We start from the raw sequence: 72089 nt of genomic DNA, 5'->3' as shown, positions 1-72089 counted from the left end.
TTAATATGCTATCTAGGTTGGGCATAACCTTCCTTCCAAGGAGTAGGTGTCTTTTAGTTTCATGGCTGCAATCACCATCTGCAGTGATTTTAGAGCCCCCAAAAAGTCTGTTTCCACTGTTTCCCCATCTATTTCCCATGAAGTGATGGGACCAGATGCCATGATCTTAGTTTTCTGAATGTTGAGCTTTAAGCCTACTTTTTCACTCTCCTCCTTCACTTTCATCAAGAGGCTTTGTAGTTCCTCTTCACTTTCTGCCATAAAGGTGGTGTCATCTGCATATCTGAGGTTATTGATATTTCCCCTGGCAATCTTGATTCCAGCTTGTGCTTCTTCCAGCCCAGCATTTCTCATGATGTACTCTGCATATAAGTTAAATAAACAGGGTGACAACATACAGCCTTGATGTACTCCTTTTCCTATTTGGAACCAGTTTGTTATTCCATGTCCAGTTCTAACTGTTTCTTCCTGACCTGCATACAGGTTTCTCAAGAGGCAGGTCAGGCAGTCTGGTATTCCCATCTCTTTCACAATTTTCCAGTTTATTGTGATCCACACAGTCCAAGGCTTTGGCAGAGTCAATAAATCAGAAATAAATGTTTTTCTGGAACTCTCTTGCTTTTTTGATGACCCAGCAGATGTTGGCAATTTGATCTCTGGTTCCGCTGCCTTTTCTAAAACCAGCTTGAACATCCAGAGGTTCATGGTTCACCTATTGTTGAAACCTGGCTTGGAGAATTTTGATCATTACTTTACTAGCATGTGAGATGAGTGCAATTGTGTGGTAGGTTGACCATTCTTTGTCATTGCCTTTCTTTGGGATTGGAATGAAAACTGACCTTTTCCAGTCCTGTCGCCACTACTGAGTTTTCCAAATTTGCTGGCATATTGAGTGCAGCACTTTCACAGCATCATCTTTCAGGATTTGAAATAGCTCAACTGGAATTCCATCACCTCCACTAGCTTTGTTCATAGTGATGCTTTCTAAGGCCCACTTGACTTCACATTCCAGGATGTCTGGCTCTAGGTGAGTGATCACACCACTGTGATTATCTGGGTCATGAAGATCTTTTTTGTGCAATTCTTCTGTGTATTCTTGTCACTTCTTCTTAATATCTTCTGCTTCTGTTAGGTTCATAACATTTCTGTCCTTTATTGTGCCCATCTTTGCATGAAATGTTCCCTTGGTATCTATAATTTTCTTGAAGATACCTCTAGTCTTTCCCATTCTGTTGTTTTCCTCTATTTCTTTGCATTATTACTGAGGAAGGCTTTCTTATCTCTCCTTGCTATTCTTTGGAACTCTGCATTTAAATGGGAATATCTTTCTTTTTCTCCTTTTCTTTTCACTTCTCTTCTTTTCACAGCTATTTGCCTTTTCACAATATGAAAAGGCAAGATGATAGGATATTGAAAGAGGAACTCCCCAGGTTGGTGGGTGCCCAATATGCTACTAGAGATCAGTGGAGAAATAACTTCAGAAAGAATTAAGGGATGGAGCCAAAGCAAAAACAATACCCAGTTGTGGATATGCCTGGTGATAGAAGCAAGGTCCAATGCTGTAAAGATCAATATTGCATAGGAACCTGCAATGTTAGGTCCATGAATCAAGGCAAATTGGAAGTGGTCAAACAGGTGATGGCAAGAGTGAATGTCGACATTCTAGGAATCAGCGAACTAAAATGGACTGGAATGGGTGAATTTAACTCAGATGACCATTATATCTACTAATGTGGGCAGGAATCCCTTAGAAGAAATAGAGTAGCCATCATGGTCAACAAGAGTCCAAAATGCAGTACTTGGATGCAATCTCAAAAACGACAGAAGGTTCTCTATCATTTCCAAGGCAAACCATTCAATATCACAGTAAACCAAGCCTATGCCCCAACCAGTAATGCTGAAGAAGCTGAAGTTCAACGGTTCTATGAAGACCAACAAGACCTTTTAGAACTAACGCCCAAAAATGATATCCTTTTCATTATAAGGAACTGGAATGCAAAAGTAGGAAGTCAAGAAACACCTGGAGTAACAGGCAAATTTGGCCTTTGGAGTATGGAATGAAGCAGGGCAAAAGCTAATAGAGTTTTGCCAAGAGAACACACTGGTCATAGCAAACATCCTCTTTCAACAACACAAGAGAAGACTCTACACATGGACATCACCAGATGGTCAACACCAAAATCAGATTGATTATATTCTTTGCAGCCAAAGATGGAGAAGCTCTATATAGTCAGCAAAAACAAGACTGGAAGCTGACTGTGGCTCAGATCATGAACTCCTAATTGCCAAATTCAGACTTAAATTGAAGAAAGTAGGGAAAACCACTAGACCCATTCATGTATAACCTAAATCAAATCCTTTATGACTATTCAGTGGAAGTGAGAAATAGATTTAAAGGACTAGATCTGTTAGACAGAGTGCCTGATGAACTATGGATGGAGGTTCGTGACATTGTACAGGAGACAGGGATCAAGACCATCCCCATGGAAAAGGAACGCAAAACAGCGAAAATGGTTGTCTGAGGAGGCCTTACAAATATCTGTGAAAAGAAGAGAAGTGAAAAGCAAAGGAGAAAAGGAACGATATTCCCATTTATTATCATAGGGAAAGCTAATACAGTCACACAACGAATTTTTGGCCAGGTACTTTGACCACCTCATATGAAGAGTTGACTCACTGGAAAAGACCCTGATGCTGGGAGGGATTGGGGGCAGAAGGAGAAGGGGATGACAGAGGATGAGATGGCTTAATGGCATCAGCGACTCTATGGACATGAATTTGAATATACTCCGGGAGTTGGTGATGGACAGGGAGGCCTGGCATGCTGCGATTCATGGGGTCGCAAAGAGTCGGACACGATTGAACGACTTAACTGACTGGCTACAAATATGCATTATCACTTTGACTTTGTCTTCAAGTTAATATTATTCATTTATTTATTGGAACTCTGCTCTGGACTGATATTCCTCCATTCCTCTGGTTTCATAAGAAGGAGAGATTTTCTCTTCATACTTCAAGAAGAATATTATCAAGGAGATGTGACTTTAATATTTGATTGACAAATTTAGGAGAAACAATTGAGCATGCCTTCCCTGGTGCCACCTGAGCTTTCTCTTTGAGCTGGCAGGCTTCATCATGCTCTAATCTGCCACCATCCGTACGAAAGGAGTCTGTACCTGTTTCAGAAGCCCATGGCTGTCCAGACTGCCTGTGGCTGGGATGGTAAACCTACCTAGTACAGTAGTGAGTTATCAGCGAACCCACTGAGGTCACATAACTGAAGCCACTTCAGATAATTTTCATTGGGGAGAAAGCTGAAATTTGATTCCCCTCTACATGACTCCTGCTCTCAGTTTGTTTCAAACTTGAGTGAGCAAGAAAGGGGTGTTATTTATTGGTCTCTGAAAATGGCAACATGTGCCATGAACCATACAGCATGCTGGATTTACAGAAATTTTTTTAAGGCGTGTTTCTTAAGTGTCAGAAACCCACAGTATACTAAGAGAAGAGAGAGATATAAACAAGACACAGTCAAGTGTGACTAGTGATGACTGAAATAGTCACAGATATAGAGGAAAAAGTGGAGAGTCTACACCTGCTATCAAACACAATAGAAACTAACAACAAATGTGTTTTGAGTGTTTGAGATATAGTTAGTCCAAACTGAGATGCACAGTGAGTATAAATTACATTTTGAATTTGGAAAGCTTAGTGAAGGGGGAAAAAAAAAGATTGTAAAGTACCTGGTTAATTATTTTATATTGATTAACTTTTAAATGATAATATTTTGGGTGAATTGAGTTCAGTAAAATATATTGTTAAAACTAATTCCACCTATTCTTTTTAAAAAACTTTTTATGATCTAGCTACTAAGAAATTTTAAATTATATATGTGGCTTATACTACGTACTATTATGTATCTATTGGACACAGCTACCCTAGGCAAGGGGCCCCCAACCTTTTTGGCACCAGGTACATATTTCATGGAAGAAAATTTTCCACAGACTGCAGGAGGGGCGTGGTGTCAGGATGATTCAAGTACATTACATTTATTGTACACTTTATTTTTATTAGTAGTACATTGTGATATATAATGAAATAGTTATACAACTCAAGATAATGCAGAATCAGTGGGAACCTTAAACTTGTTTTCCTGGAACTAAACAGTCCCATCTAGGGAGTGATAGGAGACCGTGACACCTGAAGTGTGCTGCTTATGTCCAGTCTACTCTGTAATCTCATTTTGGTTGCTGTCCTGCAGGAAAAGCCTTTGGCATTCTCCCCTGAAGTGACAGATTGAATTCATTGAGCAGGCTGAATGTGTCACACAAGTAAGCAAGATTTGCGACCCATTCTGTGTCACTGAAATGGAAAAGGAAGCAGGTTTTCCTATGCTTCTGTAGCAGTCTCCCCTGGTGGCTCAAGTAGGGCATGGCAACCCATTCCAGTACTCTTGCCTAGAGAATCCCATGGACCGAGGAACCTGGAAGGCTGCAGTCCATAGGGTCGCACAGATTCGGACACGACTAAAGCGAATAAGCAGCAGCAGCCCCGGGTGACTCAGATGGTAAAGAATCCACCCTCAATGTGGAGACCTGGGTTCAATCACCCCCTGGAGAAGGGAACAGCTACCCACTCCAGTATTCTGGCCTGGAGAATTACATGGACAGAGAGGAGCCTGGCAGGGTATAGTGCATGGCGTCACAAAGAGTAGACACAACTGAACGACTTTCATCTTCACTTTCACAAAATATTCTACCTTAACTTTAATCTAGAATGAATGGACATTTGAAGTCGTCTTAAACACATTTTTAAAGCCACTGTCATTTGCGATCTCAAGCAGTAGATCTTCTTCTCACACGGAAAAAGTCAATTCCGTTGACATATTCACAAATGGGCTGCAGATCCATTCCTCCCCACTTCGAGGATCTTTTGTGGTTGGGAAGTAATGCTCAAACTCTTTTATAAGCTGAGATAGATGATCATGAACCATCTGGGAGAAAGAAGGCCCTGGCTCAATCTCTTTCAAAAACTCTGCTAATATTTGAAACATGACAAAAACCCCAAAGTTCAATTATTGCCCCCATAATTCCAGTTTGGCTTTGAATGCAGTCACTTTATCTGCTGACTTGAACACAGTCGCTATTCTCTCCTGAAGTGACAGATGGAGTTCGTTGAGCAGGCTGAATGTGTCACACAAGTGAGCAAGATTTGTAACCCATTCTTTGTCACTGAAATGTGCTACCAGTGGTGACAGTTCTTCTAAAAGAAATCTCTGTAGCAACTCTCATAACTCAAAAACTCTGGCCTGTGATCTGCCTTTAGAAAGCCACTTCACTTCTGTGTATAAGAGAAGATGTGTGTGTTCTGCCCATCTTCTCATAGAGCTACATGAACAGATGTAAGTTAAGGATGTGTACTTTAATGTGATTGATCATTTTACCTGCATCCTTCAAAATGTTGTTAAGTTCAGGTGACATTTTTTGGCTAACCAGGTTTTCTCTATGCATGACAGTGTAAAGACTCACATTCAAAAGTGACCTCTTTGATCTGAGTGGTGAAACCAGGAAGCCATGGTATCTGCTCTGTTGGTGTGTATACTGATGCAAAATGACCAATGCAGTTTTCCTGATATGTAATCATTCCAAAACTTGCATAGTTCTGCAGTTGTGATGTTGGTTGGCAACAAAAGTGTACATAACATATCCTCATGTACATTCTCCTGAAACATATATATATCACACAGAAACAAGCACTGTTGCCTTGTTATGAATGTTGGTAGACTCAGCAACCTGGTTGACTCATTAATCCTCTCTGACAATTGTGCTTCAATATCCTCTGCTATTTCATCAGTTCTTCTAGTTATGGTGCTAGCTGAAAGAGGAACACATGCCACCTTTTGAACTTCAGCCAGTCCTAAAAGATTCAATAAATATCCTCAGCAACAGGCAAGATCAACTCTTCACTAAAGGACTTCCTAGTTTTAGCAATGTGGTTAGCCAGTAAGAATGATGCTGTCAGTGAAGACACATTTGATGAAGTGGTGGCCTTCGATAATTGCTTATGTTCTTCTGTTCATGTTTCTTTTTCTTTTGAAAAACTCTAAAGACTTGTCTTTTAAGGCAGGGTGCTTGGTCTCCATGTAGTGAAGCAGTTTTGAACATTTTATGGCTTGCCAGTCATCACCTATTATACAAAGTGGGCTTGGAGAATGTGAATCTCCTTTTGCAATGAACCCATAATTTAAGTAGGACCCTTGGTATTTTCTTTTAAATGCAGCTTTCTTTTTGTTGGCAGTCATAGAGTCTTCTGCTATCTCATCATTGGGTTTTTCCCCCTTTTCAAAGAAACCCTCCAGTGACATTCATTTGTCACTCATTTTGGCTAGGGTTGTTATGCCCGATGTCCGAATCCCCGAGTGGGAAGAGAGAAGGCCTCCAAGACAATGCAACTCGCAGAAAGGGAAGTTTATTACTGACTCGAGCCAGGACTCTCTGCCTCAACCAACGCAGTGGTGTGGGTCAGAGAGCCCCGAGCTCAAGCTGTTACACAAATTTATAGGGTGAGAAGCGGATTGGTTACACGTTTGCAAAGCAATTTCATTGGTCAAAACTTTCGCGCACGCGGGACTTTCCTGGGGGTTTCCGCCCCATTCCTAATTTCCTAATTGGCAAACAGCGGTCAGTGTTAAGCGAAAGCTAATTGGTTGTATCCAGGTGGCCTGATAATCTTACCAAGTAGGAAGGCCTACTCCTAATCTAAGCTGCATTACTTCTGCTCGCCTCACAGGGTTAGCTTGTGGGCTTACCAAACAAGTGACTGAGACAAGTACAGAGTGAGGGAAAGACACGGATGGAAGTGGTAAATAATATAATAAGCGGGCCACACATGGACTAAAAGAAGTGCTGTATTCTTACTTAAAACCTGCCACCAGATGCAGCTGTACAATTGAAGTGTATCAACTCACTTGCCACTATAATACCTGCTACCAGATGCAGTTTAATTGTCACTTGCCACTCACTGGTAGGGTTTTGATATGAGTCTGCAAGTAATTGATTTATTATGGTCTCTGTGCAGTCAAATCTGTCAGCTAATGATAATCAATATTTGTAGCTGCTCCCCAGTGCTAGCATCACTGCCTCAGCTCCACCTCACGTCATCCGGCATTAGATTCTCAAAAGGGATATCAGCCTAGATCCCTCACATTCGCAGTTCACAATAGGGTTCGCGTTCCTATGAGAATCTAATGCAGCCCATGATCTGACAGGAGGTGAGGCTCAGGCAGTAATGCAAACAATGGGGAATGGCTATAAATACAGATGAAGCTTTGCTTGCTCACCCACTGATCTCCTGGTATGCAACCTGGTTTCTAACAGGTCACTGACTGGTGCAGTGAACACGGCCCCAGACCAGGACCCTCAACAAGAAGGTACATCCTAACTCTGCCCACAACCAGTCTATAGCGAACACCTGGACTTGGGCCATTAGGCACACTTATCCCATCATCATGTGTTGCTGCTGATGCTGCTAAGTCACCTCAGTCGTGGCCGACTCTGTGCGACACCATAGAAGGCAGGCCACCAGGCTTCCCCGTCCCTGGGATTCTCCAGGCAACAACACTGGAGTGGGTTGCCATTTCCTTCTCCAATGCATGAAAGTGAAAAGTGAAAGTGAAGTAGCTCAGTCGTGTTTGACTCTTAGCGACCCCATGGACTGCAGCCCACCACCCTCCTCTGTCCATGGGATTTTCCAGGCAAGAGCACTGGAATGCGATGCCATCACCTTCTCTGCATCATGTGTTAAGCCCCATGAGATAATGCCATCACTTCAGAGGAGAAGAAAAGAAACCCAAAAAGAGGAAAGCTTGGGTTCAGGCAGGGTAAAAATGACATTATCTGGTTTCCCAAGCATCTCTGAGGAGCATTTTGGCTCTAGATCTTGAATCAGGAATATCTTCATGAATTCAAATCAAATTGTGGTTCCATCTTATTGACTGCTTAAGGTCTAAGTGACTTCTCCCATTGAATAGATTACTAGTGGTCCTGATAAAGAAATACTGAAGATCTAAGTGAATCTCATTAGTCAAGTGAAACTCCTGCAAGGCATCTCGCAATGCTGGGAAGCTGAGTGTTCCCCTTGGACCTCTCTTCCTACTGGACAAGGCCCAGGCCCAGGGAAACCCTTGCAGGGGGCACTGTGGCAGCCTAGGGGAGGGATGATGCAAAATGGAACTGTTCCTTTTACCCATCTAATGCAGTCCCTCTCAGTCTCTGTGGCCCAGGCAGTTCTTTTTCAGTCTCACTCCCAGGTTCTGGGATTTTCATAATTAAATCTTATCTATGGATAGTTGCAAGTTGGTCTTCTTATGAGGACTGAAGTCTGGAATGATCCATATTACCATCTTGGTGGCAACACCTCAGTTCATCTGTGTTTTAAAAAGGAGGGCATGAGCTATAAATGTCACTTGTTTAAACAATTGATTGATCAACCAGCCAGCCAGAACCACTCAAAGGTAAGACATTGTAGTGGTACTTCTGTTATGATCTTGGCCCTCATCTGTTTAGATCCATAAACTTGACTTTATAAATGCAGTGAAAATTGATTCATTACTGATAATGAATCAATGGGCTTATCTGACTAAACTTACACAAGACAGGTAAATTATCACTTTTTTAGTTAAAACAGGAAACTTAGTTAGTGTTATTTTGGTTAGAAATACAAAAACCAATGAGATAATTCAATATAATTTTAATATATATTATATTTATGCTATAATATATATTACAAATCATTATATATACCAATAATATACATGTATTATAAATCTACAACAGTTTGATACAGATCACAAGACTAGGAGTGCAGTTGGAGTCCAGGAAGAGATGAGAACCAGAAATGTAAAATGTTGTTCTGTGTCTCTCATCTATATTCCTCTCTGAGCATCTGGTTCATTCATTTCTCTGAGGAAGGATTTCCTCTCATTCTCTGTTCTATGGGAAAAATGACCATCCACAGCTCCTAGGTTAATTTGTTACCAGTCCAATTACTTTGAGAAGCTAATCTACTTTCCATCAGAGTTCATTTCTCCTAGGAAGGATTGATTGATCCAGCTTGGACATAAGCCTACTTTTGGTATCAATCAACTGCAGTCAGGATGGCATGCTTCAGTTCAGTTAAGTCATTTAATCATGTCCGACTCTTTGTGACTCCATGGGCTGCAGCATGTCAGGCTTCCTTATCCATCACCAACACATGAAGCTTGCTCAAACTCATGTCCAACGAGTCAGTGATGCCATCCAACCATCTCATTTTCTGTCATCCCCTTCTCTTACTACCTTCAATCTTGCCCAGCATCAGAATCTTTCTCAAGGAGTCAATTCTTCACATCAGGTGGCCAAAGTATTGGAGTTTCAGCTTCAGCATCAGTCCTTCCAATGAATATTCAGAACTGATTTCCTTTAGGATGAACTGATTGAATCTCCTTGCAGTCCAAGAGACTCTCAAGAGTCTTCTCCAACACCCCAGTTCAAAAGCGTCAATTCTTTGGTGCTCAGCTTTCTTTATAGTCCAACTCTAACATCCATACATGACTACTGGAAAAATCATAGCTCTGACTAAACAGAGCTTTGTCGGCAAAGAAATGTCTTTTTTTTTTTTTTTAATATGCTATCTAGGTTGGTCATAGCTTTACTCCCAAGGAGCAAGCGTCTTTTAATTTCAGATGCAGTTACCATCTGCAGTGATTTTGGAGCCCAAGGAAATAAAGTTTGTCACTGTGTCCATTATTTCCCCTTCTATTTGCTATGAAGTGATGGGACCAGATGCCATGATCTTCATTTTTTGAATGCTGAGTTTTAAGTCAGCTTTTTCACTTTCCTCTTTCACTTTCATCAAGAGGCTCTTTAGTTCCTCTTCACTTTGTGCCATAAGGGTGGTATCATCTGTGTATCAGAGGTTATTGATATTTCTCCTGACAATCTTGATTCCAGCTTGTGCTTCACCCAGCCTGGCATTTCACATGATGTACTCTGCATAGAAATTAACTAAGTAGGGTGACAATATATAGCATTGAAGTACTCCTTTACCAATATGGAACCAGTCTGTGGTTCCATGCTGAGTTTTAACTCTTGCTTTGTGACCTGCATACAGATTTCTCAGGAGACAGTTAAGGTGGTTTGGTATTCCCATCTCTTGAAGAATTTTCCACAGTTTGTTGTGATCTGCATAGTCAAAGGCTTTGGAGTAATCAATAAAGCAGAAGTAGATGTTTTTCTGGAATTCTCTTGCTTTTTCTGTGATCCAATGGATGTTGACAATTTGATCTCTTCCTCCTCTGTCATTTCTAAATCCAGTTTGGACATCTGGAAGTTCATGGTTCACATATTGTTGAAACTTGGCTTGGAGAATTTTGAATATTACTTTGCTAGCATGTGAGATGAGTGCAATAGTGCAGTAGTTTGAACATTTTTGGCATTGCCCTTCTTTGGGATTGGAATGAAAACTGACCTTTTCCAGTCCTGTGGCCATTGCTGGTTTTTCCAAATTTGCTGGCATATTGAGTGCAGCACTTTAATAGCATCATCTTTTAGGATTTGAAATAGCTCAACTGGAATTCCATTACCTCCACTAGCTTTGTTTGTAGTCATGCTTCCTAAGGCCCACTTGACTTCACATTCCAGGATGGCTGGCTCTAGTCCAGTGATCACATCATCATGGTTATCTGGGTCATGAAGATACTCTTTGTCTAGTTCTTCTGTGTATTGTTGCCAGCTCTTCTTAATATCTTCTGCTTCTGTTAGGTCCATACCATTTCTGCCCCTTGTGTGCCCATCTTTGCAGAACATGTTCCCTTGATATCTCTAATTTTCTTGAAGAGATCTTTAGTCTTTCCCATTCTATTGTTTTCCTCTATTTCTTTGCATTGATCCCTGAGGAAGGCTTTCTTATCTCTCCTCGCTATTCTTTGGAAGTCTGCATTCAGATGTGTATATCTTTCCTTTTCTCCGTTGCCTTTCACTTCTTTTCTTTTCTTTTCTTAGCTATTTAGAAGACCTCCTCAGACAACCATTTGCCTTTCTGCATCTCTTTTTCTTGGGGATGGTCTTGATCGCTGCTTCCTGTGCCATGTCACAAACCTCTGTCCATAGTTCTTCAGGCACTCTGTCTATCAGATCTCATCCCTTGAATCTATTTGTCACTTCTACCATATAATTGTAAGGGATTTGATTTAGGTCATATCTGAATGGTCTAGTGGTTTTCCCTATTTTCTGCAATTTAAATCTGAATTTGGCAATAAGGAGTTCATGATGTGAGCCACACTCTTTGTTTTTGCTGACTGTATAGAGCTTGTCCATCTTTGGCTGCAAAGAATACAATCAATCTGATTTTGATATTGCCCATCTGATGATGTCCATGTTTAGAGTCTTCTCTTGTGTTGTTGCAAGAGGGTGTTTGCTATGACTAGTGAGTTCTCTTGGCAAAACTCTGTTAGCCTTTGCCCTGCTTCATTTTGTACTCCAATGCTGAATTTGCCTGTTACTCCATGTATCTCTCGACTTCGTATTTTTGTATTCCAGACCCCTATGATGAAAAGGACATCTTTTTGGATGTTAGTTCTAGAAGGTGTTGTAGGTCTTCATAGAACCATTCAATTTCAGCTTCTTCACCATTACTGACTAGGGCATAGACTTGGATTACTGTGACATTGAGTGGTTTGCCTTGGAAACAAACAGAGATCATGCTTATATTGTTGTAAAATGCTCCTTAGTACTTGCCCTAAAGAGTTTAAAACTTATGGCCCCACAAAAATCTACACACAGATGTATATAGCAGCTTTATTCACGACTGTCAAAACTTGGAAGCACCAACATAGAATTCAGTAGATAAATATCAGTAGATAAATGGATACAAAAAAGTGTCACATGCAGACAATGGAATATTAGTACTAAAAATAAACAAGCTATAAAGAAACATAACTAGATATCACTAAGTGAAAGAAATCAATCTGAGAGGCATATATACTGTACAATTCCAATGATGTGACTTTCTGGAAAAGTTAAAGCTTTGCAGTAAAAGGTTCAGTGATTGCTAAGAGTGGGAAGAGAGTGAAGGATAAATGAGGATTTTTAGGTAGTGAAACTATTCAATATGATACTATTTGGGGAAATACATGTTTATAAATCTACCCAAATCCATAAAACAACATCAAAAGTGAATTTTAATGCAAAGTATGGAATTTAGGTGATAAAGATATTTCACTGTAGCTTCACTGTTTTTAACAAATATACTACTCTATTGGGAATGCAGAGAATGGGGAAAGTCATGCATGTTATGAAAGTTATGCATGAAGGCAAAATGTGTATGGGAAATCTTTGTACCTTCCATTCTGTTTTGTTGTGATCCCAAAATTGTTCTTAAAAAAAAAAAAAAAAAAAAAAAAAAAAAAAAAGGTCTTAAGATGTATACCAAAACATGTTGGCAAAGAATTCTCCATGAGAACCTTGCATAGTTTCCAGAAAAAAAGGAGGGGTGGGGCTTGGAAGACACCAAAATAAAAAAATACATTAATTAATTATAGTTAATTTATAGTAAAAATAAAATGTGTGGGCCAAATCTCATGCTTCCTAATGAGCATGGAATACTAGATATCTAAAGGCTTTGAGGAAACCATATGATCATTAGAAATGTGGAGTAGGGGAGAATGAAATTTTGCCATTTGCAGAAACATGGAAGGGCCTAGAGACTGTTACACAGAGTGAAGCAAGTCAGAAAGAAAAACAAATATCATATAATAGTGCTTACATGTGGAATCTAGAAAAATGCTACAGATAAAGTTATTTGCAAAGCAGAAATGGAGACACAGGTGTAGAGAACAACATACAGATACCAAGGGAAGAACAAGGGGATGGGATGCATTGGGAGATTGGAGGTGACATATACACAGGACTGCGTGTAAAATGGATAACTAATGAGAATCTACTGGAGAGCACACAGAACTCACCTCAGTGCACGGTGGTGACCCAAACGGGGAGGAAATCCAAAAACCAGGGGATCTATGTCTACATGGAGCTGATTCCCTTTGCTGTACAGCAGAGACTAACAACATTGTAAAGCAACTATACTCGACTAAATATCAATTGAAAATAAAATGCATGAGGAGGAGCCAAGATGGCGGAGGAGTAGGACGGGGAGACCACTTTCTCTCCTACAAATTCATCAAAAGAATAACTGAACACGGAGCAAACTTCGCAAAACAACTTCTGATCGCTAGCTGAGGTCATCAGGCGCCCAGAAAAGCAGCCCATTGTCTTCGAAAGGAGGTAGGACAAAATATAAAAGATTAAAAGTGAGACAAAAGCGCTAAGGACGGAGATCCGTCCCGGGAAGGGAATCTTAGGCGGCCTTGCTTGGGCTAGGGTCCGGGCCTGAGTGCCCTGAGGACAATCGGAGGGAGCTTCTGTGAGTTGCCAACTTGAACTGTGGGAGACCAAAGGAGAGAGAGTAAATTAACTGGCCCGAACTCACTGCCGGCCGTTCGCAGAACAAAGAGACCGAGAAAATCCAGAGAAGAGCTGGCAGGCTGCGGACGGGCCCAGCCCCGCCAGAGGCAGGAGGCAGGGGGGAGGGGAAGGTCGGGGCGAGACACAGGGCGCAGGCACCCGACCGGCGTGGGCGGGGACTGGGGCTGGGGACGCGGAGGGCAGAAGGCGCGCGCACCCGACTGGCGCCAGCGGAAACTGAAACTGGGTCCGTGGAAGGGAGTGGGCGCGCCACACCTGGGGAGAATGCACCCACCAAGCCCCTGGCTGCCTGGACCGCTCTGACGGGGAAGGCACACAGAGCAGGCGCAGCTTTTCGTTCCGCGCTTTTGTGGAACACGCGAGGGCTTGAACCTCGCGCAGCGCGGGGCGCGCTCCATATAGAACAGCCGGGAGCCTGAGCAGCGCAGACGGAGAAAGCAGCGTCAGCCCCTCCCGGCAGCGCCAGCCCGTCCCGAGGCGCAAGCCCCTCCCTGCAGCGCAAGCCCCTCCCTGCCCCACAGAGCGACGGAACTAGCTACCTGAATAAGAGTCCACCTCCGCCCGCCTGTGTCAGGGCGGAAATGAGGCTCTGAAGAGACCGGCAAACAGAAGCCAAATAAACAAAGGGAACCGCCTCAAAAGGGACTGGTGCAACAGATTAAAATCCCTCTAGAAAACACCGACTACACCAGAAGGGGCCTGTAGATATCGAGAAGTGTAAGCTGGAATGAGGAGCTATCTGAAACTGAGCCAAACCCACACTGACCGCAACAGCTCCAGAGAAACTCCTAGATATAATTTTACTTTTTTCTCTCTCTCTTTTTTTTTTTCCTTTTTTTATTTTTTCTTTTTCATTTTTTCTTTTTTATTTTTCTCTTTCATTTTCCTTTAAAATCCCCTATTACTCCCCCATTACTCCTTAACTTTCATTTCCATAGATTTTTACGATTTTTTTAATTAGGGAAAAAAAAAATTTTTTTTTCTTTTTTTTTTTTCTTTTTTTTCCTTCTTCTTTTTTTTCTTTCCTTTTTCTCTTCTATTTTCTATTTTTCTTTTTCTCTTATTTCTTTTAAAGTCCTCTAGTACTCCTCTACTACTCCTTAATTTTCATTTTCAATACACTATAACCTTACAAAAAAAAAAGAAGAGAAGCCCTATTTTTAAACTGAAGATTATTCTCTCCCAATCTTGACTCTCTGTTTTCTACCTCAGAACACCTTTATTTCCTCCTTTCCCCTTCTCTTCCCAATCCAATTCTGTGAATCTTTGTAGGTGACTGGGCTACGGAGAACACTCTGGGAACAGACAGCTGCGTAGATCTCTCTCTCGCCTCTTGAGTCCCCCTTTTTCTCCTCCTGCTCATCTCTATCTCCCTCCTCCCTCTCCTCCTCTTCATGTAACTCTGTGAACCTCTCTGGGTGTCCCTAATGGGGGAGAATCTTTTCGCCATTAACCTAGAAGTTTTCTTATCAGTGCTGTATAGTTGGAGAAGTCCTGAGACTACAGGAAGAATAAAACTGAAATCCAGAGGCAAGAGACTTAAGCCCAAAACCTGAGAACTCCAGAAAACTCCTGACTACATGGAACTTTAAGTAATAAGTGACTGTCCAAAAGCCTCCATACCTACACTGAAACCAACCACCACCCAAGAGCCAATAAGTTTTAGAGCAAGACATACCACGCAAATTCTCCAGCAACGCAGGAACATAGCCATGAATGTCAACATACAGGCTGCCCAAGGTCACACCTAACACATAGACCCATCTCAAAACTCATTACTGGACACTCCATTGCCTCCAAAGAGAAGAAATCAAATTCCACGCACCAGAAGACTGACGCAAGCTTCCCTAACCAGGAAACCTTGACAAGCCAATCTTCTAACCCCACCCACGGGGTAAATCCTCCACAATAAAAAGGAACCACAGACCTCCAGAATACAGAAAGCCCACTCCAGACACAGCAATCTAAACAAGATGAAAAGGCAGAGCAATACCCAACAGGTAAAGGAACATGAAAAATGCCCACCAAGTCAAACAAAAGAGGAGGAGATAGGGAATCTACCTGAAAAAGAATTTAGAATAATGATAATAAAAATGATCCAAAATCTTGAAAACAAAATGGAGTTACAGATAAATAGCCTGGAGACAAAGATTGAAAAGATACAAGAAATGTTTAATAAAGACCTGGAAGAAATAAAAAAGAGTCAATTAAAAATGAACAATGCAATGAATGAGATCAAAAACACTTTGGAGGGAACCAAGAGTAGACTAACGGAAGCAGAAGATAGGATAAGTGAGATAGAAGATAAAATGGTGGAAATGAAGCAGAGAGGAAAAAAGAAAAAAGGATCAAAAGAAATGAGGACAACCTCAGGGACCTCTGGGACAATGTGAAATGCCCCAACATTCGAATCATAGGAGTCCCAGAAGAAGAAGACAAAAAGAAAGGCCATGAGAAAATACTCGAGGAGATAATAGCTGAAAACTTCCCTAAAATGGGGAAGGAAATAACCACCCAAGTCCAAGAAGCCCAGAGAGTCCCAAACAGGATAAACCCAAGGCGAAACACCCCAAGACACATATTAATCAAATTAACAAAGATCAAACACAAAGAACAAATATTAAAAGCAACAAGGGAGAAACAACAAATAACACACAAAGGGATCCCCATAAGGATAACAGCTGATCTACCAATAGAAACCCTCCAGGCCAGAAGGGAATGGCAGGACGTACTGAAAGTAATGAAAGAGAATAACCTACAACCTAGATTACCGTATCCAGCAAGGATCTCATTCAGATATGAAGGAGAATTCAAAAGCTTTACAGATAAGCAAAAGCTGAGAGAATTCAGCACCACCAAACCAGCTCTTCAACAAATGCTAAAGGATCTTCTCTAGACAGGAAATGCAGAAAGGTTGTATAAACGTGAACCCAAAACAACAAAGTAAATGGCAACGGGACCACACCTATCAATAATTACCCTAAATGTAAATGGGTTGAATGCCCCAACCAAAAGACAAAGATTGGCTGAATGGATACAAAAACAAGACCCCTATATATGCTGTCTACAAGAGACCCACCTCAAAGCAAGAGACACATACAGACTAAAAGTGAAGGGCTGGAAAAAAATATTTCATGCAAACGGGGACCAAAAGAAAGCAGGAGTTGCAATACTCATATCAGATAAAATAGACTTTCAAATAAAGGATGTGAAAAGAGACAAAGAAGGACACTATATAATGATCAAAGGATCAATCCAAGAAGAAGATATAACAATTATAAATATATATGCACCCAACATAGGAGCACCGCAATATGTACGGCAAACGCTAACGAGTATGAAAGAGGAAATTAATAGTAACACAATAATAGTGGGAGACTTTAATACCCCACTCACAACTATGGATAGATCAACTAAACAGAAAATTAACAAGGAAACACAAACCTTAAATGACACAATGGACCAGCTAGACCTAATTGATATCTATAGGACATTTCACCCCAAAACAATCAACTTCACCTTTTTCTCAAGTGTACACGGAACCTTCTCCAGAATAGATCACATCCTGGGCCATAAATCTGGTCTTGGAAAATTCAAAAAAATTGAAATCATTCCAGTCATCTTTTCTGACCACAGTGCAGTAAGATTAGATCTCAATTACAGGAAAAAAATTGTTAAAAATTCAAACATATGGAGGCTAAATAACACGCTTCTGAATAACCAACAAATCATAGAAGAAATCAAAAAAGAAATCAAAATATGCATAGAAATGAATGAAAATGAAAACACAACAACCCAAAACCTATGGGACACTGTAAAAGCAGTGCTAAGGGGAAGGTTCATAGCAATACAGGCTTACATCAAGAAACAAGAAAAAAACCAAATAAATAACTTAACTCTACACCTAAAGCAACTAGAGAAGGAAGAAATGAAGAACCCCAGGGCTAGCAGAAGGAAAGAAATCTTAAAAATCAGGGCAGAAATAAATGCAAAAGAAACTAAAGAGACCATAGCAAAAATCAACAAAGCTAAAAGCTCGTTCTTTGAAAAAATAAACAAAATTGACAAGCCATTAGCAAGACTCATTAAGAAACAAAGAGAGAAGAACCAAATTAACAAAATTAGAAATGAAAATGTAGAGATCACAACAGACAACACTGAAATACAAAGGATCATAAGAGACTACTACCAGCAGCTCTATGCCAATAAAATGGACAACTTGGATGAAATAGACAAATTCTTAGAAAAGTATAACTTTCCAAAACTGAACCAGGAAGAAATAGAAGATCTTAACAGACCCATCACAAGCAAGGAAATCGAAACTGTAATCAAAAATCTTCCAGCAAACAAAAGCCCAGGACCAGATGGCTTCACAGCTGAATTCTACCAAAAATTTAGAGAACAGCTAACACCTATCTTATTCAAACTCTTCCAGAAAATTGCAGAAGAAGGTAAGCTTCCAAACTCATTCTATGAGGCCACCATCACCCTAATTCCAAAACCAGACAAAGATGCCACAAAAAAAGAAAACTACAGGCCAATATCACTGATGAACATAGATGCAAAAATCCTTAACAAAATTCTAGCAAAGAGAATCCAACAACATATTAAAAAAATCATACACCATGACCAAGTGGGCTTTATCCCAGGAACGCAAGGATTCTTTAATATCCGCAAATCAATCAATGTAATACACCACATTAACAAATTGAAAGATAAAAACCATATGATTATCTCAATAGATGCAGAGAAAGCCTTTGACAAAATTCAACACTCATTTATGATTAAAACTCTCCAAAAAGCAGGAATAGAAGGACCATACCTCAACATACTAAAAGCTATATATGACAAACCCACAGCAAGCATCACCCTCAATGGTGAAAAATTGAAAGCATTTCCCCTGAAATCAGGAACAAGACAAGGGTGCCCACTCTCACCACTACTATTCAACATAGTGTTGGAAGTTTTGGCCACAGCAATCAGAGCAGAAAAAGAAGTAAAAGGAATCCAGATAGGAAAAGAAGCAGTGAAACTCTCACTGTTTGCAGATGACATGATCCTCTACATAGAAAACCCTAAAGACTCTACCAGAAAATTACTAGAGCTAATCAATGAATATAGTAAAGTTGCAGGATATAAAATTAACACACAGAAATCCCTTGCATTCCTATACACTAACAATGAAAAAACAGAAAGAGAAATTAAGGAAACAATACCATTCACCATTGCAACAAAAAGAATAAAATACTTAGGAGTTTATCTACCTAAAGAAACAAAAGACCTATACATAGAAAAATATAAAACACTGATGAAAGAAATCAAAGAGGACACAAACAGATGGAGAAACATACCGTGTTCATGGATTGGAAGAATCAATATTGTCAAAATGGCTATTCTACCTAAAGCAATCTATAGATTCAATGCAATCCCTATCAAGTTACCAACGGTATTTTTCACAGAACTAGACCAAAGAATTTCACAATTTGTATGGAAATACAAAAAACCTCAAATAGCCAAAGTAATCTTGAGAAAGAAGAATGGAACTGGAGGAATCAACCTGCCTGACTTCAGTCTCTACTACAAAGCCACAGACATCAAGACAGTATGGTACTGGCACAAAGACAAAAATATAGATCAATGGGACAGAATAGAAAGCCCAGAGATAAATCCACAAACCTATGGACACCTTATCTTTGACAAAGGAGGCAAGGATATACAATGGAAAAAAGACAACCTCTTTAACAAGTGGTGCTGGGATAACTGGTCAACCACTTGTAAAAGAATGAAACTAGAACACTTTCTAACACCATACACAAAAATAAACTCAAAATGGGTTAAAGATCTAAATGTAAGGCCAGAAACTATAAAACTCCTAGAGGAGAACATAGGCAAAACACTCTCCGACATAAATCACAGCAAGATCCTCTATGACCCACCTCCCAGAATATTGGAAATAAAAGGAAAAATAAACAAATGACACCTAATGAAACTTAAAAGCTTTTGCACTACAAAGGAAACTATAAGTAAGGTGAAAAGACAGCCCTCAGATTGGGAGAAAATAATAGCAAATGAAGAAACAGACAAAGGATTAATCTCAAAAATATACAAGCAACTCCTGCAGCTCAATTCCAGAAAAATAAATGACCCAATCAAAAAATGGGCCAAAGAACTAAACAGACATTTCTCCAAAGAAGACATACAGATGGCTAACAAACACATGAAAAGATGTTCAACATCACTCATTATCAGAGAAATGCAAATCAAAACCACAATGAGGTACCATTACACACCAGTCAGGATGGCTGCTATCCAAAAGTCTACAAGCAATAAATGCTGGAGAGGATGTGGTGAAAAGGGAACCCTCTTACACTGTTGGTGGGAATGCAAACTAGTACAGCCACTATGGAAAACAGTGTGGAGATTTCTTAAAAAACTGGAAATAGAACTGCCATATGACCCAGCAATCCCACTTCTGGGCATACACACTGAGGAAACCAGATCTGAAAGAGACACGTGCACCCCAATGTTCATCGCAGCACTGTTTATAATAGCCAGGACATGGAAGCAACCTAGATGCCCATCAGCAGATGAATGGATAAGGAAGCTGTGGTACATATACACCATGGAATATTACTCAGCCATTAAAAAGAATTCATTTGAATCAGTCCTAATGAGATGGATGAAACTGGAGCCCCTTGTACAGAGTGAAGTAAGCCAGAAAGATAAAGAACATTACAGCATACTAACACATATATATGGAATTTAGAAAGATGGTAATGATAACCCTATATGCAAAACAGAAAAAGAGACACAGAAGTACAGAACAGACTTTTGAATTCTGTGGGAGAAGGTGAGGGTGGGATATTTCAAAAGAACAGCATGTATACTATCTATGGTGAAACAGATCACCAGCCCAGGTGGGATGCATGAGACAAGTGCTCGGGCCTGGTGCACTGGGAAGACCCAGAGGAATCGGGTGGTGAGGGAGGTGGGAGGGGGGGATCTGGATGGGGAATACGTGTAAATCTATGGCTGATTCATATCAATGTATGACAAAAAAAATAAAAAATAAAAAAAAAATAAAAAAAAAGAATAAAATGAAATTGTTTATTTAAAAAAATAAAATAAAATGCATGATATTTAGAAAAAAAAGAAATTATTTTCTGGTGATCTTTGAAGAAATGCAACTGATTTTTTAAAAATACTATTTATGTCTTTGTTGGTCAGACTGAACTGTTGTAAAAAACCACCCCAGCATCTCACAGACTTAATACAAATAATGTTTATTTTTTATTCATAACACAGTCAGCAGAGTATGAGTCATTCAGAGATTCACAAAGATCCAGGCTCCTTTCAGTCTTCTTGGTCTGCCTTCCCCTAGAACCGTGGGGTCTTCTCTAACAAGTCAGTTAGGAAGAGAAAAGGCATGGAGAAGGCATACTGTTGCTAACTGCCTTGATGTGAAGGTGGCATAAATCATTTCTCATGTGAGAATGGGTGGCATAAATCATTTCCCCTGTGAGAATGGCCCCATCGAGATAAAAGGGACACCCGGCAGCCCTGGTGGGGCTGGAGAAGCCTGGGACCACCAGGCAACAAGTCCAAATGGGGGCTGAGTGTGGCCAGTTTGCAGCTGTAGCCTCAGGGTAAATTTCCAGTCCAGGAGAAAAGTGTCTCCTTCCGAAATGGAGATTATGTAGGTGCTTGGTGTTTGGCTCCAGCTCCACAGGGCTGGAGGCCCACTGCTGCCCAGGACTCCTGTCGGAATGTATAGTGAGCATGTGCGTGCTGAGCAGTTTGGGAGTTGCTAGAATCTGGAATGCGCAAGGGTCAGGAGATGCCAGTTACGGGACAGGTTCTTTGGGAATAAGGCATATGCCAACTGGCAACTCCTAAAATACTCAAGGGGTAATATTTTCACTGAATGCAGAGCTCCACTTTACTTCACCGCCTTGCCAGGGTAGGGGCAGGAATCTGGCTGGGGTATCATCTAGTAAGACAAACCTGGGATAGACTCGTGGCATGTTCAGGAAGAAGAAACACACATGACTGTTTGTGAGCACTCAGTCATTGTCACTAGGCTAATTTCTTCAGGCTCTGATACACTATCTTTAGACATGCCCACCTCGGAAATCAAGATAAACAACCATATTCTCGGGTCAGGGGACATTCTTCTCCTGGACTGTGCTAACAGGCTAGTGTCAATCTTGTCTTTCAGCTTCTCAATTTCCTCTTTAATGACACATTCTTATTAGACCTCTAAGACTACCTTTTAGCCTTCTGTTGTGTCTTGCCTTCTTGCTTTTTTGGATCACTTGGCCTCCTCCAACAGATGTTGCTTTTATCTGATTGGTTCTCAGGCATCTTACCGGTTGAAATTTTACACAAGAAATTTTAATGTAATATTAAAAGGAAATCAAATATACCACATTAACAAATTCAAAGATAAAAACCATATGATTATCTCAATAGATGCAGAGAAAGCCTTTGACAAAATTCAACACTCATTTATGATTAAAACTCTCCAAAAAGCAGGAATAGAAGGAACATACCTCAACATAATAAAAGCTATATATGACAAACCCACAGCAAGCATCACCCTCAATGGTGAAAAATTGAAAGCATTTCCCCTGAAGTCAGGAACAAGACAAGGGTGCCCACTCTCACCACTACTATTCAACATAGTGTTGGAAGTTTTGGCCACAGCAATCAGAGCAGAAAAAGAAGTAAAAGGAATCCAGATAGGAAAAGAAGCAGTGAAACTCTCACTGTTTGCAGATGACATGATCCTCTACATAGAAAACCCTAAAGACTCTACCAGAAAATTACTAGAGCTAATCAATGAATATAGTAAAGTTGCAGGATATAAAATTAACACACAGAAATCCCTTGCATTCCTATACACTAACAATGAAAAAACAGAAAGAGAAATTAAGGAAACAATACCATTCACCATTGCAACAAAAAGAATAAAATACTTAGGAGTATATCTACCTAAAGAAACAAAAGACCTATACATAGAAAACTATAAAACACTGATGAAAGAAATCAAAGAGGACACAAACAGATGGAGAAACATACCGTGTTCATGGATTGGAAGAATCAATATTTCAAAATGGCTATTCTACCTAAAGCAATCTATAGATTCAATGCAATCCCTATCAAGTTACCAACGGTATTTTTCACAGAACTAGACCAAAGAATTTCACAATTTGTATGGAAATACAAAAAACCTCGAATAGCCAAAGTAGTCTTGAGAAAGAAGAATGGAACTGGAGGAATCAACCTGCCTGACTTCAGTCTCTACTACAAAGCCACAGACATCAAGACAGTATGGTACTGGCACAAAGACAAAAATATAGATCAATGGGACAGAATAGAAAGCCCAGAGATAAATCCACAAACCTATGGACACCTTATCTTTGACAAAGGAGGCAAGGATATACAATGGAAAAAAGACAACCTCTTTAACAAGTGGTGCTGGGAAAACTGGTCAACCACTTGTAAAAGAATGAAATTAGAACACTTTCTAACACCATACACAAAAATAAACTCAAAATGGATTAAAGATCTAAATGTAAGGCCAGAAACTATAAATCTCCTAGAGGAGAACATAGGCAAAACACTCTCCAACATGAATCACAGCAAGATCCTCTATGACCCACCTCCCAGAATATTGGAAATAAAAGGAAAAATAAACAAATGACACCTAATGAAACTTAAAAGCTTTTGCACTACAAAGGAAACTATAAGTAAGGTGAAAAGACAGCCCTCAGATTGGGAGAAAATAATAGCAAATGAAGAAACAGACAAAGGATTAATCTCAAAAATATACAAGCAACTCCTGCAGCTCAATTCCAGAAAAATAAATGACCCAATCAAAAAATGGGCCAAAGAACTAAACAGACATTTCTCCAAAGAAGACATACAGATGGCTAACAGACACATGAAAAGATGCTCAACAATCACTCATTATCAGAGAAATGCAAATCAAAACCACAATGAGGTACCATTACACACCAGTCAGGATGGCTGCTATCCAAAAGTCTGCAAGCAATAAATGCTGGAGAGGGTGTGGTGAAAAGGGAACCCTCTTACACTGTTGGTGGGAATGCAAACTAGTACAGCCACTATGGAAAACAGTGTGGAGATTTCTTAAAAAACTGGAAATAGACCTGCCATATGACCCAGCAATCCCACTTCTGGGCATACACACTGAGGAAACCAGATCTGAAAGAGACACGTGCACCCCAATGTTCATCGCAGCACTGTTTATAATAGCCAAGACATGGAAGCAACCTAGATACCCATCAGCAGACAAATGGATAAGGAAGCTGTGGTACATATACACCATGGAATATTACTCAGATGTTAAAAAGAATTCATTTGAATCAGTTCTAATGAGATGGATGAAACTGGAGCCCATTATACAGAGTGAAGTAAGCCAGAAAGATAAAGAACATTACACCATACTAACACATATATATGGAATTTAGAAAGATGGTAATGATAACCCTATATGCAAAACAGAAAAAGAGACACAGAAGTACAGAACAGACTTTTGAATTCTGTGGGAGAAGGCGAGGGTGGGATGTTTCGAGAGAACAGCATGTATACTATCTATGGTGAAACAGATCCCCAGCCCAGGTTGGATGCATGAGACAAGTGCTCGGGCCTGGTGCACTGGGAAGACCCAGAGGAATCGGGTGGAGAGGGAGGTGGGAGGGGGGATCGGGATGGGGAACACATGTAACTCCATGGCTGATTCATGTCAATGTATGACAAAACCCACTGCAATGTTGTGAAGTAATTAGCCTCCAACTAATAAAAATAAATGAAAAAAAAATATTAAAGGAAATCAAAGTTTCTTTTGTGAAATTCCAACCTTGTTCTACTCTACTTAGGATAAAAGAGCTTTACAATGGCTCAATCAAGGCAGTTCAGCAGGTCTCTAGATTCTGCTGGGCTGGTCAAAAAGTTCATTCAGAGTTGTCCATAAGATGTTATGGGAAAACCCAAATGAACTTTTGGCCAACCCAATTGATATTACATGGTTTAGGGAACATGATCTTAATCTGTGGGGGAAATCAGGAAGACCTGAGATAACTGATCAAACAGAGGCAAAATCTCTTTGAGTAGATATGATAGATATCAAAGTGTCTGTTAGGTCATCTTTTTCTCTTCTATGAAACTAAGTTTCTCTATTTTTCCCATGAAAAGAGATAGGGAGAAAGTTCTCCATCCAAAGGAGAGAGCAGTATTACACACATGACTGCATCTCCAGCAGGTTCTCTTCTACCTAATCCTACCTAAAAGGCCATCCCTGTAAAACTGACCCACCTGCTTTCCCCTTGGGTAGAAACAGCATATCACACAGACAGGCAACTCTTGAGACTGTGAAATAGACTTTATTAGAAAGCATAAATGCAGACACATAACAGGTACTCAACTCAGTCTCAGAGCCTGAAGTTGTCAGTTTTTAGAACCAAGCCACGATTCTCTCCTTAGTATCATTCTGTCTTGCATCAGACTTACAGACCCTAAAATCTGAGTTGAAAAAATTAAAATGATACCATCTGATTGGCATGAGACACAACGCTGGATTCCCCGAAATTCTGAATGCATCTCTTCCTTTCCCTTCTAGTCACAGGTCCATACATTTTTCCTTGGGAAAATTAAAATACATTTGTAGCATTCTTCTTGTTAAATGCACATCATGTTGGCAAGTTGTATATGGATAGTCAACAAAGGTATTTTATTATGGGCATTCAGAGGGTGTGATATTTGTTTTCCAAGTGTCATGAAAAGGTCTAGGATTATAGGATACTGCTCTGCTCTTGAAAGAATGTGTCTGCTTTTATCAGACAACAGGAGAATAGTGAGATGTTAATTGTTGAAGATTAAGAAAAAGTGTTGAAGGCTTGAGAAAAAGCATTCAAAGAACTTTCCCCCAAGTTTCATCTCATTATTTACCCATATTCCCCTTAAATGTTCCTTTTGTTGTCACCTTCCTTTCATGTTCTTTACAGACATAGGTTTGGTCTTAGAAATGTCCTGTAGTGGTCAAAAACACAGACCTGGGGATCCCAGGCTGGTTGAAAAGAAGCGGGAGAGGCCAGAATCAATGCCAAAGGGTCAGCAGTGAGGAGCAGGTGAGTGGGAGGTCATCTTCCTTGGCAAGAGAGAATTCAACAACTCATATCTCCAGGAGATGATGGGGGTGCTTGGCTCTGAGAGAAAAGAGTGTTCAGATTCTGGCTGAGGGGCTGAGGGGGTGGTAGCTGAGCCTGCAGGCCCAGTGCTTGCACTAAGCCATTTGAGGCCATGAGAAAGCAAAGGACACTCAGATCCTGCCGGAGTCAGGCCAAACATCAAATGTCAGGCTACGCTTCTGTAAAGAGAAGAGGAATGTACAGTAAGGATGGGGACATGTCAGGAAGGGATTATTTCATTCAAACTCAAAGAGGCCAAGAAAGAAGACTGGTTCCCAGAATAGGAAAGGAAGACCCTTCCAGATCCTAATCACATACATATCTCACATTGATGTGAACCATATCAGAATCTAATTCAGTGCCCTAGACTCAATCAACCAGATCCCTTGTGAGACAGAAACCATATTCACTCATATTAGCACTTCTCACCCTCCACAATCACAAAACTCTTCAAGAGAAATGGAGCAAGTATCTCCTTTTGACCAGCTAAGATTAACTAGCCTCCAAATGGCAGGCCCGACTCAAACACTAGTCTTCTATCACTAAAGCCCTCCTTTTCTGGGCACTAGATGCTCTTCATATTTTTGATCATCTCTCAACTCTTACACAATTCCCTGAGTATGTAACCAGGCAGCCCTGCATGCCAGCATCCCACACTAATTACAAAGCTGGGCTTCAGAGATGTGACTCTCTGAGACCACCCAAGGGCTATGCTTTGCATGTCCTGACTCATATGGGGACATATTTCTTCCTTTACTCTCCTGTGAAGTGAAAGTCGCTCAGTCGTGTCCAACTCTTTGCGACCCCATGGACTATACTGTCCATGGAATTCTCCAGGCCAGATAATTGCAGTGGGTAGCCTTTCCCTTCTCCAGGGGATCTTCACAACCCGGGGATCAAACCCAGGTCTCCCACATTGCAGGCAGATTCTTTACCAACTGAGCCACAAGGGAAGCCCAACAATATTGGGAGGTCTACAATTTACAGCTGGAATCCTGGCTTCTCTGAAAAGACACTCTCAAGGATATTCACAAACAGCCCCCTCCCCCAGCCCCATTCCCACAGATTAATTTAAAATCTGGGTAGTGACAATAGCTAGAAGGAGGTGGGACCATCTTCTACAGTTTTAGCTTACAGTTTGAGACCTAGGTTCCTCTAAGTCAACTAATCCTGAGCTGAGCCAGGACTGGTCATTTTAGTTCTGCTCCATTGTTTGAAAACAATTTTTATGATTTAGGAAAGTTGCTTATTTTCTCTGACTCTTACTCTCTTCAGATTTAATATAAAGCTATCAACTCAATAATTTTCAAAACCTCTTTTGTTCTCACACTCAATAACTGTATGGTATGGGATTTTTAAACTATCTTATCATTCTACCCATGACTAGGAGTCTCAAGTAATTCCTTGAAGTAACACAAAGTAGGTGACTATTATGGGCAGCTGTGCAGCACTAGTAGAATAACCCTTACCCTCAGAGTTCACACACCACCACCCGCTTCTTCACCTCCCTCCATGCCAGTCCCCATGGGTTCAACCTACAGGGCTTACCTGAGCAGAATACGACCACATCTTCCTTGTGGTTGCAGTCATGATACCCCCAGGACCTATGCTGACACTGCTCCAAGGACTGCTCATACCCTTTGCAATGGACATCATCTAGCCAGATGCGCCCATCTCCAGGGGCAAACTTTCTCCGCAATTTGGCAGGTACAAAGATTGGCCTTGTACAGCCCAGTTGCCGGCACACCACCTGCTCCTCTTTTGTCCCCCAGCCGTCATCACAGACAGAGCCCCATATGCCCTTGTGCAGCACCTCCAGTCGCCCAGAGCATCTGGTGTCTCCATTTACCAGCCTCAATTCAAAGGGATCTACAGGGTCAGGGGATGGAGTGGAAAGAAGAAAGAAACATCATCTACCTCCTCACTCAAATCCCATCAACACTTCTGAAGCTCTCTACCTGCCTGTGTTTCTGTGATCATAGCCCTTGCTCTTGTTTCCAATCCATGTGTCCCATGTTTCCTCAACTAAGACCTTTTACTTTCCCATCTATTTTATAAAAGTCTAATACTTATGAATGACTTTCTAGTACTTTTTTTTTTAATTGAAGACTTCAACAAGTACATGGAACTGTGTGTCCTATTCCTATTATATAGAATTCAATATAACAATAGTTTATATTAATCTAGCACTTGTATTAAGTGCTAGTGCTTAAAGCATTTTCATATACAAAGGCAAGTATCATTAGCTCCATTTTAAAAACAAGAGAATTGATGAGCAGCACAAAGCTTTGCCATGGTTATTTGATACATGAGTGCTATGCTTAGTCACTCAGTCCTGTTTGTCTCTTCTCCTCTGTCCATGAGGATTCTCCAGGGAAGAATACTAGAGTGGGTTGCCCTGCCCACCTCCAGGGGATCTCCCCAACCCAGGGATCAAACACGGTCTTCCACATTCTGGCCAGATTCTTTACCATCTGACACACCAGGGAAGCCCCAGAATACTGGAGTAGGTAGCCTATCCCTTCTCCAGGGGATCTTCCAGACCCAGGAATCAAACCACGGTCTTCTGCATTGTATTCGGATTCTTTACCAGCTGAGTTACCAGAGTAGTTCTTTATAAACACTGGTTGAATAGAATTCCATTTAATCAAATTCATGAATAAACCTAGTCACTGGACTTATAGGCATTACCTTCACATTCAACACATGTGTCCTCATCATGGGTGCAGTTATTATTCCCCTCAAGCCCAGAAAGGCAATAGTGAAGGTTTTCTTCCTGTCCTGAGCATGACACGCTGCTCAGCCAGATGAGTCCTTCACCCTGGATATCCTTGTTACAGCATCTTTTGATCAGTGTGGCCTTCCCACACCCCAGTTGCCGGCACACCACCTTTGCAGCAGAGAGATTCCAGCCTGCTTTGCACACAGTGCCCCATTGCTCTTGGTGCTTCACCTCCAAGCGCCCCTTGCAGCGCCCAGGGCCACCAACCAGCTTCACGGTCTCTGGCACTGTGGGAAAAGAAAGATTAAGTTTCTGCTCCCTGCAAGAACACAGCTTTCCCACAAAAGGGGGCTCCTAACTCTGAATCTTTCTCAGAAATAAGAATGAGGCCTCAGCATCGAACACAAACATTTGGTGACTGTCTGGTAACAGACCATGGGGTAACAAAGAGAAGACATAGACTAGTTCCTTAGCCAAATCACAGTCTAATGGAAAAGGAGATAGACACACAGAAAATTATCAATGTATAGACAGCAAGTATATGAAAGGCATAAAGGAATAGAACAACAATTATATATATATATAATTGTTGTGTATGAATATGTGTGTGTATATAGAGAGAGTTCCCAGGTGGCTCAGTGGGTATAGAATCCACCTGGGTTCAATCCCTTGCTGGAAAAGATCCCCTGGAGGAGGGCACAGCAACTCACTCCAGTATTCTTGCGTGGAGAATCCCGTGGACAAAGGACACTGGCAGGCTGCAGTCCATAGGGTCGCAAAGAGTCAGACACAACTGAAGCGCCTGAGCATACACTCAAGCAGTATATATATACATATATATACACAGTTGTATGTTGGTTTCTGATGAGCATCTCCTGTCTACCTAACTAGATGATAGACCCCTTGAGAACTGATAAACTTATATTATACTTTGGGAGCTCATTTCTTCCCCATAACTCCACCTGAGCTTTAGATACAAATGTTTAGTGGTTATTGGATCTGTGCATGTTTGTGTGTGTGAAGAAGAGAATCAGGTTCTTGGATAGACTGAAACAAAGAAAAACTAAGATTGAAACTAAAAGAAAATCATTAGTTCAACCAAGTGTGAGTGCTAAGTCGCTTCAGTCATGTTCGACTCTGTGTGACCCTATGGACTGTAGCCTGCCAGACTCCTCTGTCCATTGGATTCTCCAGGCAAGAATACTGGAGTGGATTGCTGTGCCCTCCTCCAGGGGATCTTCTTCACCCAGGGATCGAACTCACATCACTTAAGTCTCTACATTGGCAGGAGGGTGCTTTTACACTAGTGCCACTGTTCAACCAAGGAAGAATAACAATTCTAGGTGAGGATATATTTGACTCCAGGGTCCACAGTGGAGAAAGGGTGAGAAGTGAAAGACAAGGAATCGGTAACCATTAGTTCATGGTGGAGAATAAAGATAAAGAGGACAAAGAGTGGTCATGCAGGCTATGGGCAGTTGGCATACTCACGCTCACATATTGCCCCTGCATCCTCGCTGTGGGAGCAATCATAAACGTCTTCCAGCTGGTCACAGTTAATCAGTTTATCTTCCGTCCCACTGCAGTTGACTTCTTGGATGAAGATTTTTTGTTTTTCATCAGCCAATGGCTTATATAAATTACCAGTGGGCGTCCCCTTGGCTTCTCCACAGCCCAGCTCCCGGCACACCACTTCCACGTCTTTCATGTTCCAGCCGTCGTCACACACAGTGCCCCACTCGCCATTCCGCTCCACTTCCACCCGCCCTTCACAGTGATGGCGACCTCTCACCAGTCGCACTTTGGGTGAAGACTCTGCAAAGAAATGAGATATTGGCTGGAGATTAGGAGTGGCCCAGAGAGTACTCAGACACGTATGCAGTCTTCTTGGAATTCTTCTACCATTTTCAGGATGTGGAGAATTGAAGGGTGAGAAAGTAGGGGTCAAAAGGGAGGACGAGGAGGAGGGGCGCCAGGACTCCATCTCTGAGTTCTGGTTCTGCTACACTCCTTTATTATTATTATTATTATTATTATTATTATTATTGCAGTTCATGGGGTCGCAGAGAGTTGGACACGACTGAGCGACTGAACTGAACTGAAACTGTGTTTTTATTTGGCCCTTGGTGAAATTTGGAAAAACAGGCTTAATATCCCTACCTTTGGATTTGGTACAAATAAGTGCTTAATATGATTATTTCAAACGTATATTTTCTAACAGAAATTAAGATGCACAATGCTATAATGATCATATTAAAAATACGTTGCATAAAATTTTAGTTTGTCTTGTAATTACCTTCCAGCCAAATAAAGTATAGCATATATACATGCATTTTTGTGTGAAATTTGAACAAAATCTGTATTTTAGTTAATAATACTGTATCACAAGTTAATTCCTTGTTTGTTGGTTTTATTTTTTAACAACACAGTATTCCTTTATATTCTCAGAATTGGATGAGAATATTCAAGCCTCATTCAGTTTTTCTTTTATAAATCACTAAGATAATAAACTTTCTAGATTACCAGCAGTAATCCTAGATGCCAAAATATGTGGAACTATATCAAAGTTTTGAGTGAATATAAATTAGAAATCTAGCATTCTATTCATACTAGGTCAAACAAGTGAAGTCAAAATGTCATAAGTTTTTTGGCTAAGCAAAAAATCATATATTTTCTAAAATATAGGTATTATACAAACTATATATATGTATACAAAAGCTTTTCTACTATGCTTGATAAAGGCTTGAGAAAGAACATCAAAAAAAGACAGAGAAACAGGAAAACATAAACTAAATGAAACTAAAACATGAAGCACTGAACATGAAATAGAAAAATTGAAACAAACTAGATAATAGTAAAAGGTCATCATATATCCAGTTGTTTTTAAACATGGTGGCTCATTAGAAATACATCTGGAGCTTTAGAGATAAAAAGCAGTCCCTCAGCATTTGCATTTTTCAAAATTTCCAAGACAATTCTAATATGCATCTGGATTTTAAAAAGTGACTATGGGTTTTTCTATTAAATGGTAGTTTTAGTCATATGGAATTCTTTTACTTGCTCTTGACCAGAAAAGTGGTCAATGGTATTAAGCAGCCACCAGTTACATAATCACAATAGTAAAAGTTGTTTTAGTTTCACAATCAATAGCCAGACAAAAAATAAAAGATGACTACAATTGCAAGCCATAATGGAAACATGATTAACCTAGCAATATAAAATAATTACATACAATTTGGGGAGTTAAGTAGAATGTTGTGATAAGTGTAAGTGCATACATGCACATGTTCTCATCCACCCAGTCAGTCTAAGTCTTTTGGTTGGTGTATTTACTTCATTTACATTTAAGTTAATTATCAATATGCATGATCCTATTACCATTTTCTTAATTGTTTTAGGGTTATTTTGTGTATGTCTTTTCCTACTCTTGTGTTTCCTGCCTAGAGAAGTCTCTTTAACATTTGTTGTAAAGCTGGTTTGGTGGTGCTGAATCCTCTTAACCTTTGCTTGTTTGGAAAGCTTTAGACTTCTCCATCAAATCTGAATGAGAGTCTTGCTGGGTAAAGTATTCTTGGTTGCAGGTTTTTCTTTCTTCACTTTAAATATATCATACCATTCTCTTCTGGCTTGTAGAGTTTCTGTTGACAAATCAGCTTACAACCTCATGGGAGTTCCCTTATATGTTATTTGTCATTTTTCCCTGGTTGCTTTTAATATTTTCTCTTTGACTTTAACTGTTGTCAGTTTGCTTACTATGTGTGTGTCTCATTGTGTTCCTCCTTGAATTTATCCCGCCTGGGACTCTGCCTTTCCTGGACTTGTTTAACTATTTCTTTTCCATGTTAGGGAAATATTCATCTATTATTCCAATATTTTCTGGGGTCCTTTCTCTCTCTATTCTCCTTCTGGGACCCCTATAATGCAAATGCTGGTGTGTTTAATGTTGTCCCAGAGGTCTCTTAGTCTGGTCTTCATTGTTTTCATTCTTTTTTCTATGTTCTGTTCTGTGGCAGTGATTTTCACCATTCAGCCCTCCAGGTCACTTGTCTGTTCTTCTGCCTCAGTTATTCTGCTATTGATTCCTTCTAGTGTATTCTTCATCTCTGTTTGTTTTTTAGATCTTACAGGTGTTTGGTAAACATTTCTTCCATCTTCTCCATTCTATTTCTGAGATCCTATGATCTTTACTATCATTATCTTCACTATCATTATTCTGAATTCTTTTTCTGGAACGTTGACTCTCTCTACTTCATTTAGTTGTTTTTCTGGGGCTTTATCTTGTCCTTTAATCTGGAACAAAATCCTGTGAGTTTTCATCCTGATTAACTTTCTGTAATATGGTTTTCCTTCTAGCCACTGTGGGGTTGTGGTTCTTTGACCAGAGATTGAACCTATTTCCCCTGCACTGAAAGCATGGAGATGTCTAGATATAATTTGGGCTGAACAACCTGACTCTCTCTCTCAATATCAGTGATCCACTCCCAACCATCCTTGCTACTTCCCATGACATTTTCCCATGTTCAAGAACCTAGCTCAGAAGTAATACAGAGAGTGCTGGGTAAGGGAAGAGTCGGAGCCTCAAAGTCTCAGAGCCCTAAAACTGGGTCTAGAAGATTCTATGTGTTGAGAATGGGAGATGGGCTTCACAGAGTCTCCAGATAAGTTCTGAGGAAAGCAAGACTTAGACATGGAGTGTAGAAGACTGTGTAGGGAGACAAGGGAAGAGCCTATCAGGAAACAAGCTTCTGGATACTACATTCCAAGTACTGTTTTATGAACACAGAGAACAGTGGTGATTAAGATAGCCAGCATTGCTGTCCTCAAGAAGATTATATTTAATAGGCTTGAAGCAATCCCATCAAGTCCTCTCAGCCCCAGGGAGATATAGTGATAAAGAAGATCTCAGTTTGCCAAGCCTCCAGGGAGCAGTCCATTGTAGCTGGAGGGACAACATCTGGGCTTGTGGCCTGTGGTCTATCAGACTATGAATGGTATATGACAACTTGGGCTATGTGGAAGGACTCAGATACCTGTATGAATGAAATACAATTTCTCAGGACCCAAATTTCTACTGCCTACTTTGTCTCAACTCTGCACAGACTCCCTAGAACTTGGCATCAACCCCAGAAGAAGTAGTTGGGTGAAAGACATCTGACCTGGTTGATTTTAAACTGCATTGAGAAGTTTATATTTGGTTTAGTCATTTGTTTTTGATCTTTCCTCTTCTTCTATAATTTCTTGAGGGAAATGACATGTGGAATGGAAGTTAGAGAAAAAAATTAAAATAGAACTATAAAAAACTAAGAAAAGTTCCTATTGTTGCACCATGAAGCTTAAGGCATGTATATATTATTCAAGTCACTCATCTAGAAATAACTTCTGGATCACTGTAACTAGGATTAGAGTTTGGATATGCTTTATTGTATGCTGTAGCAAATATTCAATATCAGGATCATGCACAGGCTACTTTATTTTATTTTGAGTTATAAAATTCTGGGTTTATTTTTAATTTGGTCATGCCACATGGCATGTGGGATCTTAGTTCATCAACCACGGATCAAATCCACCACCCTGCATTGGAAGCATGGCGTCTTAACTGCTGGACCACGAGGGAAGCCCCCAAATTCTGGGTTTAAATAAGTTTTACTTTTCCATGGAGTAGAGGACTAGATCACATTTTAGGAGAGAAGAAATATGTTTAAGAGAGAGAAAGAGAAAAGTATCAAAGAAATGCAGCTAAAGGGAAAAGAAGGGCTGAGAAGATTTAAAAGCTAGAGAGAAGAACAAAGGAGCTCATCAGGGCAGCTGTGTCCTAGACAGTGTTTTAGCCTACATCATTAGCTGAGGGCTTGAGAGACAGGGACCCAGAGTAGGTCCTCCATCCCTGAGTATAAAGAGAGCAGCTGTCTCCTGGCACTTGCAGCAAGGCATAACCCTGGAGGCCAGAGAAGAAAAACCAGGTCATCTGGGTATTGGACTGGGACCCAGAAGCAGCATTTCTTTAAGGAAGCAAATTGATCCAGCAGGGTGTAAGATCCTGCACATTCATAGCAGAGTTTGCAGCTGCCCCTCTCTCATAAAGCCTCTACTATCGAGAAAAAGAACAGGCTGAAGAGACAATGTCAAAGAAACTCATGATCCTCAACCAATCCCCTTGATTTTTGGACCATCAGAGGCTTCCTCTTCCACAGACTAATTCTCTTTGTGCCACCCCATTCTCTCCTCAGTTGAACCGTTTGTGCTTTGCCGAAAGACTCAATGAAGAGATGACCAGTGGCCACTGAAATCCAGCCTGCACTCTGCTGATGAAACCATGAGGTGCACAGAGGTTGGTGCGTTTCTAGTTCAATGATAACATTAAAGGTGGCAGAGGGACCAGGAAGTAGTAGATATAGAAGGGCAAAAGAAAGTTTATTTCCCAGGAGGTGAGGTGTCTTCTGAGCCTGAAACAAAGCCATCTGCTTTGTTAGATGATGGAGCTAGAGCTGGGCTAGCATCTTGGGTCACACAGGCCAAATGGAGAGGAATCCCTTTGCAGGATAAACCACTCGAATTTTCTCTAAGTTTTGGAAGTGGAAATCTACCCATATAAGACTGAGTAGGTGGGTTAGGAAACCAGAAAGAAAATCCATTGGGGCTCTTTTGAACCATAGCTTCTTTCCCTGGCCCCGGGAAATCAAAATTTCCACTCTCCAGAGCTGAAAGTCCACACTCTTAGGACCCCAAAAAATCTTACCTAGAAGTCCAGGTCCGGCGCAAAAGGCTGAGCAAATAAAAAAGAGAAAGAGAGAGAAGTGAATGAGATCAAGTAGTCAATTGCCAAGGCTTTGTTCAAAAACACAACTCTCTAGAAAGTTTTGTTGAACTTTGTGGGACAGAGAGATAAATACACAGCCCTCAAGGTTAGACCTTTTTGAAACCTTCTCCTTTTCCTCCCTCTCCTCCTAGGATGACCAGCCTAAAAAAATACTTGGACACTGACTAACAGCCAAACAGACCCATTCTACCATGGCTAATTAGACCTATCATGTTCCCTTTCCATCTGATGTTGGCTCTACCCCAGGCATGGATAGATTTGATTTTCTATTTTAATCTATTAGACTGATCAGTGATTACCACCTAAAAGAGAAGTGTGGTGATGTAGTATCTGAGTCCAACAGGAAAACATGTTGGAGATTTCTGGGAAGATGTGTTGAGGCCAGTGTGAGAGAAGCAAGAGAGACTCCATCTTGAAGCTTGTCATCCATCTTAAAGACTGGATGTGAACTGGGACTGAACCCTGCCCAAGGGTGAGAAAACCATTGCTAGTGAAAACCAGGTCTCTTGGAGACTTCCCTCCCTACAGATGACAAACAGAGATTGTAGTTGAGGTCAGGCTGCCCCTGTTAGATTAACCAAGGAGATATCGCCCTTGATGTATAATCATTGCCCCCCTCCCCCAATCTTTGTTGTTTGTTCTCCTAGCACCTATTTGTTGTAAAACTCAGTCATATACAACAAAGAGGTTGCTAACATGTAACCAGTCACATAGCGGGGGAGGGGTATAAAACTGGGCCTCTCAGAAACATCAGGGTCCTTGTTGGGAACTGATTCCTGTTGGACCCGTTGGCATAATAAACTATACTCCATTGTCTTGAATGTCCTCCGAGGTGTGGTTTGCAACTCTGGATTCCACAACAGATACACTGGTTGGGGAGGATAAAGATATTTTGAAAGACATATGAGAGGGTAACAGGCAGGAAGCCTAGGGATCCCCCAAGTGGAGGAAACAAACTACAAGTGTCAAACTTTGTTGTTGTTTTTTTTCCTTCTCTATACAAAATTAAAAGGAGGGTCTTTTAAAATTCTGTGTTGCCATGACAACACCTGGTTCCACCTGAACTTAACTTTTCTCAAACCTTGAGCTAACCAATGCATTTTTCTTATGGAAATGTTTTTCTTAAGCTATGTTAATGTATTTACCTTTTTTACCTTTCTTCAAGTTGGTTGCCTAAGGCTCAAAACCCATAATGGCTCAACACATCAGTCTGTTTCACTCATGGAAGTGTTATCTTAAGCTATGTTAATGAAACTATGTATTTGCTTGGAAATCCACCTTTGTTCAAGATTAATGTCATTTGTTATATGGCCCAGGATGACTCACCTTGTGTCAATGCTATCTCAAAATGCATGTGTGGGAGAAGGGCCTGGTGTCACTCTCAGTTTTGAGGCTTTCATTTTTTTTTTTTTTCCCTCTAATTAGCCGCTTGCTAATAGGTATGTAAGTGAAAGTGAAGTCGCTCAGTCGTGTTCAACTCTTTGCCACCCCATGGACTGTAGCCTACCAGGTTCCTCCCTCCATGGGATTCTCCGGGCAAGAATACTGGAGTGGGTTGCCATTTCCTTCCAGGGGATCTTCCCGACTCAGGGATCGAACCCAGGTCTCCTGCACTTCAGGCAGATGCTTTAACCTCTGAGCCACCAGGGAAGCTAATAGCTATATAACTCCTTGCTAAAAACTTTCTGCCTGCTTCTGATGTCTATGTCAGAAGCTTTCTCTCTCTCTTTTATACTTTAACAAAACTTGATTACACAAAAAGCTCTGAGCGATCAAGCCTCATCACTGGCCCCAGGTTGAATGCCTCTCCTCCAGAGGCCAAGAATCCTGGCATCATTCATGGCTCATAGCAGCAACCTTTCACATAGGGGGAAATGGCAGTATTTTTCTGTGTTCACTGACACTGCATTTAGACAATGGTCAGCAAACTTTTGTGTAAAAGGCCAGATAGTAAATATTTCAGGCTTCATGGGCTATACAGTCTGTTATAACCAATCAGCTCTATCAGTGCAACCATATACATGTAAATGAATAAGCATGGCTATGTTCCAATCAACCTTTAATTATGAACAATTAAATTTAGATTTCTTGTCATTCTCATGTGTCACAAAATTTTATTCTTTTGACTTTTCCCACAGTTTAAAAATGCAATATACATTCTTAGTTTGCAGGCAGCAAACCAGGTTTGCTGAACCTGGTTAAGAATTCAGAAAGCAGTTCTATGCTAATTTCCAAACTTCCAGGTTTATGTATCAGCACATCTTTGAATGATCAGAGTTTCTTCCTACAAGATCTCTGTGTAGTCAGACTCATCTGCTCATTAGGTTCCATCCTATTGCAAACTCTGAGAGACAGTGAAGGACAGGGAAGTCTGACATGCTGCAGTCCAGGGGGTCACAAAAAGACAGACACGACTTAGCTACTGAACAACAGCAAATGCTATAGAGAGAGTCCTGTGACTATCAGTGGTCTCTGAAACCCAGTATTTTGAACTTCAAAACTCATCACCCCCCAACACTACCCCATCTTATAGGATCTTTCTAACGGAGTTAATATATTTGGACTTCCACTACAAGCAATAAATGCTGGAGAGGGTGTGGAGAAAAGGGAACCCTCTTACACTGTTGGTGGGAATGCAAACTAGTACAGCCACCATGGAGAACAGTGTGGAGATTTCTTAAAAAACTGGAAATAGAACTGCCATATGACCCAGCAATCCCACTTCTGGGCATACACACTGAGGAAACCAGATCTGAAAGAGACACGTGCACCCCAATGTTCATTGCAGCACTGTTTATAATAGCCAGGACATGGAAGCAACCTAGATGCCCATCAGCAGATGAATGGATAAGGAAGCTGTGGTACATATACACCATGGAATATTACTCGGCCGTTAAAAAGAATACATTTGAATCAGTTCTAATGAGATGGATGAAACTGGAGCCCCTTGTACAGAGTGAACTAAGCCAGAAAGATAAAGAACATTACAGCATACTAACACATATATATGGAATTTAGAAAGATGGTAACGACAACCCTATATGCAAAACAGAAAAAGAGACACAGAAGTACAGAACAGACTTTTGGACTCTGTGGGAGAAGGTGAGGGTGGGATGTTTCGAAAGAACAGCATGTATACTATCTATGGTGAAACAGATCCCCAGCCCAGGTTGGATGCATGAGACAAGTGCTCGGGCCTGGTGCACTGGGAAGACCCAGAGGAATCGGGTGGAGAGTGAGGTGGGAGGGGGGATCAGGATGGGGAATACATGTAAATCTATTGCTGAGTCATGTCAATGTATGACAAAACCCACTGAAAAAATAAATAAATTAAAAAAAAAAAAAAATATATATATATATATATATATGGACTTCCAGCCTAGAGCTTTTTAGGCAAATCCATGTATTTCATTGACTTGTCCTGGAATATTTTCTTCCAAATATTTGCTTTTCAAGTAATTGGTTGATAACCACATGTTTTTAGTCTTTAGGAGATAGCCACTCCCAGACTCAAAAAGACCTTGTCTGCAATTGGCTGAAACTCAAGGTTATACTATGTATAACACCATACAAGTCTAATAAAGAACACAAAGCATGTATATATGCAAAGGAAACTGACTGTGATGAGCCTGCTAGGTGTGAAAGTGATATAGCCCAAAGGTGACTTGAGAACTCTGTAGTGGGGTTGATCACCATGAGTATCACAGATCAGAAAGACTTCAAGAGGGAGGTACAACTGAAGATAAGCCTAAGAGATCCAATAGTAACTTCACAACAGGAGGTGGGGGACTCTCTGTTAGGTAACATAAGGGGTGTGTGGGTGTTTAGGAATGTGACCATCACTCTGCATAGAACACACAAATGCCCAACTGAGAGACCGGTCCATTCCAGTGGTATACTGGATCATCAGGAACATTAAAATGAATGTGATTGATTAGGGAAGGGACCTAGCAGGCTCTTTTATCTTGTGAAGAGGCTCCTAACAAACCTCTGAGGAACATAACATTACTTCATAGATGAGAATGAGATTTAGGAGGGATATGGTAACTTTAAAATTCAGACAGCTTAAATAAATTTAAAAAATATATGTTTAAAAAATAAATAAATAAAATAAAATAAAATTCAGACAGCTAAGAAATCAAAGAGCAAAGATTGAAATCCAGATCTCTTTGCTTCCAAAATCCCAATTTACTCTAAATTAATCTGAGCAATAAGAAACTGGGAAAAACTAGGGAACACATGAAATACGTTTGAAAGGAATCAGTATGATCAATGAAAGGTGTTTGTCCTGTATTCTCCTTCCTTTTCTTGCTGTTATCCATGATCCACTTATTTGTCTTTTTATAAATAGTGCATTTAGGAAAATTTGTGTGAAAAAGCAATAGTATAAACTATTACTGAATTGATAGTGTGAATATAGGGAAATAGAAAGTTTTCTGGCAATCGAGATGGATTATAAATTGAGTACAGATTAAGTGGCTTTAGGGATTTAGAATAATTACCAGATATAGAGAAAGGGGGAGAGTAGGGAGGAGTCTTTCCTTGAAAGATACCTAGATCTGTACCACATGGGCAGTTCCAGAGTACACTGAAGCCTGGACCCAAAGGAGAAGAAATACTCACCAAAGATCAAGAAGAAAAACAGAGCCATGTCCCAGATAGCTGAAGATAGTGAACTGAAATGTAAGGCTGGAAGGAGGCCCCAGAAGAGGAATATGCAGCTTTGGTTGCAAGTGTGCTGTGAGGAGGGAAGTAGCAGGTCCTGTCTGCAGCAGAGGCTTTATCAGACAACTAGAAACCAATGGGCTCAGAGGTCAGGACAGATAGAGCTGGACTTGCTGAACTCAGCATGTCCCAGAGGAAGGGAGGTGACCAGAATTGGCAGAAAGATGATGAAAACAAACAAACAGAAATCCCAAGCTGCCATGCTTTGGTTCTGCTGTAATCCCAGCTCCATCGATCTCTGCTTTAGTCCCCTTACTATGTAAACAAGAAAAACAACTCCCATAAGGAAAGGCAAGTACCAAGAATAAGGGCCATTTCACATTAGAAGATCAAGCAATGTTTGATCCTCATGTATGGTTTGTGGGGGTTAATAAGCCAATTTCAATTCTTTCCTTCCAAATGGAAGTGACTGGAAAACATAGAGGCCAAAGATAATAGAGCAATTCCAAAGTTACCCTTGAAGTCACCATAACTCAGAATAAGGATGGCAATCCAGAGTCAAGGTGCCAGTCTTTGCAAATATGATTTGATTTATTTCTCTCAAACCAGCTTCTCCCGTGCTAAGTAGAGGGCCTAGTACATGGATCTGCTCTTCTATGCTTGTCCTGGTTTATGCCCATCTTTGGAAACTGAATGGAAGCAGGTTCTTGTCATAACAAAATCAGGTTGTTCTTAAGTCTAAGATATGATGGACAGGGAGTTCCAGAAAAACATTTACTTCTGCTTCATTGACTACTCTAAAAGCTTTGTCTGGATCACAACAGACAAATTTGTCTGGAAAATTCTGAAGTGCGAGTACCAGACCACTTTACCTGTCTCCTGAGAAACATGTATGCAGGTCAAGAAGGAACAGTTATTATAGCACAGGGAGCTATATTCAATATTTGTAATAATATATAAGGGAAAAGAATCTGAAAATATATGTGTGTATATAACTGAATCACTTTGCTATACAGTTGAAACTAACACAACATTGTAAATCAACTATACTTCAATAATAATAATAATGAGAAGAAAAATTAACCAGCCTCTTGATGAGGGAGAACAAGAAGAGCGAAAAAGCTGGCTTGAAATTCAACTTTTAAAAAACTAACATCATAGCATCTGGCCTTATCACTTCGTGACAAATAGATGGGGAAACAGTGGAAACAGTGACAGACTTTATTTTCTTGGGCTCCAAAACCACTGTGGGTGGTGACTGAAGCCATGAAATTAAAAGACGCTTGCTCCTTGGAAGGAAAGTTATGACCAACGTAGACAGCATATTAAAAAGAGAGACATTACTGTGCCGACAAAGGTCCATCTAATCAAGGCTATGGTTTTTCCAGTGGTCATGTATGGATGTGAGCGTTGGACTATAAAGAAAGCTGAGCACCAAAGAAATGATGCTTTTGAACTATGGTGTTGGAGAAGACTCTTGAGAGTCCCTTGGACTGCAAGGGGATTCAACCAGTCCAACCTAAAGGAGATCAGTAATGGGTATTCATTGGAAGGACTGATGTTGAAGCTGAAACTCCAATACTTTGGCCACCTGATGTGAAGAACTGACTCATTTGAAAAGACCCTGATGCTGGGAAAGATTGAGGGCAGGAAGAGAAGGGGAAGACAGGGGATGAGAAGGTTGGATGGCATCACCGACTCAATGGACATGAGTTTGGGTGGGCTCTGGGAGTTGGTGTTGGACAGGGAAGCCTGGCATGCTACAGCTCATGGGGTTGCAAAGAGTTGGACACAAATGAGCAAATGAACTGAACTGAACTGAACTGCTCCTTGGAAGAAAAACTGTGAAAAACCCAAACAGCATATTGAAGAGCAGAGACATCACTGCCAACAAAGGTTCTTATAGTCAAAGCTATGGTTTTTTCCAGTAGTCACATACAGATATGAGAGTTGGACCATAAAGAAGGTTGAGTCCCAAAGAATTGATGCTTTAAAACTGTGGTGCTAGAGAAGACTCTTGAGAGTCCCTTGAACTTCAAGAATATCAAACTGGTCCATCCTAAAGGAAATCAGTCCTGAATATTCATTGGAAGGACTGATGCTGAAGCTGAAACTCTAATACTTTGGCCACCTGATGCAAAGAACTGACTCATTGGGAAAGACTGTGATACTGGGCAAGATTAAAGGCAGGAGGAGAAGAGGATGACAGAGGATGAAATGGTTGGATGTCATCACCAACTCAATGGACAAGAGTTTGAGCAAGCTCTAGGAGTTGGTGATGGACAGGAAAACCTGGTGTGCTAAAATCCATGGGGCCCAGAAGGTCGGACATGACTGAGTGACTGAACTGAACTGAACTAATTGTAATAGCATGTAAACACAGCTATAAGAAAGGAAAGTATAAGAAACTTTGTGAACACAATTGAAGAAATGATCACCTTTACTTGGAGCTAATAATAAGCTTCAGAGAGATGATGACAGTTGAACAGGAATTAAATGGAGAATCAGAATGGGAAAAGACTTTGTTGTACATATGCAGACAAATGAAACAGCATTACCTGTTAAGCAATAAGAAGTACTGTGGAATGACTGAATCACAGCCTGTGTGGTGGTCAGATGTCAGGAGACACTGATGTTGAATTTTTAAAACACCAGATGATATAAAACTATTAGTAGGATCCAGATGATGAAAAGTTATAAATAGCTTTGTAAGTGCTTATTACTCACATTCTACCTTCTGCAGATTCTGAAATGATGCAGTAACAGACACATAATTCAGAAAAGGCTCAGAATATTAGTTTTCCTGTTGAGGATTCTACATTAGGTTGCAACTGGGATCCAAGACCCTATGCATTTATCTTTATCCTTCAGGAGTCACATGTGCCCTACTGATCACACATGAAGGAGAAAAGACCTCATATATCCTGTGGGCAGACAAATCCACCAGAGAGCTCAGGCTTCAAGACTGAGATATATTTCTCCCCAACTCATACAGAAAATTAAGTGAAAGAAAAGGAGAGAAAAATAAAGATGGACGTTTTCTCCAGACTATAGTATTTTATTAACAGAGTCAAGAACATGAAGAAAGAAAAACGAAGCGTTTTTGGCCAGAAAGAGCATTATGCTAAGGACACACACACAAACACACACAAAGAAAATGAAGGGCCATATGGATTTTAGAGGGCTTCCCAGGTTGTGCTAGTGGTAAAGAACTCACCTGCCAGTGCAAGACACATAAGAGATGCAGGTTCAATCCTTGGGTTAGGAAGATCCCTTGAAGGAGGGCATGGCTTCCCTTGAAGGAGGATATTCTTACCTGGAAAATCCCATGGGCAGAGGAACCTGGCAGGCTACAGTCCACTGAGTGTCTAAGAGTTGGACATGACTGAAGTGACTTAGCACAGCACACCAGCACGCATTTTAGAACATTCATTCTGACTGCAACGTAGAGGAGGAACTGGGATGGGGAATGTCTGGAGCCAGGAGGATTCGTGAAGAAACCACTGCACCAGTCCAGAAAGTACAGAAGGGAGTCTAAACCAACCGGATGGTAAGGGGAGTCGAGGGGAGGGGATGGACACGAGACAGAGTTAATTATAAAATCTAGAAGACGACTTTGCTCTTTGAGGAGTAAATAATCATTTAAGATGTTTTTTTTCAGACTTCTGAAAGGAAAAAAAAAAAATGTGACAGAGGTGAAAATAAAGATAAGTATCAGCAATAGTAGGTAGAATCTAGACACTACATCTGCTAGTGTTTGGGGATGAAATGGAGGATGAGTTGCTTAACAGGAGCTGGAGAGGTTGGATTGAACAGGAAGCTTCTAAAAGTTGGTTAGGGTCTAATGTAATCACCTGAGAGGAAAGGGGGCCCTGGGTAAAGACAAGCATTGGATTGAAAACTGGCACTTGTTAAGCTGCATCAATATGCCCTGCTGTGAGGTCCTTACAAGCAGCAGTCAGAGGGTCAGTGAGAGATTATCAGCCTGCCTGATTCAGAGTTGGAGTTCTATAAGAAAAGTATGTTGGCAGTCTGACACAGTCAGGGAGTTTGAAACAAGAAAGCAACTCAAGTGGGCTCCAAGACTTAGATATCCAGAAATGGGCTAATAAAAAGTGAAAACAAAAATAAGTGGTAGGAGAGAGGATCTCACTAAGGAGGGCTGGGGAAAGAAAAGTGTTAGAAAGTTCAAGGCATGTAAAGTTTTCAGAGATTTGGAGAGTGGTGTTTATGGTTTTAGAGAAGCAGTTCCAGGCAATGAAAAGTTGCAAGTCAGGAGACTGAAAGAGAGGGAAGGTACAAGTTTCTGAAGCTGAGGAGTTCCGGTCTTTGAGAAGGGGATCAATGTGAGGTCTGCCCGGTGAGGGAGCTGGAGTGGAAGGCAGGGAGTGGTGAGCCTGTGTGGAGGTAGATAATTGTCTGGAGAACATCAGTGTATAACAACACAAGAGCACAGAAGACCCTCTCTGAGTACTCTAATGAAGGATAAGCTACAAGTTCAGCTGGTTCAGCATCAAGGTGAAATCCCTCTGAAATATAACTGAGTCTGCCAATTAGTGGTCTCCATGAGAACAGGAAATCATCTGAGCTGTTGCCCAGGAATTCCCGATGTTTGACATGCAATAAATGATTGTTGACTCTGTGAATGAATAAATGATTATACTGGCAACCAAAGAACATCAGTGAGCCTTTAGAATCATAAGAAACATCATCTCTTGCCCATCATGTCCACACTGTCTTATACGGGCTGGGAAATAGGGGCTTTAGGGTTTCTAAGAGAAAAACCTGGCAGGAAATAAGTATTCTGTCTATCTGGGGTTTGCATTATGAAAAGACGATCTGAACAGCTAATAGGATACTAAGTCAATCAGGTATCCACAACCATAATAATGGGATAGGCTATTGTTCCAGGAAGACTCATCCTGTCACGTTTGCTGGGACAAGGTTTTTAATGTGCACCTATCTTACACAAAATTGCCTTTAGAGCTGGGTGGGACTGAACCCACAAGTGAGAACCCCTGTGGTCTGCTTCCTGGATGAGAAAAGGTGAAGACTGACATTCTGAGATGGTTGTCAGAATGACTGGGGCTCTCTCAAGCTGCCTTTCTATAGGAAGGCAGGTCATATGATTTTTTTTTTTTTTTTTAACCTAGAAAACAGGATCCTGGTGGGATTGGCTGCTCTTTCCTGTGTTCATCTGTAAACACTGTAAGTATAATAACACCATTGATTCCTTCTGTTGCTCTCATTTGTTTACCTGCTTCCCTTCCCCACAGTGACCAGGATGAAGAGGAGCTCAAAATAAGAAATAGATCCAGGACTTGGGATTCAGGGAACATTAGCACAGTCTTCAGGAATTTAGAAGAAAATTATTTTATGATATTCCTGAGGAGATAAAAAGACTTGCATATGAACACTTCCTGAAAGCATTTATTTTCAACTCATCATGAGAAAAATCTGAAGACAAAGTAAGTTGTTTCAGAGGATCTATTATTGCAGGTGTTTTTTCATGTGGTATCTTAATAGATTCCATTATTTATGGTTAGATGATTATTATTAACTATTTTCTTGTCTCCAAGTCCCAAAATTGTAAAAACATTCTAAAAACGGTCAGGAAAAAGATCCTAAGGCTTTCTTAAAATACCAGCGTTGCCTCTGTCAGGCCGAGGGCCCTTGTGCACGCTGAGGGACAGGCAGGACTCCTGAGCTGTGGCGTCCTCCAGGACATGACAGTCTTAATGGCCTCTCACTCCCAAGGTACCTGAAGTGAGAAATCCAAGAGAGAGGAGAATGGGCGATGGCAGCCAGAAGAGTAGAGGGCACAGGCAGGAAACCCAGTGAACTTGACTCTCCTGTGTGCATCCTTCCTGGCTGTCCATGTGCTGCTGGTAGAAGACTGGCCCTGGCTGTCCTTATGGCCTTGGTTGCTGTCTGCCCAGGGTACTTAAACCTGCTTTTCTGGACTTTCTTACATCTCTGCTTACAAAGAGGCATTACAGTGTGAAGGCTAAGTGCTTGTGCTTTGGAGGGAAGCTAACCTTGTTATAAGTCCAACTCAGTCACTTAATAGCCATATGACCTTAAACAAGTTACTTTGACCCTTTTGGGTAGTTCTGTTAAAAAGTATGTATACCTTTTTTGCTAAATGATCAATTTTCATTTCTGCCTTTTATTGAATAGATATTTAACCAGTTTAATCTTGCTTAATCCACGTTCATGTTCCTTTTTTAAATGGGAAATAAAAAATGACAGCAAAGCAAGTAGGTTATAAAATGATTCCTCAGATAAGCCCCAAGCACAGGAGGTCAGCTCATTTCTTAATGCCTTCATTAGCTTTTCTGCGCTCCAAAGAGGCTGGACATCCCTGATCCTAAACCTAGTCCTTCTGAAAGACAGATATTCCCATGTTTAAAAAGCCCCTATTATGGTAACATAGGAATAAAAGGTCAGTATGTGACCCATAAGAAGAGAGCAAGAGAAGCTGTCTGATGAACCAGCCCCAGATTGGGAAGTTTCCCAGGGGTACTGGATATCACTGCACTATGCTGCCTCGTCATGATGCTTCAATAAATCAATAATTTTTTAAGTATATAGAAATTGTAAATATCTATGCAGCCAACATCAGAGCACCTAAATATATAATACAAATATCAACAGATATGAAAGAAGAATTAGACAGCAAAACTATAATAGGAATTCCCCAGCAGTCCAGGGGTTAGCATTCTGCACTTCCACAGCAGGGGGCACAGGTTTGATCTGTCGACAGGGAGCTAAGATCCCCCAGGCAGCACACCACAGCCAATAATAATAATTATAATAATAAACTTCAATATCCCACTTTCAACCATGGATAATCATCAATAAAGAAAAACAATATGGAAATATTGGATGAAACTACACGTTAGGCCAAATAAACCAAACCTAACAGAGGAAAAAAAAAATTTTTCCTGCTCAAATGCATATAGAATGTTCTCCAGAATAGAACATATGTTAGGACTTAATGAAATGGGAAAAGAACAAATTAAGCCCAAAGTTAGTAGAAAGCAGTGAATAACAAAGATCAGGGCAAAAATATCAATGAAATAGAGATTAGAAAGGTAATGGAAAAGATCAATGAAACTAAGAGCTAGCTTTATAAAAAGATAAACAAAACTGACAAAACCTTAGCTAGACTAGGAAAAGAGGATTCAAATAAATAAAAACACAAATGAAAGAGAAGACATTACAATTAATATCACAGAAATACTAAGGATTATAAGAAACTACTATGAACAATAATATGACAATGGATTGGCGCTAGTGGTAAAGAACCTGCCTGCCAACCTCTGTCAATTGTTGAGCATTTCCCACATAATGAGATAAATGTTATAGTGTGGATAAAATATTAGCACACTTTAAAAACAATTATTTACTTGTCATTTGGAGGATTTGGTGTCATGTAGTCAACAATGATTAGTGAATAGAACATATGCCTCTTGACTCCCGGTTCAGGGCTACAAGAAATGGCAGTTAGTAAGCATTATATTGAAAATATATACTAAAAATGATTTTGAAGAAGTACGTAAAGGACATTCAATTCATGTCAGAAAAAAATAAATGAGAAATCTAAAAAGATAAGCAGGAGAATAAATCTGAAACTCATGAAGTACTTCATTTTAAAAATCACTTCCTACTTAAATATGTATGAAGTGGGCCATAAAGTGCAGCTAACCATCGCTGGCAAAAATGTGGATTTTTCTTTTTCTTTTGATGGCTACAGAATGCAGAGTATGAGGATTTCTTGAGTTGTCCCACTTTTCATTCACAAACCTCGCAATCCCTGTTCTAGTGTTTTGAAATCTGATTCCAGAAAAAGGTTTGATTTGGGTTACTAAAGCTGCAGAGAAAATTATGCAATATGTTACTGCTCATCCTGCTATTATCTGTTAAAATAGTGTTGCCTAATTGAAAAAGCACAAGCCTTAGAGTTAAGAAGATGTGCATTTTATTTTTTAATTTATTTTTTCTTCCAGTTTTATTGAGATATGATTGACATACAGCACTATACATTTCTGTGCAGCATAATGATTTGACATATACATCATGAAACTATTACTACAGTATAGTAAACAGCCATTCTCTCAAAGTTAAAGAAATAGAAAAAAATATCTTTTCCTTAGAATGAGAACTCTTAGGGTTTACTCTCTTAACAACTTTCAGAAATACAAGAGTAAGGATGTATATTTTAATTTCAATTGTGACAATAAATTAGCTCTGAGACCTCAAAAAAAAAAAAAAAAAAAGAACCTGCCTGCCAGTGCAGGTAGATGTGAGAGACATGGGTTCCATCCCTGGGTTGGGAAGATCCCCCAGAGTAAGGCATAGGAACCCACTCCAGTATTCTTGCCTGGCGAATCCCATGGACAGAGGAACCTGGCAGGCTGCAGTCCATAGGAATGCTCAGAGTCGGACATGACTGAAGAGACTTAGTATGCATGCATGGACTAGGAAACCCAGAAGAAATGGATAAATTCCTGAAACACACAAGCTATAAAGACTGAATCATGAAGAACTAGAAAACCTTAAAAAATCAACAGCAGAAAAGATTGAATCAGTAATCAAAACTCCCCAAGAAGAAAAGTTGAGGACCAGATGGATTTATAGGAAAGTGCTTCCAAACATTTAGGGATGAATGAATACCAGTCCTCCCCAATCTCTTCCAAAAGATGAAAGAGGAAGGAACCCTTTCAAATTCATTTTATAATACCAGCATGGAAGATCCCTTGGAGAAGGAAATGGCAACTGACTCCAGTACTGTTGCTGGAAAGCCCCATGGACAGAGGAGCCTGGTAGGCTACAGTCCATGGGGTCACAAAGAGTCTGACACAACTGAGTGACTTCACTTGACCCTTGGACTAAAGACAGACAAGGAAACCAAAAGAAAACAAAATTACTAGCCAATACCCCAGACACGACTGAGTACACAAGTACATACTTAACCCAGATAAACATAGATGCAAAAATCCTCAACAATATATACTAGCAAACAGAATTCAACAGCATATTAGAGGATCATAAACCACAATCAAGTGGAAGTTATTTGATAGCACAACATTACACAAATCAATAAATGTGATACAACTTAGAAACAAAATGACACAGGGACTTTGCTGGTGGTACAATGGCTAAGACTCTGTGTTCCCTGGACTTCCAGGGAATTCCCTATGATTTTCTTTCCTTTCTCTTTTTCTCTATTTGAGGTGGTGACTACTTATTGATACCTAAAAGTGATTGGAAATTTAGACGACGTCCTACAGATTCCTTTTAATGGTGAAAAGCAAAAAGATTCAATAAAGGGTAAGTTACTAAAACTAATAAAATTAATATCTGAAAAAGAAATCTAATAAACTGAACTTTAACAACTCAATAACGCTTTGTGAAGAGAGGTTCACTTTGGAAATAAGAAGAGATGAGTACTGTTAAAACTGGGCATTGAGAGAACAAAGTTGTTGGCAGAGATGGCTACTATCCAGGATGTTGCTGTTCAGTCACTCAGTCATGTCCAACTCTTTGCAACTCCATGGACTGCAGCATGCCAGGCTTCACTGTCCCTCACCATCTCCTGGAGCTTAACCAAGTTCATGTCCATTGCATTGGTGATACAATCCAGCCATCTCATCCTCTGATGCCCTCTTCTCTTTCTGCCCTCAATCTTTCCCAGCATCAGGGACTTTTCCAATGAGTTGGCTGTTTGCATCAGGTGACCATGAATAAGGAATTCATAGGGCCTGGACTCCATCTCAGGCCAGTTCATGCTGATCATGCTCGGCCACCTCTCCAATGGACTCTGAACTCTGTGCTTAGTGTCTATGGGAACGACAACAGAAGGATAAGACCCCCTCTGGACAGGGGAACCTTGAAGATCATACCCAGGTTACTCATTGCCTGAGAGAAAACATACTCTAATCACCCCTGCCTCCAGACAAGTCATAAATTTTTTCTGTATCTATCGGAATGTAACCACAGGCTTATTGATTATTAACTGTTTGGGCACATAACACATGAATGATGGGGTTATTGTGATTGTATTTACCCTTCCTTTGTTTGTGTAAATCTCAAGGGATTTGGGGTGGTGGGTTTGGACACGTACACACGGGGTATAAAAGATTTCACAAGTGGTGTTCGGGGTCCCTAAGAGGAGACTCTGCCTTGAGCCCACCAGTGTAATAAACTGCACTCCACTATCTGTATTGTCCTTCTGAGTGAGTCTGTTTCCCAGAACGTGTGGCTATAATGTTTGGTGCATTGGCTAGGAAACTCCTCACTTGGAGGAGACAAGTCCTATTTGGGACTACTCCAAGGCCTTGCAGCTTGAATCTTCTAGAGTGGGGAAGGCACCTCACCCTTCTGGAAGGATTCTGCTTCTCAACTCTCGGACCTTTCCCGTTAGCAGGCAGTGGACAGCAGCAGAGGAACTGAGCTCTCAGGTGAGGAGGAACCCACCCAGCAGGGTGGAAGAGGGGGCCTGATCACCCCCCTGGGAGGGACGAGAAGGAGCGGGGACCCACAGGAGCCTGGAATAGGCAGGTGGCGATTGCTTGGTACACAGGTCGACAAGCGTGCTAGGATTTAGGAAGGAAATTTGTGAAGGTCATTTAGGAGGTGTGTCCACACCGTCTCAGGGAAAATTATTACCAGCAATCGCCAGGGGATTTTTAGGATAGGAAAGTGGTCCTTGTATGCTCGTATTCTGCCCTCCCCCAAGAGGTGTCCTGTCTGCTGTGAAATTCTTGACCCCCTCGGAATTGTTAGGCTGGAAGGAGCGGGGATACAGAAGTGAGCATGAATTGGCTTTTCTGGAGATGGCCTGGGACATGGTATATTTAACCCATCTGTGTTTTCATCCGCACCTGATCAAGCCCGCCAAGGCAGAACGGACTTTAAGGGAGAAACAGTCTTGGACCACATGGTGTTCTGGTTCAGCTATGCTGACTGGCAGGTGAAGACACGCCGATCCCCCTTCTCCCTCTGGGATCTGGCAGGTAAGGCTCTTCTTACCCCAATTAGGAAGGAGGCAGAATGGCAATTTAAGTGTCATTAAGTGGAAATATCAGAAGTACATAGGGTACTGAGAACTTTGTAGACAGAATGAAAAGAAAAAGTCGAAGAAGGTCCGAGAAGGTAAGCAAGATGGGGGGAAGTGAATCTAAGGCAACTGTATTAGAGTGCATGATAGGGATTAGGAGGAGACTATGGGGTGAAGATGAAACCTAACGGCCTCCACATACTCTGTGAGGTTGAATGGCCCCCTATGGGAGTAGGATGGCCACCAGAGAACACCATGAACTTAAAAATAGTGGAAGCAGTCTATACAGTAGTCACAGGAGAGCCAGGACACCTGGATCAATATCCATATATTGACTCATGGCTAGGGTTAGCTCAAAACCCTCCTACTTGGACAAGGTTCTGTATTCAGAAGGGAAAGGGAAAAATATTAACAGCACAAAAATTGACTGATGATAAAAAAGGAAATTCTACAGGACTTGGACGGGGATGGCCTGACTCCTCCCCCGTACTAGATAATGACGCACCTGCCTCCCAGTGCTGCACCAGGACCAGAGGCCGTCTTAATGCCCGATCCAGGGCCAGGTGAAGTTCCTGCAGCAGCCACTGCTCTTCCACCAGCTCCCCCGGAGGTCGTAGAGCCGCCGTTTTGGCAGGCTCCGATCCTGGTGACAGAAGCCTCTGGCCAACACTTCCAGGAACCGGCTCCAACTGAACCGCCCAAGCTATACCCGCCTCTCCCGGTGAGTACTGACAAGAAGGGGTGGGGGGGTGGGGGACATTGGAATTAAGCAGAGACTGCATTCTGCCAGAGAGCCAGAGGGAAGGAAAGAGAACAGACAATTATTTCCTGAGGTCTGGGCAGAAGACAACCCCCTCCTCCCCCCAGGCTGGCTAAACATCAAGCCTCAGTGATCACAGAACTCAAACCAGGCACCATCCCGGTTAGAAAGCACCAGTACCCGCTAAATAGAGGCCTGGGCTGGCATACTGCCCCACATCAATAGATTGAAACAAGCGGGTATTGTGGTAGAGTGCCAGTCGCCTTGGAGTACACCAATCCTGCCAGTCAAAAAGGAAGGAGGACAGGACTATAGGCCTATTAAAGATCTCAGGCTAGTCAACCAGGCTACTGTGACTTTACACCCCACTGTTCCAAACCCCTATACCTTACTAAGCCTCCTCCCACCGAGGACTAAAGTTTATACTCTCCTGGATCTCAAGGATGCCTTCTTCTGCGAATGCCTCGCCCCAGCGTCACAGCCCATCTTTGCCTTTGAATGGGAAGATCCAGTCGGGGCACCAAACAACAGCTCATCTGAACTCCCCCACAAGGGTTTAAGAACACCCCAGCCATCTTTGGGGAAGCCTTGGCTTCTGACCTGAACTCATTCCGTCCGGAAGAGTATGGATGTTGGCTCCTACACTACGGGGATGACCTGCTGCTGGCTGCCGATACCAAGGAAAATGCTGGAAAGGGACCAAAGCACTGCTCCAGCTGCTGATGGAAGCAGGTTACTGGGTGTCGAAGAAGAAGGCACAGATCTGCAAGGAGGAGGTAAGGTATCTGGCTTTTGTTTTAAGAAGGACACAAGGTTCCAGACCCTAATTGGGTCCTATATACTGATGGCACCAGTCTGATAAAACAAGGACAATAGCTGTCAGGTTAGCCAAAGCGGAAGGGGCCATCAAGACTGAAAAGGAATGGTGGGAAATATCAAGTGGCAAATTATTGGTACTGGAGAAGCTGGCACACAATCTGGTAAGCCAAACACACCAAGCGACCCACCTAGGCCATGCTGCCTGCTCACAGGTTAATGCTGCCTCTCCGGTATTCAGACAAAAACCTCTGGGTATTCAGCTGAAAGGCATGCTGCCCTTTGAACACTTGGGAGTGGACTTCACTGAAATGAAACCTCACCGACACTACTGTTACCTGCTGGTCATGGTATGTACGTTCTCGGGATGGGTAGAAGCTTTTCCTACCTGGACTGAAAGAGAATCAGAAGTAGCCCAGTACCTGCTTAGGGAAATAGTTCCCAGATTTGGACTTCCTACCAGCACTGGTTCAGACAATGGCCCGGCTTTTGTAGCTGATTTAGTGCAACAAGTAAGCAAAACTTTAAACATCAAATGGAAACTGCACACTGCATATAGGCCCAGAGTTCTGAGATGGTGGAATGAACCAACCAAACAATTAAAGAAACTCTCCAAGTAGATCATAGAGACTGAATGCTCCTGGGTGGACTCACTTCCAATGGCTCTGCCCAGACTCAGGATGACCCCACAGTCCCAAGGCTATTCTCCATATGAAATTGTGTATGAGAGACCCCTCCCATCATAAAACAGGTGTCAACAAATTTGCCTCAGGTAAGGGGGGATAGGATTTCACAGCAGATGGAACTGGGTAAGGTAATAAATTGGCTAACTAAGTTTGTACAGGAAAGGGTGCCGTTCCCCCTTGGGGAACAGATTCATGAACTTACGCTTGGTGACCAAGTATGGGTCAAAGATTGGAAACTTGATATACTAGCCCCTCGGTGGATGGGCCCTTATACTGTTATTATAACTACCCCTACTTCAGTTAAAGTTGCAGGTATTGCCTCTTGGATCCAGTATACGAGGGTGAAGAGAATATACCACACAGACCCAGAAAACGCTGAGTGCACTGCACACAGGGACCCCACTTGACCCTTGAGAGACTAAGACCATCCTTAAGAAGAAGAAGGAACAGAAAAATCCCGGATGAGCCCCTTCAGGATGAAGCCGCACAATCAACTCCTGCTGCTTGGCCTCATCAAAGTGATTTTGAATTTAACTTTCGTTTCAACTCAGGACAATGTTTTCATCTCATGGGCACATTCCTACGCAGACTTCCACAACACCTCCAGCTGCTGGATATGTGGGACTATGCCTCTGTCAGTGATGGATGGACTTTCTTGGTGGGTGTCACCGCTCTGCCAAGGAGATTTTATTTTTTTATTTTTTTCCATTAACCTATTTTTATTTTTATTTATTTTTTTCATTAACCTATTTTTAAATTTATTTTTATTAGTTGGAGGCTAATTACTTTACAATATTGTAGTGGTTTTTGTCATATATTGACATGAATCAGCCATGGATTTACATGTATTGCCCATCCCAATCCCCCCTCCCACCTCCCCCTTTACCCCATCCCTCTGGGTCTTCCCAGTGCACCAGGCCTGAGCACTTGTCTCATGCATCCAACCTGGGCTGGTGATCTGTTTCACCATAGATAATATACATGTTTCAATGCTGTTCTCTCAAAACATCCCAGCCTTGCCTTCTCCCACAGAGTCCAAAAGTCTGTTCTGTACATCTGTGTCTCTTTTTCTGTTTCGCATATAGGGTTATCATTACCATCTTTCTAAATTCCATATATATGTGTTAGTATGCTGTAATGTTCCTTATCTTTCTGGCTTACTTCACTCTGTATAATGGGCTCCAGTTTCATCCATCTCATTAGAACTGATTCAAATGAATTCTTTTTAACGGCTGAGTAATATTCCATGGTGTATATTTTAAACCACTCTGCTCTTTTCTGGAATGACAAAAAGAGACTTTCCTCTCTCTTGTCAATCATAACCTTTCCTTGCTCTCTTGGTGTAAGACCTATAGTCAATAGACTTGGGTCATGAGGTTACATTTGATATAAATGCCAGTGTAACAAAAGCCTAACCTACAACAAGCCCCAGTAAATCTACCTTATTTACATGCTAGGTGGACAAGATCTGTGTTTCAATGGTATGAATATATTGCTGCCTTATTTGTATCCTCTATAGGGACAACAGATATTATGATTAAAGTAGAGGCCTTGACTAATTTCACAAAACAGGCCCTCATAGATAGAACAAAGGCCATTCAAGTTTTGAACGAAGAACAAATTCAGATGAGGAAGGTAGTAATTCAAAATAGGATGGCATTAGACATAATCGCAGCAGCCCAAGTGGGGACTTGCACCATAATTAAAGTCGAATATTGTGTTTACATCCCTGACCTGTCTGGAAATGTATCTACTGCCTTGGAGGATATGCAAAATCAAGTGAAAGCCATGTCTAATGAAAATATTCCCTTTTGGACTTTGGTCCTGTCCTGGGGAAAGGGAGACCGGTGGAAAACTATTGTAACTGTTGTTACAGTAATCTTAATCATACTGCTTTGTGGGCCCTGCTTCTTACAATGCCTTGTGAATTTTGTCACCCAGAGGTTGATAGCATTCTCTCATGTGGGTGGCCGGAGGACTAAGGTACAATATATATCTCAATGAATGATGCTTGTCACGGAAACTAACAGCATGAAGAGGGGGGAATGAAGAAGGAATTCATAGGGCCTGGACACCATCTTAGGCCTGTTCATGCTTATCATGTTCAGCCACCTCTCCAATGGACTCTGAACTCTGTGCTTAGTGTCTGTGGGAACGACAACAGAAGGATAAGACCCCCCCTGGACAGGGGAACCTTGAAGATCATACCCAGGTTGCTCATGACCTAAGAGAAAACATACTCTAATCACCCTTGCCTCCGGACAGGTCATAAATTTTTTCTGTATCTATCGGAATGTAACCACAGACTTATCTATTATTAACTGGGTGGAATGTAACTGCGGGTTTATTGATTATTAGCTGTTTGGACACATAACACATGAATGATGGGGTTATTGTGATTATATTTACCCTTCGTTGTTTATGTAAATCTCAAGGAATTTGGGGTGGTGGGTTCGGACACGTACACATGGAGTATAAAAGATTTTCTCAAATGCTGTTCGGGGTCCCTGGCTAAGAGGAGACTCTGTCTTGGGTCTGTCGGTATAATAAACTGCACTCCACTCTCTGCATTGTCCTTCTGAGTGAGTTTGTTTCCCGGAACACGTGGCTATAACAACCAAAATACTGGCGACCAAAACACTATCCATGTTACAAGGGAGAAAAGGACAGGATACAAAGGGCATGCTGGCCATAATGTGACTCCCATTCAAAATGAAAATGCTGGTTTATGCCAATGAATGTTTGCAATGAAAACACAAAAGGTCTGATATCGGGTACTTTACACTGAGTTTCAATATCAGACACATGTGAAGGATAGCTTAAACTTTCATGCCACAACTCAGATGCGAAAGAATTTAAACTTTCTTTTTTATCTTCATAACCAATCACATCTTAATTTTGAGTTCTGACCCTTACTGATTCATAAGAAAAAATTGGGGTTTGATCTGAAAGTCAGTATGGTTTGATGAGAATAAGCCTACAGTGAACACTGTCTTCTCTATTGGATCACAGAAAATAGCAACAAGATTTACATATTTCTGCAGTTTAAGCAAAGCAGCTAGCTACTAGGGAAATCTTGGGAGAAATTTCTACCCAAAGAAATTCAATACATTTTCACCCCACTAGGGCATGATGTGACTTGTAATACCAAGGGAGATAATGGAGATGTTTTTGTTGCAGCATGCAGCTGGTAACAAAGGGTAGTTGTTTTTGCCTCATTTGTATGGAAAACTGTACATAGCCTCCCTGCTGCCTGCCTTCGGGTTATTCAGCAAACAATGGGAGCTCAGATCTGGAAAGCTCTGTCCAATCTTGGAGGCTCTGATATTAACAACTGGAACTGCCAAAGTCCGTTTAAGGCTCAAGTCTCACTCAAAGTGAAAAACACCAATGTATTAATAAGAACCACACCTAGGGCAGGATCCAACTGTGAACCCCCAGAAGACTGTTTCTAAGAACTGACCATGCCCCCACCCACACCACGAGACTTCTTTCCTTTGGATCTTTTCCCCAGATGTTGTGCAACACTTGAACAATTCAATAAATTTGTGCAACACTTGGACAACTCTCCATAAATTTCTGCCACAGTGAAAGAAATATTACTGGAAATAACTTACAGCTGTGAAACTGTTTACCTTCAACCGGGACTTGAACCCACATGGCTGGAACTCGAACCCAGCCAAAACCCAGTTTGGGACTCTAACCCACACAGCTGGGACTCAAACCCAGCCAAAACCCACGGTACCTGGTTTGAGGACCTAATGAGGTTCAGGTTCTTGATGTCTCGTCGCAGAAAGAATTCAGTGAGAGACAACGTGATAGCTAAGAAGTGGATTTTTTTAGAGAGAAACACACTCCAAAGACAGAGTTTAGGCCATCTCAGAGGGCGACTCTGGCAGCCCCAAAATGTGGTGTGGTTAGTTTTTATGGGCTGGGTAATTTCAAAGGTTAATGAGTGGGAGAATTATTCCAACTATTTGGGCGAAGGGATGGAGATCTCCAGAGGTTGGGCCACTGCCCACTTTTTGTCTTTTGATTGTGCCTTGGAACTGTCATGGCACCTCTGGGTGTGTCATTTAGCTTGCTGATTGAGGATCAAGGTCTAGTCTAAATTGATTTGCCTGCCATCTTGGACCCATTTGATTCTAATCCATTTATGTTGTATCCTTGGGCTATGTCATTCTTTCAAAAGTTGTACCCTGCCTCCTTACCTCCTGTTTCAATCCCCACCTCAGAGATTTTACTACCACATTCTTAAGGGAAGCAGAAGGAGGATGGTTCATCTTCTGTAATTGCTTCAAGGCTGAGTAAGGGCATCCACCCTGTCTGTCAGGGAGTAAAAACCTCTGATAGCTGATCCAGGGGCCCCAAGGGCAGGGTAGTTCCTTGTTTTAATCCCTATAGGCTGGAATCCCCACATAGCCTCATCTTGATGTGAAACTGTTGTAACTGTTTCCTTAGCCTTCTTATGAATCTTCTTGATGATAAAACACTTTTTGAACCAGTACCAGGATACAAAAATATCTATAAATGACAAAAGATTTAAAAGACATGGTTAATGTAATCAATAAAGATTGGTTACAGTAACCAGAATTACAAATGATTATGTTCATCATAGCATACCAAAGAATCCTACGGCTTCTCTCTTGACTTATTAACCCCCTATTTTTACCCCAATCTCCTTAGTATAGCAAGGTTGTGGCATTTCCTCTATCAAGTCTGGGACTATTAAAACTGCCTGTATTTTATCAGTTGGTATTTGAGCTGCTTTATTTGCTTCTTGGTCAGCTTGGCAATTTTTTTTCAGTTTAGACCTGGGAATCTGAGACTGATGTCCCCCATGGTGAACTATGGCTATTTTTTTTTTTTTTTTTTTTTTTAGAATCTTGTTTAGTAACCATTGGCTGGATACCTTTGTCCAGGCCTGGAACCTTGATATTACATGTTCCAGGGTATATCAAGATATACCTCAACTTCAGATTCAATCTGTCCCTTTCTGCTTTCTATAACAACGATTTGGAAAGGAGGGTGGTTCCTTTGCCCCTCAAGAAACAGCAGCCTCTAACTTAGTTAATAAATCTCTTCCCATTAAAGGGATGCGACAATCAGGCACAAACAGAAGCAAATGTAAAAACTGACCATTAGCATTGCACAAAATGGGCTCCAGAAAAAAAAAAAAAAAAAAATGGGCTCCAGAAAACTGTGCCCCTGTTTCTTTCTGACAACCCTATTACATATTCCTTATGATTGCTAAAGTTCGCAATCCTTTGGGTTAAGACTGAGAAGGCTGCACCAGTGCCTATAAGAAATTCTCTCAAGTGGGCAGTCACATCAATGATGGTTTGAGGTTGGACATAAGTTATGTAGATAATATCTCTAGGCAGAGCCACTTTAAGTCTCAGGCCCCATCAGTCTTCTTTTGATTGCAAAACTGTCAGTGGCTGAGGGGTCCCCATTGCTCCCTGTCATCTGGGGCATTCCTTCTGCCAATGCCCTGGCTGTTAGCAAAGGACACATCAATTACAATCCTTCCTCCAGTGTCCCTTTTGTCCACACAGGATACACTGGCCTTGTATGGGTACCCATGGGTCTTGTGGTCTGCCAGGACAAGAGGGCAGCCTCTTAATTAGTGGTCTTGGAGTGGACAAAGGCATTGCAATCATTTGGGTCTTTTGCATATTTCTCTGCATTGAGCCTTTTGGGTCATATCCCTGTTATTGAAAACCAAATACTCCAATTGGAGCAAATCATTCATTGGACTTTGAGGCCCAGCAGTTGCTTTCTGAATTTTGCACCTGATGTCTGGGGCAGACTGGGCTATGAAATGCATAGCCAAAAGGGCCAGTCCCTCAAGGGAGGAAGGATCCATGCTTATATACTTCCTAAAAGTCTCCACTTATCTCCTTTGGAGGACTGCAGGATTTTCATCCTGTCCCTGTTGGACCTCTTTGACCTTTTCATAATTAACAGGCTTTACTATAAGTTTCTTATACCCACTATTAAGCAGTTAATCATATGATCCCGTCAGACACCCCCTCCCAGCAAAGTCTTTTGCTTTGTCACTTCAAGTGTCTCATTGGACACCTCATTTCCAAGTGTTAGACAAGAGCCCACTCTTAGGTCCTGGAAGGGGTCCCCCTTCCTGCAACAGTTGCAGAGCCCTTAACAAATGCCAGACACTTTTCTAGGAGTTCTATATGAATTAACTCATATGGGTAATTTTATTACCCATTGATAAGCAAACTTGGTGTAGTGACTAACAGACCTTAATTAGATGAAAGAATTCCAAACCTAAGGACCAAACAGAAGATCTGAATATTGGAGCTGGAAGGAAACTTAGAAACCAAGAGGTCCAGGGGTTTTATCCTACTGTACAAAAAATGACCAAGTTTAACCTTGTAGGAAAGAAAGCACTGGAAGTGGGCAAAGAAAGAAGGCAAGACTAGAAGAGCATTTTGAGTCAGAGAGCTCTTCCCATGGCTTATACATTATTGTTTCACTTCTTTGAGGGGGACCATATGGTGGCTTTTAACTGATAAATAAACCATCTGTTAAGGTCTCCTGGTCTAATTCAAGTCCCTTCTCTTCAAATGGAAACTGAAAGGCATAGATGCACAATAACAGTGGCAGGGTTCACACAATGTAGCAATGGCAGAGTTGCCAGTAGAACACTGGATCCTGATTGCTTCTAGCATATTGTGGTACCTGTTCCACACACCCTGTTATAGCACATAACTGAGGTGGGTCTTCCCCAGATTTGCGTGAACTGGCCCAAAGTAATGATTCTAACATGGAGGGAAGGTTCTGGGTCAAGGTGCACTTTTGCATAGATTTGTCAGGTAGCGACCACAAATGCCCACTTTTGACTCCTTGTGCATTAAAATCTTGCCTTTACACTGCTTCCTCTAAAGCCATATCAAGTATTAACAGCTATATGTTAACATGTATGATCTTGAACAAGTTAGAGAATCTCTTTGGACCTTAGTTTTCTCATTTGAAAAAAAAAAAAAAAAAAACTGATACAAACAGCAAAGCTCTTGAAGCTTCTCTCTGCCAGGTTCTGTTCACTTCTCTCCTCCAGTCAAATCTCTCACATGGATGACCCATATGGGGTTCAGGGAACATAATTCAAGTACTCTTATTCCCACAAGCTCTAAGAGACTAAGACGCAGAGCATGGAACCCTCTCAATAGCTCCATTTAATCTGAATACCTGATTCAAAACATATAAAAAATTCTCAGTAAACTAGAAATGAAAGAAAAGTTCCTTAAGCTGATAAACAATAACTCTGAAGAGGTACAGAAGGCTGTTCTAACAGTCTACCCTCACCACTTATATTCTACATTGTACCATTGTCCTAGCCTTTGTGCAATATGACAAAAATGATAAAAGGCATGCATATTTTAAAAAATAAATCAATAAAACTCCTGTTATTTTTTAACAACATGATTGTGTCCATAGTAAACCTATGTAACCTATTAGAACTAACAGTTTAGCAATACTGGGGATTCAAGGTCAAAATACAAAGTCAGTTGCTCTTCAATATACTGGGAACCAAAAAACAGAAAATAAAATTTCTCAGAGTGGTTAGGTTCAGTGGTTAGAATTCAGCACTTTCACCACTGTGGGTCTAGGCTCAATGTTTGGTCATGGAACTAAGATCCCACAAGTGGCTCAGCACAACAAAAAGGAAAAAAAATTTTTGCACAACACCATTTACAATAGCATTAAAATACATTAAGTAGCTAGTAAATGATCTAATGAAATACATACATCATACATACAATACCTCTATGCCAAAAGCTACAGAGTATTGCTAAAAGAAATTAAATTCTAAGTAAATAGAATTAGAAAGTAGAAGTGTAGGCTTAACACTGTTAAGACGTCTATTCTCCATAAAGAAATAAAAATTGAGATATGTCACACCCCTAAGCAGAAAATACAGTCTGTCCAACTTCTGAAAGAAAACTCAGGAAAATATCTTCATGATCTAAGATCTGCTAAGAGACTTCTTAGGACACAAAATTCTCTGTTTATTTAAAAATCTGATAAATTAGACCTTGTCAAAGTTAATTTTTTGCTTGCAAAAAGACACAATTAAGAAAAACTAGAGAGGGCAGAATTGGGGGGAAATGTACCTAGACTCATGAAGAATTTTTACAAAAAAAATAAAAATGAGCAATCCAATTAAAACTGAGCAAAATCTTTGAGCATGCTTTGACAAAAGAAAATATACAAATGATCAATATAGACGTGAGAATATGCTTAAGACTATTCGTTAATCATCTAGTAAACTAAGACTGCAGTAAATCACATAATGAAATGCTTATCAGAATGCTCATAGTTTTTAAAAACTGATAACATTAAATGGTGGTAAGGATGTGAAGCAACTGGAACTCACATACATTGCTAGTGATAGTATAAACTGGTGTAATCACTTCAAAAGACTGTTCAGCAGCTTCTAAATTTAAAAACACACCTACCTGGTGATCCAGAATTTACATTCCTGGATATTTATCCTATATCCCATAAAAATATATGTCCTCAAAAAGACTTGTACAAGAGTGTTTTTAATGACCTATTCATAATAGCCAAAAACTAGAAACAACCCACGTGTTTATCAACAGGATGAAGAAATAAATTATAATATGTTCAGATGTGGTCCTAAGATGGCAGAGGAATAGGATGGGGAGACCACTTTCTCCCCCACAAATTCATCGAAAGAACATTTGAACACCAAGCAAATTCCACAAAACAACTTCTGAATGCTGGCAGAGGACATCAGGCACCAAGAAAGGCAGCCCATTGTCTTCGAAAGGAGGTAGGACAAAAGATAAAAAGAGAGACAAAAGAGGTAGGGATGGAGATCCATCCCAGGAAGGGAGTCTTAAAAAAGAGAGAAGTTTCCAAACATTGGGAAACACTCTCTCCAGCGGGTCTGTGGTGAGCCATGCAATGTCAGAGGGCAAAATTACTGGGAGGAAAAATAAATAAATAATTAAAACCCACAGATTACATGCTAACAGCAACTCCCAGTGGAGCAGCAGCCCAGACGCTCGCATCCCCCACTAGCAAACAGGGGAGGGACAGGGAGGAGCGGGCAGCATTGTTTAGGGTAAGGACCAGGCCTGAATCCCCTGAGGGCAAAAGCTTGAGACAGCACCCAAACTGCGGGATAGCTATTCCACGATACTGTGAAAAGCCCTAAGCTAAGTCATCGCCTTTTCCATTTCTTTTCCATGGGGATGGTCTTGATCCCTGTCTCCTATACAATGTCATGAACCTCTGTCCATAGTTCATCAGGCTCTCTGTCTATCAGATCTAGTCCCTTAAATCTATTTCTCACTTCCACTGTATAGTCATAAAGTATTTGATTCAGGGCATACCTGAACGTTCTAGTGGTTTTCCCTACTTTCTTCAGTTTAAGTCTGAATTTGGCAATAAGGAGTTCATGATCTGAGTCACAGTCAGCTCCCAGTCTTGTTTTTGCTGACTCTATAGAGCTTCTCCATCTTTGGCTGCAAAGAATATAATCAATCTGATTTCGGTGTTGACCATCTGGTGATGTCCATGTGTAGAGTCTTCTCTTGTGTTGTTGGAAGAGAGTGTTTGCTATGACCAGTGCGTTCTCTTGGCAAAACTCTATTACCTTTGCCCTGCTTCATTCCGTACTCCAAGGCCAAATTTGCCTATTACTCCAAGTGTTTCTTGACTTTCTACTTTTGCATTCCAGTGCCCTATAATGAAAAGGATATCTTTTTTGGGTGTTAGTTCTAAAAGGTCTTGTAGGTCTTTATAGAACCATTCAACTTCAGCTTCTTCAGTATTACTGGTTGGGGCATAGGCTTGGATTACCATGATATTGAATGATTTGCCTTGGAAACAAACAGAAGTCATTGAATGGGAAAGACTAGAGATCTCTTCAAGAAAATTAGAGATACCAAGGGAACATTTCACACAAAGAGGGGTTCGATAAAGGACAGAAATGGTATGGACCTAACAGAAGCAGAAGATATTAAGAAGCGGTGGCAAGAATACACAGAACTATACAAAAAAGATCTTCATGACCCAGATAACCACAATGGTGTGATCACACACCTAGAGCCAGACATCCTGGAATGTAAAGTCAAGTGGGCCTTGGAAAGTATCACTACAAACAAAGCTAGTGGAAGTGACGGAATTCCAGTTGAGCTATTTCACATCCTGAAAGATGATCCTGTGAAAGTGATGCACTCAATATGCCAGCAAATTTGGAAAATTCAGCAGTGGCCACAGGACTGGAAAAGGTCAGTTTTCATTCCAATCCCTAAGAAAGGCAATCCCAAAGAATGGTCAAACTACCACACAATTGCACTCATCTCACATGCTAGTAAAGTAACGCTCAAAATTATACAAGCCAGGCTTCAGCAATACATGAACCGTGAACTTCCAGGTGTTAAAGCTGGTTTTAGAAAAGGCAGAGGAACCAGAGATCAAATTGCCAACATCCACTAGATTATCAAAAAAGCAAGAGAGTTCCAGAAAAACATCTATTTCTGCTTTATTGACTATGCCAAAGCCTTTGACTGTGTAGATCACAATAAACTGTGGAAAATTCTGAAAGAGATGGGAATACCAGACCACCTGACCTGTCTCTTGAGAAACCTATATGCAGGTCAGGAAGCAACAATTAGAACTGGACATGGACCAACAGACTGGTTCCAAATAGGAAAAGGAGTACGTCAAGGCTGTATATTGTCACCCTGCTTGTTTAACTATTATATATGCAGAGTACATCATGAGAAACACTGGGCTGGAAGAAGCACAAGCTGGAATCAAGATTGCCAGGAGGAAATCAATAACCTCAGATATGCAGATGACACCATCATTATGGCAGAAAGAGAAAAGGAACTAAAAAGCCTCTTGATGAAAGTGAAAGAGAGTGAAAAAGTTGGCTTAAAGCTTAACATTCAGAAAACTAAGATCATGGCATCTAGTCCCATCACTTCAGGGGAAATAGATGGGGAGACAGTGGAAACAGTGTCAGACTTTATTTTGGGGGCTCTAAAATCACTGCAGATGGTGACTGCAGCCATGAAATTAACAGACGCTTACTCCTTGGAAGGATAGTGATGACCAACCTAGATAGCATATTAAAAAGCAGAGACATTACTTTGCCAACAAAGGTCTGTCTAGTCAAGGCTATGGTTTTTCCAGTAGTCATGTGTGGATGTGAGAATTGGACTGTGAAGAAAACTGAGCACCGAAAAATTGATGCTTTTGAACTATGGTGTTGGATAAGACTCTTCAGAGTCCCTTGGACTGCAAGGAGATCCAACCAGTCCATTCTAAAGGAGATCAGTCCTGGTGTTCATTGGAAGGACTGATGCTGAAGCTGAAACTCCAGTACTTTGGCCACCTCATGCGAAGAGCTGACTCATTTGAAAAGACCCTGATGCTGGGAGGGATTGGGGGCAGGAGGAGAAGGGGATGACAGAGGATGAGATGGCTGGATGGCATCACTGATTTGATGGACATGGGTTTGAGTAGACTTCGGGAGTTTGTAATGGACAGGGAGGCCTGGCGTGCTGTGATTCGTGGGGTCGCAAAGAGTCGGACACAACTGAGCGACTGAACCCAACTGAACTGAAGACATCGCCAGGCACACTCACAGAACAAAGGACTGAGCAGAGCTAGCCAGCTGTGGACCAGCCCATCCCCCGCCGGAGACAGGCAAGCGAGGACAGCCAGAGCCGGAAGGGGGCAATCGTGGCCCCAGTGAGGCATCTGATACAAAACGGCAAGCAGACTTCTCTGCTAACCAAGACTTCTAGGGATTCTGGACGATCGACATCAGCTGGGAGGGTCGCAACCGGACACCAGCTCCCCAGAATAGATACACGGCACACCTAAGAAGGTGCACCCATTGTACACCCAGAAAACCAAGCGGCTGGGACGGGGCAGGGGGTAAGTCGCAGCCTTCAACTGGGGGTGACTCTGCGCACCAAGCACCTGGTCACCTGAGCTGCTCGGACCTGGGATGGGCACAAAACGTGGGCCCAACCAAGTCTGTGCTTTTGTGGAGGACCCGAGAACCTGAACCTGAGCGGCTTAGACCTGGGAAGTGCATGTAAACCAGGGCCCACATCAGACAGTTTCCGGCAGAGCAACCTAGAGTCTGAGCAGTGTAGACTGGGAAAGCACACACGCAGTGAGCGGGGGCAAACCCAGTGTGGCTGAATCACTGGGAGCACACGCCAGTGATATTTGTTCGCAGTGTTCCTCCCTCCCCAAAGCACGACTGAACATGCTAGCCTAAAAAAAAAAAAAAAAGTGACCAGCACTGCGCCCTTGTTGCAGGGTGGAAATGAGACACTGAAGAGACCAGCAAACAGAAGATAAAATAAACAGAGGGAGGATCGGGATTGGGAATACATGTAAATCCATGGCTGATTCATATCAATGTATGACAAAACCCACTGGAAAAAAATAAATAAATAAATAAATAAATAAACAGAGGGAACTGCTTTGGAAGTGACAGGTGCCATAGATTAAAACACTGTAGTTAGCACCGACCACATAGGAAGGGGCCTATAGATCTTAGACCTTGAGAAGTACAAGCCAGACCAAGGAACTATCTGAAGATGAACTGACCCCACACTGTCCGCAACAGCTCCAGAGAAAGTCTTAGATATATTTTTACTACTATCGTTTTTTTAATTTAAAAAAATTTTTTTAATTATTTTATTTTATTTTTTTTATTTTTAAGTCCCCATTACTCTTTTAATTTTCATTTTTATAACCTACTATTACCTTGCAAAAAAAAAAAAAAGAAAGAACCTATTTTTAAAGCAAACTTCATATATATATATATATATATATATATATATATATGTATGTATGTATATATATATAATAGTGGGAGACTTTAATACCCCACTCACATCTATGGATAGAGCAACTAAACAGAAAATTAACAAGAAAACACAAACTTTAAATAATACAATAGACCAGTTAGACCTAATTTATACCTATAGGATATTTCACCCCAAAACAATGAATTTTACCTTTTTCTCAAGTGCACACAGAACCTTCTCCAGGATAGATCAAATCCTGGGCCATAAATCTAGCCTTGGTAAATTCAAAAAAATTGAAATCATTTAAAGCATCTTTTCTGACCACAATGCAGTAAGACTAGATGTAAATTACAGGAGAAAAACTATTAAAAATTCCAACACATGGAGGCTGAACAACACGCTGCGGAATAACCAACAAATCACAGAAGAAATCAAAAACTAAATCAAAATATGCATAGAAATGAATGAAAATGAAAACACAACAGCCCAAGACCTATGGGACACTGTAAAAGCAGTGCTAAGGAGAAGGTTCATAGCAATACAGGCTTACCTCAAGAAACAAGAAAAAAGTCAAATAAATAACCTAGCCCTACACCTAAAGCAACTAGAGAAGGAAGAAATGAAGAACCCCAGGGTTAGCAGAAGGAAAGAAATCTTAAAAATTATGGCAGAAATAAATGCAAAAGAAACTAAAGAGACATAGCAAAAATCAACAAAGCCAAAAGCTGGTTCTTTGAGAAGGTAAATAAAATTGACAAACCATTAGCCAGACTCATCAAGAAACAAAGGGAGAAGAATCAAATAAACAAAATTAGAAATGAAAATGGAGAGACCACTACAGACAACACAGAAATACAAAGGCTCATAAGAGACTACTATCAGCAACTACATGCCAATAAAATGGACAACTTGGAAGAAATGGACAAATTCTTAGAAAAGTATAACTTTCCAAAACTGAAAGAGAAAGAAGTAGAAAATCTCAACAGACCCATCACAAGCATGGAAATTGAAACTGTAATCAGAAATCTTCCAACAAACAAAAGCCCAGGACCAGACGGCTTCACAGCTGAATTCTACCAAAAATGTAGAGAAGAGCTAACACCTATCCTACTCAAATTCTTCCAGAAAATTGCAGAGGAAGGTAAACTTCCAAACTCATTCTATAAGGCCACCATCACCCTAATACCAAAACCTAACAAAGATGCCACAAACAAAAGAAAACTATAGGCCAATATCACTGATGAACATAGATGCAAAAATCCTTAACAAAATTCTAGCAAACAGAATCCAACAACATATTAAAAAGATCATATATCATGGCCAAGTGGGCTTTATCCCAGGGATACAAGGATTCTTCAATATCTGCAAATCAATCAATGTAATACAGCACATTAATAAATTGAAAAATAAAAACCATATGATTATCTCAATATATGCAGAGAAAGCCTTTGACAAAATTCAACATCCACTTATGATTTTTAAAAAAAAGCCTCCAGAAAGCAGGAATAGAAGGAACATAACTCAACATAATAAAAGCTATATATGACAAACCCTCAGCAAACATTATCCTCCCTGGTGAAAAATTGAAAGCATTTCCCCTAAAGTCAGGAACAAGACAAGGGTGCCCACTCTCACCACTACTATTCGACAGAGTTTTGGAAGTTTTGGCCACAGCAATCAGAGAAGAAAAAGAAATAAAAGGAATCCAGATTGGAAAACAAGAAGTAAAACTCTCACTGTTTGTAGATGACATGATCCTCTACATAGAAAAGCCTAAAGACTCCACCAGAAAATTAGTAGAGCTAATCAATAAATATAGTAAATACAGGATATAAATATACAGGATATAAAATGAACACACAGAAATCCCTTACATTCCGATAACACTAACAATGAGAAAACAGAAAGAGAAATTAAGGAAACAATACCATTCACCATTGCAACGAAAAGAATACTTAGGAATAAATCTACCTAGAGAAACAAAAGACTTATATATACAAAACTATAAAACACTGGTGAAAGAAATCAAAGAGGACACAAATAGATGGAGAAATATACTATGTTCATGAATTGGAAGAATCAATATAGTGAAAATGAGTATACTATCCAAAGTAATCTATAGATTCAATGCAATCCCTGTCAAGCTATCAATGGTATTTTTCAGAGAACTAGAACAAATAATTTCACAATTTGTATGGAAATACAAAACACCTCGGATAGCCGAAGTAATCTTGAGAAAGAAGAATGGAACTGGAGGAATCAACCTGCCTGACTTCAGTCTCTACTACGAAGCCTCAGTCATCAATACAGTGTGGTACTGGCACAAAGACAGAAATATAAATCAATGGAACCAAGTAGAAAGCCCAGAGATAAATCCACACATCTGTGGACACCTTATCTTTGACAAAGGAGACAAGAATATACAATGGAGCAAAGACAATCTCTTTAACAAGTGATGCTGGGAAAACTGGTCAACTACTTGTAAAAGAATGAAACCAGAACACTTTCTAACACCATACACAAAAATAAACTCAAAATGGATTAAAGATCTAAATGCAAGACAAGAAACTATAAAACTCCTAGAGGAAACCATACGCAAAACACTCTCCAACATAAACCACAGCAGGATCCTCTATGACCCACCTCCCAGAATATTGGAAATAAGAGCAAAAATAAGCAAATAGGACCTAATTAAAATGAAAAGCTTCTGAACAACAAAGGAAACTATAAGCAAGGTGAAAAGACAGCCTTCAGAATGGGAGAAAATAATAGCAAATGAAGCAACAGACAAAGAATTAATCTCAAAAATATACAAGCAACTCCTGCAGCTCAATTCCAGAAAAATAAATGACCCAATCAAAAAGTGGGCCAAAGAACTAAACAGACATTTCTCCAAAGAAGACATACAGATGGCTAACAAACACATGAAAAGATGCTCAACATCACTCATTATCAGAGAAATGCAAATCAAAACCACAATGAGGTACCATTACACGCCAGTCAGGATGGCTGCTATCCAAAAGTATACAAGCAATAAATGCTGGAGAGGATGTGGAGAAAAGAGAACCCTCTTCCACTGTTGGTGGGAATTCAAACTAGAACAGCCACTATGGAGAACAGTGTGGAGATTCCTTAAAAAACTGCAAATAGAACTGCCATATGACCCAGCAATCCTGCTGCTGGGCATACACACTGAGGAAACCAGAATTGAAAGAGACACTTGCACCCCAACATTCATCACAGCACTGTTTATAATAGCCAGGACATGGAAGCAACCTAGATGCCCATCAGCAGACGAATGGATAAGAAAGCTGTGGTACATATACACCATGGAATATTACTCAGCCATTAAAAAGAATACATTTGAATCAGTTCTAATGAGGTGGATGAAACTGGAGCCTATTAAACAGAGTGAAGTGAGCCAGAAAGAAAAACACCAATACAGTATACTAATGCATATATATGGAATTTAGAAAGATGGTAACTATAACCCTTTATGCGAAAAAGCAATAGAGACACAGATGTATTGAACAGTCTTTTGGACTCTGTGGGAGAGGGCGAGGGCAGGATGATATGGGAGAATGGCATTGAAACATGTAAATTATCATATGTGAAATGAATCGCCAGTCCAGGTTCAATGCATCCCATCCCCCAGAGGGATGGGATGGGGAGGGAGGTTGTAGGTGGGGTCAGGATGGGGAACATATGTACACCCATGGCAGATTCAAGTCAATGTATGGCAAAACCAATACAATGTTGTAAAGTAAAATAAATAAATTAATTAATTTTAAAAAGATATTTTAAAACAAAAAAAAGAAAGAAATTATAATATGTTCATATAGTGGTAAAATACTAAGCAATTAAAAAACACAAAGTTGTGATATAGGCAAAATGTATTCATTTATTCTCAAAAATATTGAGTCAATTTTTTTTTAAAGGAACAAAAGAGGAGATAATGTATGATTCTATTTGTATGATATCTAGTATCAGGCAAAAGTAACTAGAAGTGGTAAATCAGAAAGAGATTGGTTTAAGGTGGGCATTGCATGCTGATCAGAAAGAGATTTATGGGTATTTCCTGGGATGATGCATATGTTCTATGTCGGAGGGAAGATAGTAATTAAGTAAATACAGTTGTCAAAATACATCAAACTGAACATTTGAAATCTGTTCATCTTATTCTTTTCTAATAAGACTTCAACCTAAAGAAGTTTTTGTAGATTTTCATCACTAAAATGAAACTGTGTTGATGTATAAATTTCAAGATAAGTAATCAGATACATGAGAATTTAGTACATGGCGATAAGGTAATATTAATGGGGGAAAGAAGGATTGCTCAATAAATCAGACTGGAAAATTTAGTAGAGACCTGGAAAGAATAAAATCGGATCTAAACAGGGTAAGGGGAGCAATAAATATTAAGAGACAATTTAAAAAATAAAAACATCTATGGCACTCAGCTTTACTCATATTAGGAAAAAAATGTAAATTAAAATACACTGAAATACTATCAGATTGCAAAGATAACAATCTTTTGCTAAGGCTGTAGGAGGAAAGAATATTTCCATATATTGTAACAGTTCCATGGATGATATTATCTACTAAAATATTCTAGTATTCATTTTATTTTGTCCTCTGAGGCATTTTATTTACATGTATTACAACCCTAGAAAAAGAATCCAAGGATTTTCCCTCCTGTGTGTTTTTGTCTTGCTTCTTCATGGTCCATGATGCCAGCTAAGGTTCTCAGTACAATGAAACCAAACTGACAGGATGCAAGCAGGTTATTCTGCCATTTTTCTAGATCTTTGAGTTGCACATCATATCTGGGACTGATCACTCCAAACTTATTTAGTCTGCCTGTGAGGTTCACAACAGTTTTCCCAGCCCCGTGATCATCAATGATTTCATATTTGCCAATGTAACCATGTTTCATCATCACAGTTAGAAAGCTGATGATGACTTTGGAGCATGGCCTAATAAGGACCTGGTGTTTGCCTCTCTTTTTGGCATTGCTGATACTCTTGAGAGTATTAGTCAGGACATTCATGCACACCATTCTGGCGGCATGGGAAGATGGCAGAAAGAGCTAATATTCATTTTAAGATATATACTTACCCCAACAATTTCTCTTAGGAAAATTCATTTTACAGATAGACTTATAATTTATATCTGAAAAAATAAATTAATTCCACAAATGTTTATTTATTATCTACTAAAATTGCCAAATTCAGACTTAAATTGAAGAAAGTAGGGAAAACCACTAGACCATTCAGGTATGACCTATATCAAATCCCTTATGACTATACAGTGGTAGTGAGAAATAGATTTAAGGGACTGGATCTGATAGACTGCCTGATGAACTATGGACAGAGGTTTGTGACATTGTACAGGAGAAAGGGATCAAGACCATCCCCATGGAAAAGAAATGCAAAAAGGCAAAATGGTTGTCTGACGAGTCCTTACAAATAGCTGTGAAAAGAAGAGAAGCAAAAAGCAAAGGAGGAAAGGAAAGATATTCCCATTTGAATGCAGAGTTCCAAAGAATAGCAAAGAGAGATAAGAAAGCCTTCCTCAGTGATCAATGCAAAGAAATAGAGGGAAACAATAGAATGGGAAAGATGAGAGATCTCTTCAAGAAAATTAGAGATACCAAGGGAACATTTCAGGCAAAGATGAGCACAATAAAGGACAGAAATGGTACGGACCTAACAGAAGCAGAAGATATTAAGAAGTGGTGGCAAGAATACACAGAAGGACTGTACAAAAAAGATCTTCATGGCCCACATAATCACGATGGTGTGATCACTCAGCTAGAGCCAGTCATCCTGGAATGTGAAGTCAGGTGGGCCTTAGAAAGCATCACTATGAACAAAGCTAGTGGAGGTGATGGAATTCCAGTTGAGCTATTTCAAATCAAAAGATTATGCTGTGAAAGTGCTGCACTCAATATGCCAGCAAATTTGGAAAATTCAGCAGTGGCCACAGGA

The 72089-nt window shown here is 40.7% G+C and overlaps 2 protein-coding genes across 2 annotated transcripts; both read right to left on the bottom strand.

Moving 5' to 3' along the window:
- Window positions 1–24908: 24908 nt before the first annotated feature.
- Window positions 24909–40059, bottom strand: CD5L (CD5 molecule like). The gene is made up of 6 exons (XM_043878468.1): window positions 39895–40059; window positions 35191–35217; window positions 29946–30269; window positions 28424–28741; window positions 27281–27601; window positions 24909–25911 (listed from the first exon to the last, which is right to left on the bottom strand). The coding sequence occupies exons 1-6, from the start codon at window positions 39920–39922 to the stop codon at window positions 25904–25906; spliced, it is 1026 nt and encodes a 341-aa protein (XP_043734403.1). The 5' UTR covers window positions 39923–40059; the 3' UTR covers window positions 24909–25903.
- A 17633-nt stretch (window positions 40060–57692) lies between these two features.
- LOC122677801 (40S ribosomal protein S15a-like) lies at window positions 57693–71170 on the bottom strand. The gene is made up of 3 exons (XM_043878063.1): window positions 70762–71170; window positions 58232–58236; window positions 57693–57703 (listed from the first exon to the last, which is right to left on the bottom strand). The coding sequence occupies exon 1, from the start codon at window positions 71156–71158 to the stop codon at window positions 70766–70768; it is 393 nt and encodes a 130-aa protein (XP_043733998.1). The 5' UTR covers window positions 71159–71170; the 3' UTR covers window positions 57693–57703; window positions 58232–58236; window positions 70762–70765.
- Between the last annotated feature and the right edge of the window lie 919 nt (window positions 71171–72089).

The sequence above is a fragment of the Cervus elaphus genome, chromosome 20 (assembly GCF_910594005.1).
Source record: "Cervus elaphus chromosome 20, mCerEla1.1, whole genome shotgun sequence".
NCBI classification, from domain to species: Eukaryota; Metazoa; Chordata; class Mammalia; order Artiodactyla; family Cervidae; genus Cervus; species Cervus elaphus.
The sequence above is the reverse complement of the archived record's forward strand: the minus strand, read 5'-3'. Positions and strand labels throughout refer to the sequence as shown.

What these genes read in the sequence shown, in the direction of transcription:
- CD5L (XM_043878468.1), bottom strand. Translation starts at nt 39,922, where the DNA reads ATGGCTCTGTTTTTCTTCTTGATCTTTG. An exon ending in TGCAGGGGCAATATGTGAGC is followed by an intron (nt 28,742 to 29,945) that starts GTGAGTATGCCA and finishes CTTTTCCCACAG; the next exon opens with TGCCAGAGACCGTGAAGCTG. An exon ending in CACATGTGTTGAATGTGAAG is followed by an intron (nt 27,602 to 28,423) that starts GTAATGCCTATA and finishes CTGACCCTGTAG; the next exon opens with ATCCCTTTGAATTGAGGCTG.
- LOC122677801 (XM_043878063.1), bottom strand. Translation starts at nt 71,158, where the DNA reads ATGGTGTGCATGAATGTCCTGACTAATACTCTCAAGAGTATCAGCAAT.